The following is a 72,089-nucleotide window of genomic DNA, read 5'->3' on the forward strand; positions in this document are numbered from 1 at the left end:
TAAAGTTTGCTGTAACACATCACAAAATATTTTATTCCTCAGAAATTTGTCACAGATTACACCACAGAACTTTTTTTTGGAACTTTTTAATTTATGCATGGCATGTCATACTTTTATCCATTTATAGTTACATTTAATGTTGTGGAACATTTGCAAAACAAGTTAGTTCCTATGATCAATTAATGGATCTTGTATGGTAGCACTACTTGTATTGTTCTCTGCTTGATATATTGCTTTGCTTGTATTTTTCTCATTTGTAAGTTGCTTTGGATAAAAGCGCCTGCTAAGTGAATAAATGTAAATGTAATGTAAATTATCACTTACATTATAGAAGCCATAAACACACGTTCCCTCACCAGTCTCTCTTTTTTCTCATTCTTGAGACTCATAGATAGATAAATATTCAATAAATATCTCCTTACAGAAAACCATACTATACTTTGAACAAAATATGATACCGTACCACACCCAATGCATGGCACAGTATGCTGTATGTATGCAAAAGTGTTCTTAGAAGTGCGGAGGTACTTGGGCTACTTTTGCAAACTATATATGATTACATAATTTACAGCAGTCTTACAGCCTACAAAAAAGACTGCTCATTATCTTGCACCATCTGTAGGTGCTTGTATTCATGAGCACACAGCTTGTTCACATGTAAATATTCCTCATAAATAGTATTAATCAGAAACTACTGAATCACACCGCCTGTTTCCCTTCATTAATATTCATAACATATTTACATGACTTAATTTAGCATTGTCACAGCACACACTTCCCAAAACCCAGGCAAAGCTGTAAAATTAAACAGCTGAGGCGACAGCTAACATACGTGTCAATCATATATTGCATCTCAACCCTCTTGCCTGCCAATTAACTGTTAATGGCAAAATGAATGCATAGGTAATGAGGAGAAATGATGTGAAAAATCAGTGCACTTGAAAGGGAATGTAGAGCTCAAATTGAGGCTCATAGTCAGGATAAACAGGACCTGAGAGATTTGTGGTAACCATTCTGAAAGTAGTGCAAACAATGTCCAGTTGACTGCTTTTATATTTCAGTCAGGCGAAGTGGAGATTCAAGGAAAACTCCATGCTATATGTTTATTTTGAAATATTTGTAATGTGTTTTGTAATTCTGGAGCTAATTTGTTGGTTGGTGTGGTATTTTCAGTTGTGTGCTGCTCTCACGTCACAGTGGACATTGTTGACGCAGGACACTGCGGCAGAGTTAAATAAGAGAAAAATTTCAAATGACCTCATGCGTAAAGCTTAATGGCCACGTTTCGCCTTTTGATACTAAAAACAAAATTAGCAGTGCAGACAACAAAATATTGGACTCAAATGTCCAAAATACATAGCAGAAATATGATGCAGATACACTGAGCTACAGTGGCAACTCAGCTAGTTATCAGTCTACAAGTTGACAAGCAATGGCATTGATGGCAGTATTAGCATTAAAGTTGATGATTTGGAACCTGATCTATTTAGCAGAGTGTACAGATGAATAGCTGTGAGCCTAAAAATGCTTAAAAGACTAAAGTTCTGCTGTATCACTCTCTTTAGGTAGAGATTAAACAAGGGCCAATGCTGCATTCGACTTGCATTGGAAGTGGGATGTCAGTGATTTTTTTTCTTTTTCTTTCTAGCCAGCTAACCGTGATGCATCATGTATATTTAACTCAGCAAAACAGCAAATTATATATTTAATATCTTTGATTTACAAGTGAATATGCCTGTATGTTGATTGGTCTACAGAAAATACTAGTTCATACACATACATCATTTATAGTTAAGAAGTGCTACTTTGTTTTCTGTTGATGTTGTGAGCAACCATGTTGATTTGTTGTCACTTGCTGAACTCTGGGTTAAGGAGACCATGCCAAGTTTACGAGTAGGAATTTCAAGTCGAGGGGGTGTTTACTTTATTTTTGCTATAGTCAGAGATTGGAATTTCCGAATTTTAGTCGAATGCTGTATCATTCCCACTGGCACCACTATCAGTAGGTAGTCGAATTGTGGGTAATATCGGGACTGTTAACAGAAGTTAAAATACACCATGTTATTGAAAGAAATTTTTAACTAGCACTCAGAAATCTTGCATGCCATTAAAGTACACATGGTAATTTTAAAGATTAATATGCAAATCATTCAGGGTTTTTTTTCTTTCTTCCTTTTTTTTTTTTTTTTTTTTTTTAAATAAAAAAGCTGAAAAGACAAACAAAAACAGCCTGCAGTTTAATTAGGGACAAAATCTCTCACCCATCGCAGCTTTGTTTTGAAGCTACAGCTCTGCCATTACCCAGAGAGGTGACTGTTGCCTGGAGACTGTTAATCTTTATAGTCTGTAGTTGAATAAGCCAGGACAGGAAAGTGTCTCTTCAGTTCAGCTCACATAGAGCATCTTAGTAATTATATGCTTTATGCTGATGTGCTTTACACATGACCGGTGCTTAGAGCAAGTTCCCAAATATTTAATTGCATCACACACACTGATAATAATATTTAGCTACCTTGTGGCCAACATTAAGAATTACATGTATTTTTTAATATTTTTTTTTTCTGGTTTAGAATAAAGCAGCCATTGCAAACTGATGTCACCACTCTCACTCTAATTCCTTATGAACACTTTATGAACACACTGTCCTACTAAGGTCACTTAGGTAATGTGTTTATATACAATCACAAATTCTTCCCTCTGACAAGGTTTGAATTTCAGAGATTAAAAACCTAATTCACATATATATTTGAACGAAGCTTTCATTAATGCATGGTTTGCATAAATGTTTAATGATTGCCCACAGACTTCCATTATATGTCAGGTCTGAGTAAGCAGGTTTTACGTTCTTTTCACAGTACAAGAAAATGCCAAAATTAGTCTCTGTTTTAAGAACACATACAGTACAAATGAGGTAAATATAGAGTTTACTAAAAAAAAAAAAGTTCAACTATTCCTAAAATATATTTGGTCACATACATGTGCATTAAACACATTTATGGAGGTGTATTGAAGGAGACCTGCAGGAGTGTCATGATTCGTTCTGATTTCCATTACAGTCAGTATTGTAGTGCACACAAACATCCAACAGTTTATTATTTTTTTTTTATTGCACACCATTATCTTTTGCAAACAAGTCTTCACAGTAACAATGCGTAAGAGAGAAGGAAAGAAAAACAAAAGCATTTTGGCTGTTAAAAACAGCCTTGGGTTCAGTGTAGAGTATTAATAGATATTTGCACATACACAATGAAAGCATAGGGAGTTATTCCAGCCTACTCAGCATCTGCAAGTGTGCCATGATCTCGCCTCCTCCCTGCTGAGAAATGCCACAATCCCCTTGGGATGTTAGTCTGAGTCCAGACCTCAGGGATCGAAGGTCCAATTGTAATAAATCCAGAAACATTCAAGTATCTCTATCATTGCACAGGCACTGAGTTTACACAGAAACACATATATGCACTGATTCTTCATTCATATTTTTGTAGGTTGTTGTTTAAATTAGACCATTTTTGATACTGTTAAATGTTAAGTTAAAATGGGGAAAAATTATTGTTGAACAAATGCATTATTCTTAGAGGTTATTAAATTATAATGTGAGAATAATACAACACAGAAGTGCAGGTAGGGCCGTATTCAGAGTCGTCAACTTAAGTGGGGAAAGTTACGCATGTTCAGAGTCGGGTTAGGCACGTGGTGATGTAAATTTTTTTGCCATCCCATTCAGGTTCTGCAAATTACCCGCATGTAGCCCATGCCTCTGAGGTTGCCAGATTCTCTTGAATAGAAGCGTCTAAGACAGGGATTTGCAGTATTGTCTAGACCACCACCATTAAACACAAGCACTAGCTGATAAGCCTGGAAAAACAAAATCAGGGATAGAAATGGGGACTGAAGAAGCAGATAGCATTTGTTTCACTGCTGTCATATGCAATACGATGTAACAATTTAAAAATGAAAACTAAAAATGACGATAATAATGTGATATAATATAAAATGAATCACACAATGCCTTCCAGCAGCTTATAAAATAGCACTTGATCCAGCGTATCCTATTATTTTGCATTTTATTTATTTTTTTGTGCTCCAACAGTTAATTGTGCATGAGATGCCACGAGATACTAAATCGAGGTCATGAACTCACACATGAAACCTATTAGATATCATATATCTTATGATATCATTTATTAGGTATCATGTATCTTAGGAAGCTTTTACTAGTTTGTGTTTAATAGTTTTAATTATTAAAATATTGCCAATGTTTTGGTTAATTCGATGCACTCTCCTATAAAGAAACCATGCCCAAGCATTCATATTACATATTACTTAACTCTGAATATGGCCCATAGTGTCTTGAAATAGTTTCAACATAAAATTGTTTTCTTGTGTCAGTATGAGGAATGATAAAGGCACTCTCTTGCCTTTTGGCCATAGTGATTAAAAAAAAAATCTTATGATGCTGAATCTTCTAAAAGAAAAAAAATTGACTGAAATATTTGCAATGACTATGATGTAATCATTAGTCTGAAAAATGTCTAGTAACAACGCTAGCATACAGATAATTGTTTTATCATACAAAAACACAAACGCTTTATATACACTGATTCAGAGATGTGAATTCTGCTTACTAATTACAAAAAGAACTGAGAGTGCAGCAGTGAGAAAGGATCAGCTTGCCCATGTATGGCACAGAAAAGGACACAGAATTAACAACTGTGGCAGCGTTGCATCTGAGAGCGGCAAAGCTCCCCATGCGGGGAAACAGGTGCATTCTGCATGGTGTCGCTGATGGGAGGCAGTGCCAAAACAAAAACACCAATTAGAGTCATTCTGCACTCTTCCACAAAGTTCCTACCAAGAGTGCACTTTTGAATAACCCTAAATGTCATGCTCAATCCAGCACTGAATAACACTAATGAGAGAGGAAGTGCAGAGTTCACAACATGGAATAAAAAATACTTAACACTGGATTGCACAGAGTCCGACTTGCAGATGCATCTATGTAAGCTTTCGAAAGCGATTAGGAAAACCAAATCAGGTCACACACAGAGAGGAGAGGCATCGTATACGGGTCCTCACAGGAGGAGCACTGCACTGCAGTACTGCTCTTAAAGCTTAAATGTATCTTTATCTCACACACAGAGCGCAGTTGGCTACATAGAAAAGAAATCATAACCATAAATATATCTGTAAGTCCTATGCTAACTGTAGTAAATAAAGTTAACCTCTTATTCCAGTCTCACGTTGCCTAATACGGTGATCATCAGCTCTGTACCTTGAACAGAATTCAGTCCGAAACCTTATCTAACACACCTGCTCCAGAGAACGAGTCTGTTAGATTAGCCGGATCAAGGAACAGCCTTTTTATAGGCAGGTAAATCTCAAGCAACAAAACAGGTGATCACTGTATTACTGGTCAAAAGTCTCTCTGTGCTTCTACTATACATCTCTGTACATCTACCCTCTTGTTAGTATACTGGAATGATGGAAATATGATAAATTAATAAATTAGTTTTGCACAACCAATCATGTAATAAAAAGCAGGGTGTAACAAAACAACATATGCTGCAGCTTACACAGTGGCTAAAATGCAAGCCTTGGACTTCAAAGATAAAAAGAAACAAATCAAATGAACATAAAATACAATCCCTGGTGCTTGTGGGTAGCATCAAAAGAAAACAAAACGGACCTCTTTTCTGTAAAGCCTCTGGTCTAAAGTCTTAAAAAGTATGTGGGGAGCACGTCTGTACGTGGGGAACAAAAGTAACTGGGAGCACGTCTGGTCAACATCTGTACACATACCAGACATATCCATATGCAGAGTGGCAGTTCAGAGGCATTAGTGGTGAGTCTCTTGGAATTCACTGAATTCAAACATGCGTCTCAAGCACGACGTGGCCGAGGCTCATGGTGTAGGTCCGGGTTCCACTACCTAGCCCGAGAGGTCTGATGATGCTCCATGTCGTCCTCAACTACAGCGCTGTAGCCCTCCTTCTCCACACATTCTGCCAGCACGTTTAGAGCCAGGCGCAGGCGCCGGTCCAAAGCCTGCAGGTGCGGTCTAATGAGGATGGGAGAAAGGTGGTCACGCACAAGAGACTCCTCCATCAGTGAGCTCAGCTGGTACTCCTCCTTAGCCAGCAACTGAAGCCGCAGGTAGGTGGACCTCCTCACCCTAGGTGAGAACAAGGGGAATGAGCGGAGGGAGAAATGCAGAGGTAGAGAACGACAAACAGAAGGTGAAGAGTAATGCCAGAAAAGCACAGAAAACACAACAAAACAGAGGGATTTAAAGGGAATCAGAGAGATTTTTGTTCTCTGTGACATGCAAATACTCTTACCTGCAGCACTGACTCAAGGGCACCAAGATTGACATTTCATCATGTGAGTGTTTTCCAAATCTGTTGCATTTTGTACAAAAAAGAAAAAAAAGAAGAAGAAGTCACGATTTCAATAAGTCCCTGATAGAAGCAGCTTTAATTTATTGTGCAGGCTACTGACTTACCCACAACGCTAGTCTAAAGAACCTATACTGTGAAAATATAGACTTTTTACTGTATTTAGCTGAATGTTAGACACAGCAACAATGTGAAATCTGTATCTATCATGCATTCATCAGTTTAATGTTGACAAAACCTCTCCCTATATTTACAAGCTGTTCAGAATCACAGATAGCACACGATTCACTCTACTCTACTAAATGAAACACCAACTAGTGGCAAACTACTGTATTTTCACATACTATTTAGCACACAAGTATGATATTTAGTATGATACACACAGCTCTCTAGTTAGTAAACTAGTGATAACACAAGCTCAATAAGACATACCCCTCCTGCAGCAAAGCAGCAAAAATAAATAAATAAATAAAAAATCCCTTAATTTCTTTCCAGAAGACAATGTTCATTTCCGCTAAACACAGACCACTTTATTTCCCTTAGGACAGCTTTTAAAAAGTATGACTTCAAGCAATTGATTAACCATGTTTCTGCCTAGGTTTGAAACAGCAAAACAACTGATGTAAACTGAAATTTAAAAAAGACATCTGCTTATACTGATATGCAAAATGTTTCTTCTTTTGGGAAAGCTTTTAACAAGTTAAAATATATTACAACACAGTGCTTTTGAAATTTTTTATTCTGACTGGTCAGAAGATGTTGATTCATTTTCTATAACAGCAGCTTTGACGGTAGTGCAAGATTTATATAAAAGTGCATGTACTAATATGGTTTCTATGGTAACAATGTATACAACTTATATGATGGACATGCTCTACATAAATAGATTTAACAAAGTATTTTATTGATGAAATGGTGAAGTTTTGTATAAGGGGATGTTTATGTAGAACTTGGCAGGTGACTCCAGTATCAGTGCATTGTAACAGTCAGAGGTAAAGTTTTTTCTGTCATGGGAAGGTTGTCAGGACAGATGGATTTGCAGTTTCTTGGTAACAACACATGATGTGTTTTCTTGTGTGTTATTAACTTCAAGAGAAAGAAAAGAGGCTGCAGCAGCAAAGCTGCTGTAATGTAATAGGCAAAAACATACCACATGCCATTCTTAAAAAAAAGTTGATAGCAAATTGTTGTGGTATAAGGGGAATAAACCACTTCAGGATGTGCTGTTACTGAAAAGCAATCAACTTCAGGGTGGTAACAATCACACCAACCCATCACTGACTGCACACCCTCTTGTGTTGTATTCCTTATAGGGAAAACTAGGGGTCTGCTTGATAAATATGAATGATTAGTGGGTGGTGTCAGGGAAAATCGGCTGTGAGTTGGAGATGCAACAATGTATTATAGACATTATTTTCAGAATGAAAGTCACCTGAGCTGTATTTCATAAACAATCAGTTAAAAAACCAAAATGCATAAAAAAATTACAATATAGGATCTTCCAATCTGGTGTCAGGCACTAAACTCACTGGAGTTTTTATACTGATAAAAACTCACAGATCACAGTGTTATCTTTTTCTTTTCAGTAATGCCTTTTGAGAAACCCCAAGCTGCTCTATGAGCATGGTAATGTGGTCTATTCTTACCCATCCCCAATGTTCTTTAGAAGAAGCAGTATCAGCACAAAATGAATCAGATGAATAAAACCAGAACTATTTATTGGATATAAGATTCTCACACTTGCTCTGTACAACATGAGAGCACTTTTATTAGCACTATACATCTACACACTAGTTCATGTAACTATAGCTGTCTCTGCACACAGCTTTCAGCAGTATTACCAACTCTGACAGAACTGATATTTGAGCCTGACCTTGCTTTTAATAAAGTAAATTTTCGTTTATATCCCCAGTTTCCATGGTGTTGAATAACTGATGGAGCAATGCTGAGTGCAAGAATGTGCGGTATTTGTTGCTTTCTTTGAGGAGCCTAATCACAGATATAGCTGTGCGAAAGGGCGCTGAAGGTGACTCACCCTCTGCCGTTGTCCAGATGGATGATGAATGTCTCGTTGCCAAACTTCTCAAATGTCTCATAATGGTGACGGTCCATGTTGCCTGTCCAAGGAGAGAAGGAGAAATTACGCAGACTTAATTTTCTGCTTCTTTACAGACGTTGTACTTATTTTTCTGTGAGACTTGACAAGACAATGAAGGTAATGCAGATCAAGCTAAAACGTCTATTTAATGACCAGGCTTAAAAATGAGAACATTTTGTTTGCATTTGTTTTTGGACTGCCACAATATTTACCCATGAGGAAGTCAAAGATGGTCATGTCCATGATATCCAGCAGACGGGCGCCATGGTCGTAGGGCGGAGTCTGCTTTACTTCATCACAGTAATCTGGATCCACTTCCCACCTGAGAAAAAAAACACAGTGAAACAGTTATATCCTTTTACTCACTGAACTGTTTTCAGTTATTGTAGGTTGCAATGACAGCCTACAAGTATGCATAAATATACCTAATACATAACCTATGCAACACTGTGACATATAACTGTATATAAAGATAACCCATGAGACACTTATGATGCATGTTGCAATCCCCAGGCCTGCTGCTCTGGATTAATGCAGAGGCTATGACAGTACCAAGAGTGTGAACAGAGCCCATCTCACTTATATAGAACTGTTAAAGAAAGTTATGTATATAACGGGAAAAGGATGTGTTCCCTTGCTTCTCTCTCACAGTCTGAACAGTGGAAGCAGCCAAAATGGTGAGCCCTGTTCTGTTGCCTCAGTCAGTAGCTTTGCATTTTGTTTAGTTTAAAAATGCCGTGGACCATCTGAATAAACTGTCTTCTCAGAAAGGACAGTCTATTGCCTTGGGGCAGCTATGCTAGGCAATGATTTTTGCTGATAAAGGCAGTTTGTAAGTTTAATGAACATGCAGGGTGCTATATGGTGACCTGAAATAAAGTGAATGAAAAAGAAAAGAAGAAGCCTTACTCAGCTTTCTTGCGCTTATGGTATGAGCGGCGCCAGGGGTTCCTCCAGGTCTTGCGCTTGGCGAGGGCCAGGTCAGGCAGAAAAGCAGCCAATGAGCCCTCAATCTGGTCAGGTTTGCCACATAGGGCATGTTCAGTGGAGCAATAGTATGAGCATTCACCATAGAAACAAATGTTGTTGGCTGTGGAAAAGAGAAGAAGAATGGGTGTAAAATTATACATAAGGTAAATTCTGATTGGGAAAGGTGTGCAGGTTGGGGTTCTGACATTAAAAGTGGCATATATATTGGGATTTATGAAACCTGAAATGTGCATAATGAAATTAGGGTAAATTAGGGGTGTGACACAATTACTGTAGCATGTATCTCTAGTTCCCTAAAAAATTGTATCTGTATTCAGATTTAAACCCAAATTGGGCATGGCCTAAACTGGAAGAGTTTTTTTTCTCTATATTCCATTGTTGCACACCACTAGTCTCAAACAGATGCTATGTGAACATTTCAGGGAAGATTTCTATTTGTATCTGTTTGCAACACAGTATCGGTTCCTTCTAAAAATGTTTTAAATGTGGCGTTTGTTGAAGTGTCTTCAGCATGGTTTATCATTAATTATAACAGAACTCCTTGGGGACAGTCTGTGATTTTCTCTAAAAAGTTCCATGTAAGTTGCACAATATCCTAAGATATTATCATCAATACAGAACATTTGTTTTTACATGCCTTAACGTAAAAAACATGACACATTACACACTAAAACAAATCAGAAACTGATTACTTGTAAGTAATGCATCAGTGTAAATAAGGGAAGGGTGGATATGTTGCATGCTGGTACCTGGAGAGATGAAGAATGTCCGCCAGAGCTTCTTGTCTCGAGTTACATCTCGAATCTCTCGTGTCATGTTTACTAGTCTGCCAGCCACTGGTGGAACCCGTCGGAAATCCAGAATTCTAAAAGTGCAAAACAAAAATAAACAAATAAATAAATAAAATGACTAGGTGTACAATACATCATACTGTATATTCATGAACTGTTAGTAGAGTAACATGATTAACATACTAATTACATGGCAATTGGCACATAAAATCTGTTAATTCCCTGCGATGTCCCATTAATTTTGTATTTCCACTTCATTCTCAGTGTTTCTGGGATAGGTTCTGGATCCATGCAACACTGACGAGGATAAAGCAGTTGAAGATGAGTTCAAGCTGAATAATGTAACTGTACAAACTCTATGGAGTGCTGCAGGTTTATGAAAAGAATGAGCAATATCTCAAAGTGACTGTGATGATTTCATCATTCTTCCTGTCTCTGACAATAGCTGTCTCAGCCCTGGGTTAGCCTGTGAGGCCATTCATAACTCATCTGCTTTATGATGCGTCCTTGACTGCTACTTATTGGCCTTTTAAAGGACTGCTAATTTGCCTTCTACATCCAGCCACACACTATTACCATCTAGTGTGGGTGTGTCTGTATGTAAGGTGGGCTTTTTTTCCTGCAGCCATTGTGAACTGACTTTCCAGAGGTGCCTGGATCCCAGAGCCCAGAGGGACAGAAATCCAAGCTTGGAATACAAAGCCACTCAGGGGCTACAAAAGTGCCAAGTCACTCTGGAGGTGGATGACAAAGAGCCCAGTGTGGAGGCATGGTTCCTTCCGAGCAATGCAGGTCTGTCAGCCATATGGGATTAGTGGTGCACATTAGAACATATAGAAGAGGCAAGGTGGGAAGGCAGACAGATGAAAAAAGAGAAAATAGTGGACCAGTTCTTGGAATAATGTACCCTGTTCCATATTAAAGCAACAATGCTACCATTTCACATTACATGGTACCATGTAGAGATAGTATATCCATAAACTTAACAAAAGGTCATTATTAGATAATTTTGTGCAATTTGGTCACTTTACAAAATGCAATATATGTCCTAACAAAAAAAAATCTGTTTTCAACTTTAAGTGTTAATTCCAACCTTAGCTGTGTAGACAACTATATTTTAACTTCAAGTACAGTTACATTTTGTAGTAGTTCTGTAGTCTACCACAGCGTACATCAAAAGAGAAAAGTATCTACAGGTTTACAGGTGCAAAGTCTGCAGGTGTAATGTTCATTGTTCAAAAGAAAAAAAATAGAGTGGTTAAAATAAAGTGGGTCTCAACAAGCTGAATCAACAATTGCCCAGCACAAAGACTCTCTATATGAGCTTCCTTGTTAAAGTCAGCAGGGAGCATCTCCCAACTTTTGATTGCTCTCATATGTACCTTGTTATCCGCACAGCCTATTTCAAGGGGAGCTGGATTGACTCAATCCTGCTAAGTGCTTTTCAGGCAGCTGGCCAGGGGCTGGAGTGACAGGGTCTGAGAAATGTGCGTAGAATCAGAGCTGGTGGGACTTGGATGTGTAAAAGGGGTCCAAGCTGCTCTTTTGGGCCTTGTGAAGCCTAATTCTGGGTAAAATCGATACTTGTGTGAGCATCTATGCACCTGGTTTTCCTACACCCATGCATGTGACCTTCTGGCCAGACAGCGGAAGAGCTCAGTGTACCATTTCGTCTAATGATGAGAGTGATTCATATGGTACTGGTGGTTGTTGTAGAATCACACATGGATTTGGGAAGCTTTCGCAAATCCATAGATAGAGAGGAAATATTTAAAAAGAAAATAACATCTTTTCCTTGTGAAAACACAAACAATTGATTTTAAAATCAGCATCATGTGAGACACAAAGATAACGCTTTTGGTTCAGATCCATGTGAGTCACCATCGACTTTCAGGCTCCAGATCAAAGCCCAGATCTTCTATGGAAGGAGCAGTAATACGGGCCGATTTTGAAATAACAAAAAAGTTTTGTAAACACTGCAAACCAGCATTACAGACACATTATAGTTTCCAGATGCCCGCCATTACCAGGACAAAATTCCAATGAGTATTCAATTATAATTCCAAAGTGCATTGGTGTTCACTGAATATGGGATTTTAATGGCACATAAATTCATAGCACATTATTATTATTCTCACAATTAAATAAATTTTTTATGGGTTACTCATTGGAATATGGTCTATATTCTATGGAGTTTATCCTGGAATGTAATTGGTTAGTCATTGATTGTGCAGGACACACAGTGATAGGGCCATATGGACATTCAGGTTGGAAGTCCTATAGTATCCTCTGATGGGATTTTATAGCAGTCTCATGTGTGATTTATGCATCTTCCATGGTAGGCTAAATGGGAGTAACATTAATTTTTATGTGGCCCAGGGTATGTATGGGAGGTATACTGGTGTTAAAGTGAATATTGCTATGATGCAATGCAAGCAAATGCAGGTAAACGGCACAGTGAGCTTAATGGATCTTGCTTTCCATAAATCAGTGCTAGAAATCGTACCAACAGTTGAGTTTCTTTTTCTTTTCTTTCATTTTTTTTGTTTAGTTGGGTTCATGAGTTGCATTTCATGTAAATTCCATTTTCCAATGTAAAGTCCATTTTATACCAAAATAAGCATGGCCCATGTGTGCTAGGCGTGGAGCATTTATTTCTGTAATTTCATGCTCTGGTTTGGAAATTTTAATGTGCACACATCTGTAATGACAGACAGATCTTGTTAAACATGCTATACCCCTGTATATGATCACACAAAGCTCATTAAGCTAATGAGATTTTCACTCATTCACAAAGTATAGATCTTAACCAACGCAATAGCACATGCTGCTTTTACAGTAGGCTGAACTTTTACTCATGTACTGTTTAGATTATGGACACTTACTACAAAATATAATGAAGCTTGTATTGTATAGTTTTTCTAGGTTGAAACCATGGCCATGCCAGGCAAAAATAAGCTTAATTTTAATTTTTAAATAGCTTCTATTCTACATCTGCTACTACTATTACTACTATTAATAATAATTAGAATTATTATTACTATTTTCCATTTTGGTATATCGTGATAGTGAAAAATATGAATTTAAGCTCAAACTGCCCACCCCTAGTCCTGTGGCAGAACTACCATGTCTCAGATAGACCTGAGAGCTGACACCACTGTGTGGCCTATTTCTTCAAATTGTGGAAGCACTGCTAACAGCATTGTTCACTGTTAAATTACACCATTTATCCCCTTTAGCTCATGCCTTCTGCCATTGTGAGTTGAGCGGTCTGGGAAATATACATTACATCCAACATAAATATGTATAATTTCACTAGATGATTTAGAAGTCTCCAATGGTTGATCAAATTGCATCACTTTGCTTTGTTTCAAGTTATTTGTTTCAAAGAGTGCAGCAATGCCCCAGCCTAACTGGCAAAATATCAGAATGGTTTGCGATTATAAACATTGTGGAGCACAAAATTGAAGAAAGAGGAAAGAAAAAGAAGTGTACAAGGCAAAGTTTCTATGATTAGATAATAATGATTTTTATTTATTTATTTATTTTACATCTGGTTCTTTTGGTGCCTTTTTTTCTTGTCAACAAACTCTAGCTGGTAAATGGTTAACTAAGGATGGTTTGTTAATTTTAATGCACCTACTAATTTATTAGCTAACAGCTACAATTTACGATACATTGATCTGTGGCTAGAACGTTTTGTAATAATGTGTTCATTGAGACAGTCTTGTTTCAGATTAAATTAATAGATGGTTGCAGTATTTATGTGCTGTAATGTATAAAAGCCTGGGGTTTGGGATTAAAGAACATCCTCAATGACTTTTCTGAAAGGAAAGACCATTGAATCGCCATTAAATAAGCACGTAACCTAACTTGTTTTTAGTTATTTGTTCATGGGCACTGTGATAGTAGTTGCATATACTCCTTTGTTTTTTACAGCTTTGAGCCAAGGCTCAAAGTAGTGCAAATGGGTGCATACGCTATAATTAGTGTCTATGCGCATTGTTTGTTTTTGTTTGTTTTGTGCATTCATACTTTAGCTATGATAGTGTTGGGTCATGTTAAGCAGGCGTAGAAAGTACTGTTTGCCATAACAGGGCTACCTGGTTACTGACTGTTTATGAAATATTAAAGGTGTGGGAGTGCACACATGCAAATACTTTATCTGGAAAGGCAGTGTGAGCAGATCCCAAATGTAATACTTGTACAAGGATCCATTGAAACAAAGTTCTGCCACTGATGGGTTCTCATACGAACTACACGATTTTCCATGAATTATAAACATCTCCCGGGGGCCTCATGAGTTTACATGGTGTTCCCATGGTGACCCATGAACTCCCATTGATAACCCATGGATTTCAGTAGGAATCCAATGTCCCACAATGCTATTCAGCTTTGAACATATTGGAGACAAACGGCATGGGAATGTGCTGTCAGATCTCGTCTTACTGAGAATAAGGACATGTGAGCACACATCCCCGTCTGAATTTCAGTAGGCTTCTATTTTTCTCTCAGCAGGTGTTATCAAGCAAGCACACCTACCTGTCGAGATGAAATGCTGCAATCTCGGCGTTGTGCCTCTCAAAGTCAGAGAAGTAGAAAAAGTCTGGGGGGGTCTCTTGCTCTCTGGTTTGCCTGAAGAACAGACAGAAAGAGAAAGAGAGATACAGTGAGGAGTTTAGCATTAGAGAAGATTAGCATCCTATCACTAGGCGAAGTGCTGCCGGTGGTAATAAAGCCAATAAAATGCCTCACTAACATCTCACAGTGATCTGCATGCCTGAACAACAACTAAATATGCACTTGCAAAGCAAGCTTTCGGCACAAAAATATTTGCTCTGGAGTTCATGAGAAGGTAGAAAAAAGACCAGATGCTGGTTTGCTTCTATTATTCATCAATCTTCCTCCTTTTTTCTCCCCAAGGAATCTCCTGGTGACATGCTGCCAGTACTGGATGATGACTACAGTGCTATGTACAGTACATACACAGTGATGAAAATAAAAATATGAATTCCTATTTGACATCAGATCTAGGACCACATGAAAGTGGCTCAAATATGATTTGAAAAGATTGGACTGTTGGTGTTGACCCTGGTCTAAAGAAAAAAGAAAAAACAAACCAAAAATAAAAATCAATGTAAAGAAAAAAAAAGGATTTGTGATCAACCCTGTGAGGTGAAAGTAACCTGTGATCCAGGTCTCAGCAGGAGATCTGAGGGAGAGAGCTGCCACTCTAGAGAGAGGGATAAGGAGAAAGATAGAAAAAGAAAAGAGAGACTTCCCAAGATTTTGGGATAATATGGAATTACAATTCGCACAGGCCTGAGTTTGCGTAGTCAGACAGCTGGGTTGGATGGATAGTATGAGAAATCTGGCAGCAGATTGTACTGTGTGACTCTCCTAAAGGCCGAGATGGACTGAGACGGATGAGCCATGTTTGTGGACTGTTGCCTAGCAAGTGACATAGTGGATTCAATGGTAGTTTTGGTATTTTATCTTGGGGGAAAGAGGCAGATAAGCAGTGATTTTACAGTAGAATGCACCACTTATAAATTCAGTAAGAGAAAGAGAAAGAGAGACAACCATGCACAAGGATAGCTAAATGGATCTTGACTGTCTAGTATTTTATCTGCAGAATGTGCACAGGATGTTTCGCACAACTTGATCTAAACTGAGGGTTGTTTTTCTGGAACTACTGTTGCGTGATGGGCCGATCTATCTAGCCGCTGTCACAGCTGAAGCCGATTGGGAGATTTTTAGTGCGACCCAGGTGTGCGCTGCGGTTTCCCAACAGCCTGCCTCAAACATTATTACAGCCATCGCTCTCTCTCTCTCTCTCTTCTACTGCAGCTCTCCCTGCACATGAAACCTGCCATATCATTCCATTTAAGTGAGTGCCTTCTCTTTTTCTGAACGTACCCCTTTCACACGTGCCATTAAACCTCACTGAGCGTCTTTCCCTTCTACCACTGCTAAAAAACTGCAAATGGAAAGAACTTTTCAACCTCTTGTATTTTTTTTCTTTTGATGGGATCATTTTTTTCCCCTTCAAACACCTATTATGATGTACAAAATTTTTTGAGATATAAAAAGAACTAATGGCTTTTTATTTGCAAGGTAAGAGCTGAGATTTAGCACTGATTCAGGAATGAAAAAGCCAGGGCAGCTCCCCAGAGAGGAAAGTCTGTCTACCTTTTGACCCAGAATTCAATGAGACACTCAGGGGTGGACTAGGTAGAGCCTAATTCGACACCTTTGGTACACATTGTACCTCTTAAACTGTGACCATCAGGGAACTGTTCTCCTGAATATAGTCTTTATTCATTTAAAAAATAGGGAACTTCCATATTCTGCTACGTCAGAATATTTGCTGTGTCCAGAATGGGTGAAAAACAACAATAAAGCAGCTATAAAGCTGATAAATCTACTGAGATGCGTTTGTGTGGATAATGTCCAAGCACTTTCTCTCTCTCTTGTTCTCTCTCGCTCTTTTCCTCTCATCATTGTGTTCCAGATCTTGCTAATTTGCACTGTGATCTCCTGCTGGGTTGTGATTGGCAGTCCTGTTGCACCCTTCACCATGTTCCTGTCTGTTATTTCCTGTAGGGGAGGAAGCCATGGTCAGCCACAGTATTTCAGACAACTTGTGATGTGACAGCCTGGCGCACAAGCCGGCCCACACAAAAGATCCTTGGCCACAGAGAGATGAGCCAGTGTAATTACCTCCATATAAATCAGAATCAAAAAGCAATAAAAATTTCATATAGATTGTTTATTTTCTGTAGAAAGACAAGTATCAGCACAAATCCGTGTAGAACAAGGTAAATAAGGCCACTTCTTTTTTTTTTTTTACACGTACTGATTTACAATTTTTTTGATTTACATGTACTGTATACTATATTGCCAAGAGTATCTGGACACCTGACCATCACAACCATATATGGGTCTTCATCAAACTGTTGCCACAAAGTTGAAGAATGTCTTTGCATGCTGTAGCATTACGATTTCACTTCACTGGAACTAAGAGACTGAAACATGTTCCGGCATGACAATGCCCCCGTGCACAAAGCGAACTCCATGAAGACATCATGTGCCAAGGTTGGTGTGGAAAACTCAACCGGCCTGCACAGAGCCCTGACCTCTACCCCACTGATCACTTTTGGGATGAACTGGAATGGTGATTGTGTGCCAGACCTCCTTGTCTGACAACAGTGACTAACCTCACTAATGCTCCTTTGGCTGAATGAGAAAATCCCCACAGCCACACTTCAAAATCTAGTGAAAAGCCTTCCCAGAAGAGTAGAGATTATTATAACAGCAAACTTTTGAAAATATATTGCATATTTGAGGTCAGTTTCTTGTTTAATCTAGAATATAGTGTAACCTCCTAGCAGTGGCAACCAGACATTTAATATACTTAGCGAGTTTTGGGATGCCATCAATCCCAGGAGCAACTGGACCACAAAACAGCCCCAGTGAATCAATGGTTTACCACCATATTTTACAGTGGGTATGGGAGTCCTTCTTGTATTTTGATGCTGGCCATAGAGAAAAAGTTTGACCAAAAGGTTTGTTCTATCTGACCAAAACACAATCTGAGTTATATATTATGCTTAGTATAGTTCAGCTGCTGGATTTTATGTGTTGCTCTCAAGGATGACAAATTTTCGTTAGGGGTAATCCAAGACTAGGTGTGCATTACACAATTATAATGCACAATGTGGAGTCTGTGGAGTGCATTAAAATTGTAATGCACACCTAGCCATAGATAATCCCACTTATACTAAGGTCAATTGCAAGCCTTTACAAGTTAAAGCTGTCATTGTTGTCCACAGTGCAAAATTTAACGGTTAATTTTTGTTAGTTATTTTATATACAGGTCATGAGATCTAGAATTCTGCCCACTCTAAATCATACACAGAGCTAAATTAGTGTAATAAGATTACATTTATTTAAATTAATTATAATAAAGTTATTAGAGAGAGAGATAGAGAGAAAGAGAGAGCGAGAAAGAGAGAGAGAGAGAGAGAGAGAGAGAGAGAGAGAGAGAGAGAGAGAGAGAGAGAGAGAGATTGTGGGTGTGTGAATTACCTGTGTCTGTGCAGCGTCTCTACTAATAATGATAAGCAGCAATCACATTAAGAGCTTACCAAGCACACTTCAGCAAGTATGAGCCCTTGTCATGTCCCCTTGCACTAGACTAGAAATGATCAACACATTCCATTGAAATGTTTCCCTAATGGGTTTACTATAAGACTAGCCCGCTTTCTGAAGCTCTCCAAAAGTGTGCCAGAGAGACTTTGTGAGAGAGAACACCAGCAACACGATCAGTCCTTAAATGCCCTTTAAGAGCATATTCAAGGGAGAGAGAGGGACAGTGAGAGAATATTCTGAGACTGAATTGTGACACATCAGGTCACTAATGCCATGTAACATGGTTTACACTTCAAAATGTAAAAAATGTAGAAAAACACAGACAGAGAAGTTAAGCTGTTTTTAGTCAAAATATTGAAATTCACTTATGAGTAATATTACTTACATCACAATATTCATCATTATATTCATCATTTTAATCATATTGCTGCTTTAGTAACTGATAGTTAAAGTGTCTGGATGTAAGGTTTAATAACTTTGCCTTCTCTGGTTAAAAAAAATACTGTCAGCTATCCGTAAAAGAACATTTTGTAACATGGTTGTTTTGTGCCCTTCACCACCATACGGATTAATCTAAACACTGCCAAGTACAGCTTCAAAGAGAATTCAAGGATGCGCCCCAAACCACACACTAAGTACTATACCTAAATAACCATTGGTGCGCTGACATACTAATTACTAGATTATGCAGTGGGGGACATAGGCTAAGACTGTGAAAATATATATTTTTGTGGCCATTATTGTCATCCACAATATTACAGAAATATTATGAAATTAAAAACTTTACTGTGCGCATCAATATGACTGGCATATACAGTATACCCAGCAGAGGCACGGTGGCTTAATTTGCATGTTTTCCCTGCACTTTGGGGGTTTCCTCCAGGTACTTTGGTCCTCCCCCAGTCTAAAGACGTGCGCTCTATGCTGACTGGGATTTCCAATTTGTCTGTAGTGTGTGAATGTGTGTGCGATTGGGCCCAAGTTCCCTGGAATAGGCTCCAGGCTCCCTGCGATTCTGTGTAGGATAAGAGGTATGGAAAATGGATGGGTGGATGAATATACCCAGCAGCAGACAAAAAAAAGCAAAACACAAGAGCTTATGTTTAAGCTTGCACTCTTGTCTTTGTGTGTGTGTGTGTGTGTGTGTGTGTGTGTTCTGATCCTATAGAGCCCATTTTGATTTGGGCCTTCCTTTTTAGATAACTAGCTAACATTAATGCTAAAATAACTCTCTGTGAAGGTCTTGTGGCATGATGAGGTATGCTGACAGCACTGACAGTGACAACCCTGCCAGAATGACTCAAGCAGCTCGAGAACATTTTTTGTACTGTTTTGTACTGTATTTTCCCTCTGTTGACTCACCAATGATGTTTTTTCATCTTTTAACAAGGTTTTTTGCCCCTGTAATAAACCTAAACCTCAGGGCAGTATACTATATTTAGTTGGAAAATTATGCCGTAATGTAAATGTCGAATCACCTAAAAAGAAATCTGTATCATAGTTGTGAATATGCTAAATAATACACATTCACATGTTGATGTCAATTAGTAGGTCAAGTTCGATGCGTTTAACTTTTAATGCCCTGTTCATTTTATAGTATATAATCTTCACTTACTCTAGATTAATATATTTTCTGTTCAGAGGGGGAAATCAGTGAATGAAACAGCTTTGATTACTTTTTCCCACCACAGTTAAGTCGTTTTTTTATTTATTTATGTGCAGTTCCAGACAGTTGCGCTGTATTATGGTTCAAATGAACTTGGTGACACACAATAAAACTCAAAGCAAATTTCTGAACAAAACCAAACAAATTTGTTGAATGTGGTTTTGCTCAGCAAAGGCTGTCACTACTGGTGTGAGGAAGGAGTGAGATAAGGGTGACATCTGATCAGTGAGGTGTTCAAAATTCCATTGGTGGACACAAACATTGCCATACTGTTATTACTTGCAAGCCTACACTTCTAAAATCCTTCCAACTAGAGCAAATTGCTCTGCACTTTACCAAATTCAGGAGGTTTCACCCACCCACAGTTGTTTCCAACATGATCTATTTAACACTTTCCCTCTGGTCATTCTCTCTCTTACTAAACCTGCTAACTTTTATCTGTCATTGAGGCCTTTCTACATGGATGAACCCAGTGACCTATAGAGTGATTGAGACGCCAGATGAAACTGCAGACCTGAGTTCACCCCTGTTACCAACACCTGAAACCTCTATTCGCAAATTCTCCAGGAGCACTTAAATATACGGAGTGGCACTGGGCAACCTTGAAACTGCATCTCTCTGTATTTCTGCAGACAGAGCTTGGAGAGACAGAATGAGCTCTATAATCTTTGTGTAATCCTGGCTGGGTTTATGGTCCTGACAACAGGGCTGTTCATCTGTGCTCTCATATACACCGATCTTGGAGAAGACAATGTTACATGAGGGAAGGAGGACAAAAATACTTTACAGAAAAGAGTGTAAGCTGGCGAATTAGAGAAATGCGGATAAAAAAAGAGACAAACAGAGAAGCATGGTGGAAGAGATACAAATTGATCAGCCATTGGGAAATTCTATTTTTTATTCCCTTTTCTCTCTTGCTATAATGACAACCAAAAATCACAGCTCATCATCTACAGAAAGAGTGGAGAAAATAGATGAAAAGAAAACAAAGAAATCAACATAAAATAGTTCCCAACTGCCATTAAATCTTTGAGGATGAACAAAGACAAAGCCAGATGTTGGGGCAGATGTTGGGGCCCTCAACAATGCTTACATAAGCCTGTGTTAAGAATATTATACACTTTTAGCTGCATATACAATTCCCAAACTGGTTTAGTTTACCAAATCATTCTCAAATTGGATTCCTGTGCTTATTTTTTATTCTCATTTAGTATCGGTGAAGCTCTTTAATAGCTACTATATATCACCACTTTCCTGTCCCTAATGGATCTAATTAGATAAATGAATGGACTTCGTATGTCACGCTTTGTTATTGTTATAGAAATAAAAAGTGTAACGTTTAAGGGAAAAAAAAGGTTTAAGATACAATAGGTTTTTAAAGCTGATTTTCAGAAGCCCTCTGGTATTGCTGAGCAAATCAAGTTAATACTGTCAGTGCTATACTCTCTAAATGTACTATAATAATGCTTTCCTCCTTTGTAGAGAAGAAGAGACATCATAATCATCATTAAAGCAGCCATGAAATTGTTCTTTTTTAAATAATATTAAAAAAAGAACAAAGCTTTACCAAACACTTACTAGGGATTCATACTTCCCAGTAATGAATTACACAGTAAGTAGCATAAAAATTACTTAGACTGTTATTTGATCAGTTTTAAAAGCAAAATACACAAAATAGACAACCGGTACATCAAGTCTTTATTCACAGGTAGTGTGATTATCCTATATACAGTTTTACTGTAGCTGCTTAATAATTCTGGTATGACCATACGCTATACCATGTTTTTACATTTAAACAATGTTATGTTTTTACTGAAATTTATTTATACAATTTATACAAATTACAAGTAATCTGAAATGAATTGAACTTAATGGTTCATATATGTTACGGAATAAGTTGAGACTGTAAGGGGTTATGCATTTGATTCTAAATATAAAAAAAGCAGGACATTTTCTTAACATATTTGTCACACTATGTTGTAACTCTCACATATATTAAGATGTTGGATAATTGCAAACAGTGCAATTCACTGTGGTAATTATATTTCAGAGTAAAGAGAATTAAGGGTCATTGTGATTTTTAATAAGAATTACCCTAGGGTGCCGAGGGGAAGATTACAGTGCATTGATTCAATTCCTCTCCCTTGCTGTGCTGCACCTTTCTCTCTCCGACTATAATTGACATCGTCCCCAGGCTGTGGCTTTCTGCCTGCTGCACAGATTCAAGAGTTTGCTGTACAATGCCAGTACTACTTGGTAGCTCCAGTGACACTCCTCGCTGTTATCACTTTTCTTAAAGTCTAGTCTGAGGATGAAGAGTACTTCCTTCCAGCTGTCCTTCTAGCTGTATCAAGAGCAGCCTATAGAAATTCTTACTCTAAACTACACAGAAAGCACCTGCCTCAGATCAGTCTAAAAGGTTGGCAAAAGACTCAGTAATGATGCCTATTAGCTGGTTACCCATTTAAATGTCACCTCTCCACCCCCCCATGACAAGTGCGCTGTTGGTTAGACATCTCTTAGAGTCTCTTCGTCAGCTCGCTGCTGTTGGATCTGACCAGATGATAAGGCTTGGGAAGATGCCAGAGCCTTCACAGCAGAACTGCTGTAAAAGCACAATTGGAAGATATGCCTCTCAGGGCTGCTTTAATTAATAAGGACGTGATGTACACTAAGTTGCGAATCAACGGGAAAATCCTTGTGCTGTTCAGACAGCACCAGACCTCAGTGTTCAGCAGTTGAGATCCCTGAGGCTCAAAACACTAATTAATTGGAACTGGATAATTCTGGAACTACCAAAGGACATGCTAAATTCATAATATACCTGTCTCCCTTGTCTTATTTTTATTGATTACACTATTGTTCTTACTGATTTTTCTGTATTCCAAAAAACCAACCAACCAAACAAGCAAGGTTCCTCAGGAGCATCTAATGATGTAAAGTTGCCTGAATGCCAGACTGAATTGTATTTACCAGCTTTAAGGAGTTGCTGCTCAATAAACCTTCACTATGCATCTTACATAATTCATACACTCCTTATGGATAAATGGATTTCCTGAAAGGCAAATCTAGCACTCCATGTGAAAGCAGGAAGGTAGTCCGAACAACGTCCTGTTTCATTCTGACAAAAAAGCTTGTTCAATTTCAAAGTGGATATTAAACCAGCATCACTCAAATTCCTATTAACTTTAAGTATGGAATTTCAGCAGGCTTTTTGTCTTTAAAAATGCTATCAATAAAGGTGACTGGACTCATGAAACTAACCAGCGAACACAAGACACAACAAATTATTTCAAATGTCAGAACTGATTTAAAACCACTCACAGAATCCCGAGTACTGCAGCAGTAAAGTGTTTGGCCTGTGGATGGGAGATTGTGTGTTTGAATTGTGATGATGCCAAAGATGGCTTTCCTCTCTCCCTTGTCAATCAGAGCATTCAGGCGTGCTATGAAGTTACTTGAGCAGCAGCCATGTGTAAAGATTCAGTGGCTTTAAAGCATTCAAAGTGTCCTTCTAAGTGATCTTCAAGTCACATAAAATAAATTATGATTGGTCCGAAGGTGTTATTTAATTTTCTATAACAGCAGCTCTGACAGTAGTTCCAGCTCTAAGATAAATCACGGGATACGATAAATTTATATTACTGCACTCTTTCTAATATGTTATTATTTCCCAGGGGCGTTAGCTGGACTGTTAATCATCCAGGGCTGAGCACAGATTCTTCACCATCAAAAACCTTTAAAAACGTACTTCTAAATAGACTGTTTCTATGCATTGCTTTCTTGCATGTGAGAGCTAATTGCTTAACAAAATGTGAAAATTGGGCAAAAAGTTATCATAAGACTTGCCTCGGGAGTTATCACTGTTTGCAGGACTACCAGACCGATAAAATGTAAATATTTTTAAATATATAAATATCTAACATGAGACTAGGCTAGTTTGGTGTCGCTCACAATTAAGCTATCATTGTATGGGTGTAACTGCTACAGTGTCATGCAAAGTAGCATAGCTGTCCTTATGCTCTGCTCATATCATGTTCACATAACTTGTAACTCATATACTGTAGACATTTACACACTTTGTTCAGCATGAGAGGATATTACTGTTTCAGTTTCAACCCCTTAACTGGTAAAAAAAAAAAAAAAGCGTTACAGTATATCCATTTTTCCCTCACACTACTAACAGACTATGTGAGCTCGGTTTTGGCAGAATTGTGACCTATCAGCCAATAAGACACGAGTATTTCCACATATTTTTCTGTAAACCCTGTCCAACTGGTCTTGACTCCATAAATAAATAACACTCTGTTAATTGAAGATACAAAATTACAACACTGCAGTCTTCTTTTACTGACGTTCCGTTATGTAGTGACAAACAGCTCCACGTGGAGACTTATTTGGTGCTAAAGAAAAAATATTTGGGCTACAGCACCGAATGCCCAGTCCAGGTTACGTCCCTGGTATTTGTATAGAAACAGTTTATGCAGGGACTTGTTCATATGGTGAGGTTTTCTGTGAAGCGACATCTATTTAGCATTTTTTGAAGGAGTCTCCAGTGTCAGAGAATTGTAACAGTCAGGCTGTAAGGCTTCTTATGTTTTTAAACATGGAAAATGCCTTCAGGGCAGAGGGCTTATTGGTTTTTCAGTAACATGGAAAACAGTGAATGAATAACAGGTCCTAACTTGTGAACGTTCCACAGTATTAAATGTAATTATAAATGGTGTGATGTGTCACGCTTTAATAAAGACTTAATAATTGTCATGCTGGAAAATGTTTGTGCTAGGCCACTTAGTTCATCGTACAAAAACATTCTAGACTATTGTGTGCTTCCAACTTTGTGGCAACAGATTTGGAAAGGCCCACATATGGGTGTGATGTCCAACATACTTTTGAACATATACTGTATCAAGCAGAACCAGACTGTTTAACTGGACATTATTATTCAGAAGGGCTGAACACTGAGCTTTATAGATTGTTTTTCCTCTTGGCTGATTGGCACTGTCAGGTTCATTTAGAAAAAAAAAGATAAGAAAAGTACCACAAAGAAGTGATCAAAGTCTACCTTTCAAGCATAGGGCTTAACAATAAGCTGATTAACTGCCAACTCCAAAAGATTACCTAAACTCTTTCTGTGTCTCAGGGACTGTATTTGAATTAGATAAAAAAAAAAAAAATCTTAACAATCATCCTTTATGAAACACTCCAGTCAAAATATGAGGTCTACAAACAACAATTATTTGTACAATCCTACAAGGCTGTTATCATTAGATAGTGCTTATTTTTAAAGAAGTCTGCTATCTCTCCTCATACTGCTAGCCTCTCCTCAGGCTGTGCAGTGCAGCAGCGAAATGACATGCTATATAGGAAAGTTAATGTATGAGCTTTGATGGCTGGTCTTGAATGAATGGCTTTCCATTCAGGAGACACATGACCAGAACATTACAAAGGTCCAGATAATGAAGCCAAAGTTGGGACTTTAAAGTGCCTTTGGCTAGTCATTCTCCCTCTCCTCAAAACTTCCTCCTCTCACAGCACAGGTTTACAAAAGGAATGACTAGCTCAGATCCATAAGAATTAATTCCAAATCAAAATCAGTCACATGCTCCAGTCCTTCAACATTTGAGTGGAAAGCGGATAGAGGAATTGACAGGTGTATGGATGGCTGGACATCTGAATCATTTAGCATCAGTGTTTGGGGGAACAAACATTCCATGACACCATGAACCATGATATGATTTATACCAAATATTATTTATATGGTAATTTTTGCACAAGATATATTCCTATCATTAATGGTTTGGTAATTCAATGTAAAAATATTAATCATTTGTACACTTACAAAAAAACTGATTAGATATTATATAAATACTCGTATGTTGCACTATCACCCAACATCTGTTCACAATGATAATGCAGTATCATGGTAGTGTAATAATTGGCAGGATTAATTTTACTGACATTACCATAATCTTTAATATAAAACTTTCTAGCAAGGAGATATACATATCATTAAATCTACTTCATTGTTATAAACCCTTGTAGTGATTTCTTAAAGGTTCTTACTTAAAATTGATAGCTTTTTGAACAACTTAGTAAAAAGTGAAAATTGTGCAAGCATAAGTATTTACCCTCTTGAACTTTTATACTTTTTGTAATGTTAAGAGCTGGAACTCAAGAAGACTTTGTCACAAAATAGGCTAGAATATTGAAGTGGGGAACAAAAATCAACATAGATTGCAAATTTATTACATTTTTTCTTTCTTTCTGTGGTGTATTTAAATAATGTAATAATACATAATAATAACTAATAAAATTTACCTAAACTGTTACATTGGCCATACAAGTTATAAGTTTATATAAGTTTAGTGTTTGTTGTTTGCATAGTAATAACAATTCGTATAGTTAACATATTTCTTAAATTCTTACACAATGCACTATGCTACTTTATTAAATATTATTTATTAATTAAAAAGTTAATTCTACTGTTGTTATTTAAGTTGTCAACAATATGAAATATTTAGTTTACATATCCATAATATTTCCAGAAAAGGACAAAGCAACAATAAAAAATGTAATCCATGAAAATGAATGAACCCATAAAAATTGTATATAAGAACCTTTTCACAGGGTACAAAAAACCATGTAGGGTTATTTTAATTGAACCCAAAAAAAGGTTCTATATAGTACCTTTTAGGGGTTCCAAATATGAAGCGCCCAATAGAACCCTTTAAGGTTCTTTATAGAACCTTTTCTTCTAAGCATGTAGGAAGTTTAAAACGTAGAAAACATAGATGGCCCCCTGCCTTATACACACAGCTATACCTATGACAAAGATTAAAGCAAGACTATTAATATTTATTTATTTATTTATTTATTTATTTAATCCATCATAGACATGCACAGCTGGTAACCAGCATGATGCATACTAGATATAAAGAGAATTTAGCAAGATGAACCAACACTAGACAGGCACAAGCAATCATAAATCAGTTTAGACCAGCGTTTGATTTCTGCTGGTTGAATGTTTTTTTTTTTTTTGAAAGGTTGACGGCCGTGGAAGTTCAAATGCTGAAGAGAGCAGAAAGCAGTGAACAGGAGTAATAATGAAGACAAGTCCAGGCATTTAACTCTGATAGGGATCTTAAGCACTTTTCCTGTGTCTTCTCCAGCACACAAAATCAATTTGTATTTATCAAGCTCTCATCCCTCGATAGCCTTCTGTATTGAGCAGTGGCCTTTTAGCATGTGCTGCAAGCTAAGCCAGCCATCAACAGGAAAGTGAGCCACTATGATCCGTAAAGCAGCACAACTTTCAAAAGGACTCCGAAATCATGACAAAAGGGTAGGAAAATGACAGAACTGCTGTGTCTCAGAGCTGCTTTTACACTCTAATCTTCTTCACGTCTTCCACAAAAAAGAAAACAATTCCACTCCAGTACAAATCTGTCTCCATTGTTTGGATCATGTGCCTCTTTCAGTTGGCAGAATGGCAAAAGAACATTTGGTGTTTGGGGTCATTGGGGTCAGATTTGTGCTGTTCCACACTTTACTAGACACTTCGGTTCACATATTAAAGATGTGTAATCACCTCATAAACAGGCTCATTATATGTTCAGGAAACAGTAGCTGAAGGCAAATCATCTACCGTTTTCTAACACACTAATGTAGAAACAGACAGCTAATGTTGTGGATTTGAGAAGGCATGTGATATACAATAGTGGAAATATCAGTGCAATGTGAGTGGACAAATAGCCATTTTTGTGGCTTATCACCTGATCCATGACATGACCCACTACCTCGCTCTCATTTCACGGACTTCATATCACATACACTTGTTCTCAATCACTGACTGGCTACAACACAAACCACAAACCGTGGGTCATTGCCAAGTATCACTCCAATCACTTTACTAAGCCTTATTAAGTATTACCTGTTTATATGTTGACTATCTTTGCCCTATCTATTTGTCTGCTTTGTCATTTGCAATAAACCTGCACTTGCATCCAAACCCTTGTCCAAAATTAACTTGACATCTAATTAAGATTAATAGATTGTTGATTCAGTAGGGAAAAAAATCAACAATAAGCTAGATGTTTCATTTATTGGCAAATAAAATACTTAATGGCCATGATAGTGGACAAACTGGATCCTGCTGAGAATTTGACTTACTTGTTGTACACCCTAAACCCATTTAAACACTGACTAATATGTCAAGCCCCTTATAGCCATTTACCTTGATATGCAAAATACCTGACTTGCTCTCCATCAGAATACATGAATAAAATATAACTTCACTAATTATTATTAGTAAATAAGCTGTTTTTCCTCATTCTCAAGAGTGCTGTAAAAAAAAAACAACCCTGGTTATCTGTGTAATGTGTACCATAATTAAGGTTTATGTTGATAAAAGTTTTATTATAATTTTAATTTACCTAGTTTCTTCTTCCATGAACAGAAACATAATGTAACATTATGTGCTATGCTGCACAGCATGTGTTAAATGATGCACTGAATTAAATTACATGAGATGTTGATGTGATGTTGATCCTAAACCATTGGGACTTTGGAGGTAACATACAAATAAAAAGCTAGTGAACTACATGGAACAAAAAAATTAGGTTATTAACCGGTAACAGTGATTTCAAACGAACATTTCTGTTCTGTAACAGTTAAAGATGATTTAATTTTCAGGTGTTTTTGTTCATAGCAACATACTGTTAAATTACTGTAAAAATGAAATTCAAATTATGAAGCTATGATTTTGTGCTCTACCGAATGTTAATGCATTGGCTTATAATGGACCAAATAAGTATTTTTCAGTAATCTATTAAAAATTAAACACATTTCAAGCCTGAAACTTTCAAGCACTGCATGAACACTGTTTATTGTGAAGTTTATTTAATAGGACTATTCTAAAAGCTATTCTAAGAGCTATTCTATTCCATTTAAAAACTTGCGGTCGGGGAGTTGGAGTCAGATGCAAGTGCAGCTGGCTTATTAAAGCATACACAAATGAAACTAAATCAAAGCAAGACTCATAAGCAAGAGCTAAGAACACACAAATCTACTACATGAGATGGCAAAAAAAAAGCTTGACAAAGAAACACACAGAAGCTAGAACTAAAAATAATGATACCAATTAGGGAGACACAAGACAGGTGAGAATAATCAGTGAGGCATGTGACCAGGTCATGTGATATGCAAGAATGCTGGGATATGAATTTCTTCTCAGCCATTTTGTGGCTGAAACTGGCGCTGACAAGACACGTGTTCCTTTTGTGAAATTAAGGATAGTGCTGAACTAATGGAGGAACTAAATGTCTTTTTTATATACTTTCTATAGTAAAAAATGCTGGATAATATGTAGCATTAAGCTATCCTGCCAGCTCCTGACATCCAACACAGAGAATGATGATAATGAGTCTTTATTGGTCACATATACATATGCACAGTGAAATTCTTTTCTTCACATACCCCAGCATGTCAAGAAGCTGGGGTCAGAGCGCAGGGTCAGCCACAATACAGCGCCCCTGGAGTAGATAGGGTTAAGGGCCGTGCTCAAGGGCCCAACAGTGGCAGCTTGGTAGTGCTGGGGCTTGAACCCCCAACCTTCCAATCAGTAACCCAGAGCCTTAGCCACCACTGCCCTCTAATGTAAGAGATAGAGAGATATATAATATTTCCTCAATATATAACCTGTAACTACATACATAGACTGGTCGAGTTACTGAAACATCTACTACAGCAGGAAAAGCTTTTCCAGCTTTTAATTTTGTGTCTAACAAAAAAAAAACCCCAAAATATCCTGCTGGTTTTTCATGCAGCTACCTCGATCCTAATTAATGCAATGTGAGGCTCATTAAAATGCCATTTACTAGTAGTACATGAGTGCTAATAGAATTGTAGTTGATTTAACAGCACTGTCTTTTATTTGCGCACTTTAATGAATGTGCTTCCTATGTATTAATTACTTCGGAAATCCTCCCTTTCGTTGTTCCATTAAGCTAAGCCCAGCTCCTACTCTGTACTGATGGTACAGAGTACTCCTACTCTGTAATTGATGGTAATTGACGATAAAGCTGAAATTGAGCATACAGCCCCTGCAACTCCAAGAAAAAATATGGTGAATATTGGGTAACAGTGGCAATACTTCTGCATACTCTTAGTTAAGAAATCTATGGACAGAAACCCAATAGACTACAATGATCTCAAATTAGTGTCAGGTCAAACTCTTTGACCATGAAGCCTTCAGATTTAGACAGTTTATGTATCGCACTGCAACATTTTTCCTTTTTCAACCCTATCATCTTCGCTGAAACCAGCAGAACCCTTTAAGTATCTGCTTCTTAAATAGAACAAATGCATAAACAGCACTCCTTGGATTGTAAATTACTGAATGCGGGCAGACGGTGGCTATAGGGATTTAAAAACATTTGTCTCCCCCCCGCAGCTTGTGGAATTTGAACCACAGTCTGAGGAAATGTACAAACGTTCAAGGTTGTTCTTAACCCATCTAGGCACTTTGCTCATGACTTAAGGGCTACTGGCTGGGGATGTGTCTGAAAGCTTAACATGACGTCTCAGTGTGTCTGCTCACTCTTTCCTCCAAACGGCGACACATAATGCTCAGTGATTATGGGAAAAATGCACCGAGTCTGAGGAACCTGCTGGTAATCCTGTCTGAGCGGAAAAATAGCTCACAAATAAAGGCATTTCTGACATGATTGTAGAAGGTAGGTAGTTATAACACATAATACATTATAACAAATCATGGCGTACCGTTTTAGAGTTTCAAACTGAGAAGCAGGTGTATTGCATTGTTACAAGGAAGTAGAGAAAGAGGAAAGAGGAAGGTAGTTGGAGAGAAAGAGAAAGAAAGATCAAGCCTCCCACCCCCCTGCCCCCACCCTCTCATGCCAATTCAGCTGTGCCTTGAAGCATAGCTGGTCACAGCACAGACAATGGCTAAATGTTGTGCAGAATTGAAGCACAGAGCCTCTTCTGTTTGAACTCCTGCTGGAGTCAAGGTACGCATGGTGGAGGAAAAAAAAGTGGGATCAGATTGCTGTAGCCACAACCTACTGATACATGACCTGATAATCAAAATCCCACCTACATCCTGCCTCTATGGACTCTATGAGCTGAAAGGAGGAGAGTGGGGGAGAGATAATGATACCTTTTCCTTGAGAAATATAAAGAATTTGCTAATGAACAGGTTAAAGCGTCATCCTACACCCTGATGACTTTGAGAGGTCTTTTGAGTTTCTTTAAAGGATGTATTTACCTTTGTCTTTTGTTTGCAAAATGATTACAGCTAATTAGCATGAAGATACTATTTGTTTAAATGAAGATATGCCTTTTTCTATCCAGTTTGCTTGAAACTACTGATATAAAGTTTCACTTTAATAGTAACACCTGCACCCCTGTATCCAATCATGTGGCAGCAGTGCAATGCTTAAAATCATGCAGATACAGGTTAAGAGCTTCAGTTAATGATCGAACATCAGAACGGCATAAAAATGTGAACTCAGTTACTTTGACTGTGGCAGGTTTGAGTAATTCAGAAACCACTGATGCCAATGCTTTGAAGGATTTGAATTGGAACTGAGTAATGTTATTTAATTGCGAATATGTTTTTAGAGCATTTAAACCTAACATGGTGAACAAATTATATTATAGAATTCAGGCAATTTTACTGGGGTTATCTCATACAGTGTAGCAAATAATAATCTGGAAAGATCTTAGTAATCTCACAGTCTAAAACTGGATTTAAAGAGAAGCGAATTAGTAAATGAATCACATGTAAATGAATCATATGTAAATGAATCACATGAAAATGAATCACTTGAATATGAATCACATGTAAATGAATCACATGAATATGAATCACATGTAAATGAATCACATGTAAATGAATCATATGCAAATGAATAAATAAATTAAAGACAAAATTCCACCCTGAAAAAAAAAAAGAAACCACTGATGTCCTGGGATTTTCACACACAACGGCTGTAGAGTTTACAGAGAATGGAGCGAAAAACAAAAAACATCCATTCAGCAGTAGTTCTGTGGGCAGAAACACCTTGTTGATGAAAAAGTTCAGTGGAGAATGGCGGAGTAGTTTGAGCTGACAGGAAGTATGCGGTAATCCAAATAACCACTATTTGCATCCACAGTGAACAGAAAAGCATCTAAGAATGCCCTACATGTCAAACCTTGAGTAAGAGGCTACAACATCTTAAGACAATGGTGGGTTCCAATACTGTCAGCTGAGAACGATGATCTGAGGTTACAGTGGTCAAAAACTCACAGACACTGGGTAGTTGAAGATTGGAACTAAGCACCTAGAGAAAATTTTATCCCAAGCACTTCCACAGTTATTACTTTTGTTTGCAGCTGCCTGGGATAACCTTAGTTCAACTTTTCAAAATAATAATACATTAGTCACTGAAGTGAGGCGAATGTGCTAAACATTAAACCAACTTGCACCCTCTAATAGACTTATTCAAATCTAACTAGGAACACCTAGTCAATTAATCCACAGCAAAAGTGAACAGAATAAATAATTTCCTTAAGATTATTACACAGGTTAAGGAACCCCCCCCCAATTGTACTATTGCAATTGCAGTTGATTATGCATTAATTGCTACAGGCCTATTTATGCAGTATATCAAGTCAGGTAACTTTTATTTATATAACCTATTTACAGACAACACATGTTGGCCAATGTGAATGAAGAGGGTTTAAAATCACTTCTCCAAATACAAATGAAATACTTGAAAAAAACAGGTATGCTGAGCATATTGCATACTTAAAAGCACATAAAAACTAAGAAGTAATTTCATAGGCACTTGACATTAATAGATCTAAATAACTAGTACTCAGAAATAAGCTTCATTACTATATTAAAACCAGTACAAGTACTTCTCTTTACATATACTTAGACATACTGGTTTTACACATAAATTCATGTTCACTTGAACCTTGAACCTTAATGAATGTTTTTTTTTCTTCCTTTTTTTAATGTAACCATAAACCAAGCTAAAGCTTAGATATTTAAAATGTCAACTCCATGATATTCATTTAATGATTAAACTAAGTGCAGGAGAGACAGTCTTGTACTCTGATATTCAATTCTTACTATGGATTTATTCATCCACAGCATCAGGCTGATTAAAAAGCTACCACCAGTCTTACAAGGGAAACTATCAGTATGATCAGATCTGCATGTCTTTCACTGTTTTACCACTACACCTGATTAATAGCAAAAACAAGGCATCATTACCATGGAAAGTAAATCTCCTAGCTCGATGAGATGGCAATTAAGGTCTGTGATTTTCTCTGTTAAATATAATGCAGCAAAGGGTGAGGTGTTTCCTTTGAACATAAATGACTCTTGCAATTACAGAGAATGCTGTAGAGAATTGTACATGTAGAATAAAATAGCGGTGTTATCTGCACAGAGACACGGACCTGTTAGTGATTATGTTTAAATACTCAAAAGACAACTACAAGATATCCAGCCCAAGACCAAGAATAAAGTGTCAGGAGAGTCAAATATGTGTTATGACATCAAATTCAAGAACCAAGCAAGAGCACACTGGGGCAGCTCAGTAAAAAATTCTGGAAGAAACAGTCAGGGATAAAAAGAAAATCCATGATAAAAGATTTATGAGTGATTTCAAAATTGAAACAGTAAAGAAAAGAAAGCAGGAAGGTTTAAAAAAAGAAGAAGAGAGAATCACATTTTGAAAGCTGCTTGAAGTGATGGGAGATGACACTCAGAGGTCATGTCTCTTTTACCTCCTGTGTCCTGAATGGAACTGCATGAGTGGAGCCTGGAGTTAGAGACATGTCGTGGTGGGGAGCGAAACTTATACTGTATATTTCTGTCATGGCCCAGGATAACCCTTCACATGCTCAAATGTTAATATTTTCTACTGTATACAGTTCAGAAAACTACAGACTTTGTGTTAGTTTTGCATGTATCTCAACCACAAGTAAAGTTCTATCATTTCTAAAATCTGGTTACACGAAGTATGGGAAAAAAGGGGGGGGGGGGGGGGGGGGGGCACATGTAAAGATTCCAAAATGCTGCACCAACCTCTACATTTATAACCTAATCTATTTATGGAAAACAACATTACTGCCAAATATTAAAGAATCATAAACTTACAATAGGAGTGAGTTCTCACTCTGATTATCAGAATCATCCTCATCAATCTCTGTCTCATCACATGAGATAAAATTTACTCACGGCATTAAAAAACACGAGCCTCATCAACGTCTCTTCACACAAAAGTTCTCTGTTCATGCTAACATTGATGGAGAAATAATCACTGATTAATTCTGTCAGTTCCATTCTGTTGACTAAATTCAATTTCTTTTAGTGTTTTGAACATTCTGGAACTTTGCTGTCATCTGCACAAAGTGTGCAAGCTCTCTGCTCAGTTATAATGATGATCTATCAGCACAGGTGCATCATGGACATTTTGATAGCCAGGATCTGATTCAAACTGAACTGATTCACTGTGTGGGGAAATCACACTTACTTGCTAGCAAGATTTTAGACATCATTAGGCAGTCTGACAGGACGTACTGCTGCGTTTATTAACCTGGCTTCTTACCCAAAATGATCTTTGCAGGAACATTTCCAGATTTTAGTGAAATATATTTATATGGTTTCCTAAAGTTGAGGTGTCTGTGTGTGTTATAGGCAGAAAAACCCAATCTTCGGCTCTTAGCCAAAATGCAGTCGCAATGATATCCAGCTGGTTTTCCCAGACCACGACACGTACTTATACGTTTAGATGAATTGAACACATTGTAAGCAAGTAGGACTTGACAAGTCTTCTCCTTCTTGTTACTAATTTGCATGCCTGAAATACCCTTAAGATATACTTCAAACAGGAAGGGAGCTATCGAAGAAAAACTATTAAAAAATTTGACCTTGCTATGACTTTCCTGTGAATTCCAAATATCTAAATCAGTTCGTCAGCTGGGTACAATGGTACAGTACACTATAAGGCCAAATGTTTGTGGACACCTGACCATCACACCAATATGTGGCTCTTCCCCAAACTGTTGCCACACAGTTAGAAGCACACAATTGTATAAGATGTCTTTGTATACTCTAGCATTACAATTTCCTTTCACTGGAACTAAGAGGCCCAAACATGTTCCAGCATGACAAAGCCCCTGTGTACAAAGTGAGCTCCATGAAGTCATGGTTTGTCAAGGTCAGTCTAGAAGAACTCGAGTGTCCTGCACAGAACCATGACCTCAACCTCACTGAACACCTTGGGATGAACTGGAATGCTCACTACACTCCAGACCTACTCACCCAACATCAGTGCCTGACCTCACTAAGGCTCTTGTGGCTGAATTAATAGGTATGAATAAATCCCCACAGCCACGATCCAAAATCTAGTGGAAAGCCTTCCCAGAAGAGTGGAGGTTATTTTAACACCTAAATAAGACGGGGAATAAGTCTGGAATAAGATGTTCAAAAAGCACATTTGAGTCTTATGGTCAGTTGTCCGCATACTTTTTTCCATATAGTGTAATTCCAATCTAAATCCTGCAAACATTAAACCACTCATTCCTGAGTTATCACATTAATGAGAATCTTGGACGGATGCATGAAAGGACCACTTAATGGCAGAGATGTAAATAAGTTAAAAAGTAGCCTAAATATTAACATTTCCACATCATTTTAGTAAAATATTTCTGTTTTCTTGAAGTACACTCCAAAATACTTCACTAGCAGAAAAAATTTGTCATTTTATGTTTGTTTGTTTGTTTCACAAAATTTAGCCACAGTGACATCTGACAGGTTAACCCAGACTGCCACACATACAAGAGAATGATTTTGTATCAGAAGCCATCCTGACAGCTAATAAAAAAGAAAATAAAGATAAATGACAGCACCATCTGCAAAATGAAACAAATATTATAATATATTTGTCCTGAAAACTCTTTGGAAATGTCATAAAAATATCTAGCAGCCCCATGTTAGTCTTCTATGCTTCATTTATCCACGTCACCAGACTGTCATCAGCAGTGAGACAGGATTCTGGTAAAACTCCACTGATTGCTTGGACACACGTTTCCCCTCGTTACACACAGTTCAACAGTTTTGGAGTGAAAGAAGCAGACAAGCATGAGGAAGAGGGAGGAGTGAGAGAAAGTAGTCATGCTGAGAACGGGAGAGGATTCCAACCAGTGTTAGAGAGAGAAAGCTGTTATCCGAACGTGTTTTGACTGCTTGCCATCTTGCAGACAGAACCACTGCCAAGGAATGCGGAGTGGGGCGGGACAAGGAGAAGCATGAAGACCTTTCAGATGATCAATTGGATCAACTCAACTGGATGGAGTGCAAAAAAAAAAGTGTTGCTGTTGACATCCAGGAAGCATAGCAGTGTTCGTTTCAGTCTAAGCTATGAAACAGATGTCTTCAGTGCATTACACAAGGCCTCACTGCTCTGAAATGAAACTTATCATCTGGCCATTTGGCTCTTACAGATCGCCCAAGCTTCTGAGCCAGCCAGTGTGATGTGGATTCACAGACTGGCTGAAGGAAAATTAAATGCAGCCTCCATGTTGACAAAATACGAGTATGCTTAAGTTAGCAAGTGCTAATTAATCCTCCCTTTGCAGCATGTAATATTTTATCATAACCTGAATTATTTATCTGTCCTCATACAGCAGCCAGGGGTAAAAAAAAAAAAAAAAAAATCCACACAGGCTCCAACCAAGCTGATGAAATTTCATTAAATTTTATTGCTTCTCTGGCAGCATGTGTTTGGAAGAACCTCGCCATTCCAGCGAGAGCTGCCAGTACAGCCCGATCTAACAAATTGATGCCTGATGCACCCAGACAGTCTATCGTATGCGCCCTAGTTTCCTGGCGGCGAGGGATTCTGTGTGTCTCACACATGGAGGAGCGCACTGTGAAATCGGACTCTGCATTGCATGATGGCGAGCTCGCTTTGGCTTGATGCCGTGCCATTGGCCACTGCCTCCATGATGGCTATCTGATTAAGGGAATATGGAGGCAAGTGGAGCAGGAGACTGGGAGGGGTTGGAGAATGTTGCACTGAAAGCAGCTGGGAAGGCTGATCTAGGTTCTGATCTTATTTTGCACAATGACCTGAATCAGCGTTTGGTTTAGAGTCGATGTTATTCAGAGACAGCCTTCCCGGTAGGGCTACACAATTAATCGGATATCGATCGTGATTACGATTTTGACTGCCCACGATTAAATGAACATGATCGACTGCAATATTAACGTTTAAAGTTCGACCTCCACTCATAGAAAACTCTGCTGCAGATCAAATCAAGTGCTTCCTAAACTTACAGCCAATCACCATAGAGCGGCGCAGGGATGACGTCATTTTGTAGTGCCAAAACCCGGAAACGGTAATAGCATTTTAGCGCTTGAGCGGCCAGCTTAGCAGTGCGCTCCAGCGCTTTGTGCAAGGAGAAATCATGAAACTAACATGATGCTAAATTGCACTGCAGAGGTTGTCGGGGACATTAAACGTCATCACGCCGAACAGGAAAAAACTTTGCAGATAAACTCAGGCCTCTACAGTGTGACCATTTCACTCTCATTTGCGACTGAAAAGTACTTTGTGCAACTGTGAATAAATATTTATTCGCACTGCTGCAAGTGACCTGTTCGGAGTTGTATAATACAATCGGAATAATAACTACAGGAAGTCCAAAATGCATCTACACCGCGCAACAGTTACTCTCACACTGCTTTTCATCTCCTCAGTCAACCGAACAAGTGTGGAAATACTGCAGAGAAGCCATTAGGATAAAGAGAGTAACTCTATACATCATATGCTTCTCTCAACTCTCCGATCTCACAAACCGCCATCTTTTATTGATCCCGCAAAATGACCTGAACCTGCACCTGCTCGTGTAGACACAGCGGCTTCGCGCGGAGTAATTAATAATAATACTAACGCTACAAGGTGGGTTTTAATTCAAACTTCTTTGTTAAATAATTCCGCACCAATCATAATCAAGAGTAGCAACTGTTCCGTCTGTAAACATACAGTACACTGCCGCTCTCCTTCACTGACTCTAATTCACTTCATTTAAACTCACGGTTGCCAGATGTCACTAGAAAAGTCAACTCTAGTTTTCATGTTTTCATTTTAATACCCCCAAAACACAATATTATTAGCAGACATGGACACTGTACTGGGGGAACCAATCTAAAAGGAACAACTGATAAACAAACAAACAGAAAACTAATAAAATGTAAAGACCAAAAATGTGCTTAGTTATAAATAATTAATTTGATATAAAAAAATGGATATTATAATAACTTCATAAAATATAAATAAAATGAGAAATGAAATGATGTTTAATTACTATGGGTTGCATTTAATATCAATTTGACATTAAGCTTAGTAGGCTATTTCCTTAGAAAGCTATTAGCCTTTTTCCTAATATGGATCATGCTTGTGTTAATCTACTTTTAATTAGGACTCTTTCTTGTTTAAGATATTTAAAAATGAATATTTTGTGCTTGTTTATTTATCAATTAACCAACAGTATTTCTCATTGCTATTATTTTAATTCAATTAACAGTGACCATGAGCAGAGAGCTTCAAAAGACTGAATATTGATGTTTATTGTATTTGTTTACAAGGTGGAACAGGTTAACGGTTGTTTTTTGCAAACAGCCTGTAAAATTAACTGAAAATATTATATTTAGTTTATCAGAAGGTAAATTAATGTGTCTTGGCTCAAACTATGTTCCTAAATTCTGTCATAATTGTCCAGCTCAAGTTTTCTCATGCCTACTTATATTTACTTATATTGTGGCACATTAACGTTACCATCTCTAAAAAAATAAAAGGATAAAATAATAAAAAAAATAAAATAAAAAAAAAAAATAAAAACAAACCTTAACTTCACCTGTGCTCCTAAATTTTTGGAATTAGGAGCTCCTAAAAGAAATTGCCTTGCATCTCTCCTCCTGTAAACACTGTTAAAGATTTGTACATTTGCAGGAATGTAGCACAACATGGAGGTGAAAGCAGCGGTCTGTTTATTTAAATGTGAAAGTGCAATAAAAATATATTGTCCCTAAAATCAATGAATAATCATGATAAATAATCGAGATCTCAATATTGATCAAAATAATGAGGATTATGATTTTGGCCATAATTGTGCAGCCCTACTTCCCCGTCTTACAGGATTACAATAATGAGTTTGTCACTTTGTCGACACAAAGTAGCTCAGATGTAGTTTTGGCATGTGTCTCACAGACATTCTTTAAATATTGTTGAGCCACGTCCTCAGGGGATCCAGACAGATAAGAAATAGAAGAGGAAGTGAAGAGAACAGAAGCATGTCTAGACATGACAAGGCCAAAAAGGTCTACTACAAGACAAAAGGCAGGTTTAGGGGATTTTATGTAAAAGGTATTGTAGCACTTAAACATGTCTGTAATATTGACTTTTTTCAATTTATTAAATTATTACTCCTTTTATGTATTGTTCTGAAAAACAGCCATCCATCCATTTCTGTAACACTTATCCTACACAGGGTCATGGGGGAGTCTGGAGTCTATCCAAGGAGACTTGGGGCACAAGGGGGGAACACCCTGCATGGGGTGCCACACTACGGACAATTTAGAGATGCCAATCATCCTACAAAGCATGTCTTTCTGCTGGCGGAGGAAACAATAGTACCTGGTGGAAGCCCCCAATGCACAGGGAGAACATGCAAACTCCATGCACACAGGGCGGAGGCGGGAATCGAACCCCCAACCCTGGAGGTGTAAAGCAAGCATTCTAAAACCACTAATCCACAACAAATTATTTGTTCTCGCTAATTAAATATTTCTTTTAATATTAAATGTATATAGGTTCAGAATTATATTCTTAATAACCATTATCTGTAAGCTGTACTATTCTAGTTTATACCACAGTGCTGTTCAATTCTCAAATCTATAACAGCTCTGACATTAGTGCTGGCTGTAATTCGAATCACAGGTTTATACTAATGTGTTCATTCTAACGTGTTATCCTTTCTATAGTAACAGTTAATTCAGGATGGTGGGTGCTCTACATAAGACTACTAAATGGACTAAAAGTGTGTTGTTATTTAACAAAGAAACATTTATAATTGCTGATATGATTAAGAATTATGTAAGGAGAAGTTTATTTAACATTTATTGAAGGAGTCTCCAGAGTCACCACTTTGTCATAGACAGTAAATGTTCTGCTATGAGAACGTCTTCAGGACAGAGTAGTCTGTGCATTTTCTCTGAAACATGCCAAGCTGTATTTTTTGGCTCATTAACTTCAAGTGAGAGAAAAAAAGAGAGGCTGTTTACACCTGTTAAAACATAACAAAGTTATTTCATGGATGTTCCACAAGAGTAAATTTAACTGTAAATGGATAAAAAAATATGCAGTGTAATGCTTTAATGAGTGAATGTAATTGTTTGCAAATTGCTGTGGTATAAGAGGAATAAAACACTTTGAGACATTATTGGAAAATAAGCAACTTCAGGGTGGGAATGAACCTTTGATTGAAATCACACCACCCCATCATTATCACACATTGAAAATATTTTTTGCTTGCTAATAAAGGTGATAGAATCTTAGCTAATGAAGTCTGATGCTAAATAAAATGTGTTACTGTGCAATCAATTATTAATCACACATTGAAAATATTTTTTGCTTGCTAATAAAGGTGATAGAATCTTAGCTAATGAAGTTTGATGCTAAATAAAATGTGTTACTGTGCAATCGATTATAGATTCATGTTGTAGACACATTATTGGTTTTAGGTTTATGAATACCTAGCAGAGATAATAGCAGAAACACATAAATCCAGGAACAGCCTGTCTTTCCAGAGGTTAGAAACTGCATGAAGAGGCAGTACACTTTTCCCTCAGTGTTTTGCCAGACTTGTAAGCAGAATGGATTTGGTGAGTTCATCCTAAATCTCTGCAACTGGATTTGATTGCATGCTCAGCCAAGGCTGTAATCCCTACGCAGCGTGGTTTGAAATCAGATGCCCGTTTAACGGCTGGTACAGTCCTCTCAGCAAAGACACCAGAGCACTCTCACCACACAGCACACATACCACTCAGCTTAAATGGATATTCAGCTCATACGAGTGCATATATATATATATATATATATATATATATATATATATATATATATATATATATATATATATATATATATATATATATATATATATATATATATGCACACTGTGCTTTCATGTTGGGGCACATGAAAAAGGCTGAGTTGCATATGTTGGTTAGTGGTTGCATTCCACAACAGCACAACAAAAACTCTTTCAAGCCTGAAAACAAATACAGGTTTTGACAAGCAAAAAAACAAATGCCAGCATTTCATAGGCAACTCACATGCATTAACATCATGAGGATGGATTTCTTCAGCATATCCTAAAGTCCCTTCCAACGTACATCACATGGAGACAGTGTGACACTCTGGTGAAGCAGACAATGTTAAGTCCTCTAGTGAGCACTGACTCATGGGTGAATATATTTGGGCTCATGGAGGAAGTGGGACTGTTACATGGAGCTGATGCAATCCCAGTCAACAATTTTCAGAACATTTTCTGAAAAGTACCATTCTGGGAAATTTTGGTTCCCAAAATGTTCAGGTTTTCTGTGTGTTCTGAGAGTGTTTGTTGTCCTTTATAATTTTTTTAAAGGCATATTTGCATATGCATCCCAAACCACCTTAAATGTGGTTTGAGGGATTGGCAAGCGGCATTCCACGAGAGCTGATATTTAGTGTAACATCACTGATACAGTTCATTGTTTGTATCATTCCACTTGTCTGCATTCACTACATAAAATTCCAATTCCTCAATTAGTTGGTTACACTGAAACCATTGCTACAAAAGCTGCGTGACTGTCAATCTATCTGTGCATTGCATGGCAAAATGCAACACTCTATCCAGCTGTAAATGGTAAAAGGTCTGCACTTATATATCGTTTTTTAAGCTTAGCGGTTCTACAAAGCGCTTTACACTGTTTCTCATTCACCCATTCACACACACACCAATGATAGCAGAGCTACCATGCAAGGCGCTAGCTTGCCATAGGGAGAAACTTGGGTTCGGAGTCTTGCCAATGGACACTTCGGCATGTGGAGTCAAGTGGGCGCGGAATCAAACCGCCAACCCTACAATTAGTCGACAACCCGCTCTACCACCTGAACCACAGCCACCTCAGCTGTGGCTTCTTTGAGAAATATTTCAGCTGGTGGGGTAAAATATTGGCCATTTGGTGTCTAGAATGTCAGCTACTTGATATTAATTTCTTGTTTATAAAACTATTGCATAAAAACAATATCACACTCGCATCATCAGCGCACTCTAGTTCATGTGATATTGTTTAATTAGAAGCATGCAGGAATGCAAATTTTACAGCCTACACTTTTTAGGACATGTTGAATATTTACTATTTATCTTTGGTAACCACGTTATCTTAGTTGTGGTGGATCATTGGAACACTGGGCATGAGATGGGAATGCACCCTGAATACACTCCAGTCAATCACAGCATGCCATGCAAACATAATCACACATGGGGCAAATGATCATATTCAATCCAGCTTGTTTTTGGGAGGTGAGAAGAAACTCACACAGGTACGAGAAGAGCATGCAAACCTTCAGAGAGATTAATCTGAGCTCAGGAATCAGGGGTCCTGGAGCTGTGAGGAGGCAATGTTACCTGTTGCACTGTCATAACACCTCGTATACTTACTGAACTTACTAATAATGTTCTCTGTTCGCTGGGCTCTTAGGCCCTTGTTCAGAAGACAGTAGAACCTATACTTTAAGTAGAAAAGGGAATCCAGCAGCAGAGAATAAACACAAATCATCAGCCTAATTTCTGGTACCAGCACAGGTATCTCATTCTGAGATAAATCAGACCAAAGGAGGGAAATCCAAACTTAGTTCTTTGTACAGTGTGAACCTTTTTTTTAATAGACATAGCTTGTCAGACAGTTTCAAGTGCTGTAAGATCGTCAGCTTCTGAGTAATATTAGACAGCTTGACAAACAATCAAACGAACAAATTCTTGCTTGAACATGATTCTGATATATATCTGTAAATGTGGCACCTAACCATTATGTACTAGTTTATCTCTTCCTTTCCTCATGGTGAGGGGTCCCCTGCAGCATTATTTCTCTCTCTACATCCCTGCAGGCAGATTTGCATCCAGCTCAAAGCAACAGAACATCAAAAGAGGCTTTGATGCGCTGTGTGGCTGCACTGGAGTAGACAGAGAGAAAGAGAGGGAGGCTTCAACACTATCAGCTGGGATTCCGACAGTTATTTGGCTCTTTTAAGACCTAACTAAATCTACAGCTTGCGCTGAGGAGAAGAAAGAAAGATGAGAGTAAAGCTTGGATGGGGAAGTACCTGTGGACCTTGTTCATTCATACCAACAAAGCAATGTGGGAAGTGTGAAAAGCTTGATAGTGTGAACATGCAGAATTAAACTAAGCCCAAAAGACTCAAAGCCATGTTTCCTTTTAAAAGGAAGAAAAAGCACTGGATTTTGCCAGATTTTGTTGGCTGAAAGAATTTGTTTATTTCATAAACACTGTTTACTTCACATATGAGGTGTAATGACTCTACTATGCAAAATATGCTGAGTATATTTATCTTCAGGCACAAATCATTTTTAATTACTGTTTTCATTATATACACACTGGCAAAAAAAAACAACCAGACATAGTATTTCAGGTAAATAATTGTCTGTAATTTGTTAATCTCTTTTTATTTTTCACTGACTAAATATTAGAATTAAAAATATTACTTAACATGTGAGATGCTGCCAGTTAGGTCACATCTGTTTTGCAATTTCTGCTTCTGTGTATTTGCAGCATTTAACCTGAAGTTATTTACTCGATGTGTTCCACTGTGCATGACTGAATTCATTACAGTATGAGCTCAGCCTTTTGAATCGGCTTAAATCTCAGACTGTAACGCCTTTGCTCCTGCATCTGCATCGTCACTGCATCAGTTTGCTTCTCTGAGCTATTTCTGCAAAACTGCTCCATGCCATCAAGCTTTCTCCCAGTCTGTCAGAGTCCTCTGCACCACCAGCCTAAGTTTCCATTAACTCATTTTTTCAAATATTCCATGTTTCTTAGTAGTGCTGTTTTTGTTATTTCTGGTCTAGCTTAGCTCTTGCATCACTGTCTTTATTTCACAGTTATCCACCACTTACGCTGGGGTCCAAAAAGGTTTTTATTTTTTCCAATTAAATTTTACTATTTAAATGTAAGCAAATATGTGCTATTGACCATGTTAACAGCTTTGTACAAAAGGTAAGATTTTCCTCATGCCAAATCTCTCCTACTAAAGCATGTGTGCAGATGACACTCTGACGGATTTGATCTAAAATGGATCATAATGTTTTGACAAACTTGTGGACTCCATGCCAGCTTGAGTGCACACTGTCATTAAAGCAAAAAAGGGAATGTACCAAATACTTAAAACTCTGAAATTCATTAAAATATTTCAAAGATTCTACTTTCCACTTAAGGTGTTGCTGATAATATAATTTGTAATGAAAAATGTTGTATTAATTCAGAAAAAATGGCAAAAGAGAAGCATTTTCGGTAGTGCGCTCAGACTTTTGGGCCCCTCTGTCAATTCAGTGCCTGTAGTTGAGAACTCAGGGGTTCTCAAACCTTTTGCAACCAGGGCCACTTGGAACTGTGAAATAATTCCCTCCTCTGAACATAATCCAACTACTGAAATATTAGACTCATTATTTAAATGTGTACGATAATATTCTGGCTCTTATTGCAGCCACAGCGCTTTAATTTCTGCTGACAGAACATGTTAGGTCCAATTTGACATTATTTATATGCGACTTGTTTTTGAATTATTGAGGTTTGGATTAAACCCGTTTATATAAATGACTGGTCAAAGAGATTAATAACTGTAAGAGTTCAATGAAAAATTTTAAAACTTTGATAATAATAAGGAGGTCTAACCTCCTAATTACTTTTTCCACCAAACTGGCATGAACAGGACTAACTAGCAGTACTAATACTACTACTCATATTAGTGTAATCCAGTTTTTTTTATGGCTATAATGTTTACTATTGCATGTTTGTATTTGTTTTACATTTGTCCAGCACTTTTAGTAAGTTAATGTCTTGGAAACTTATTTCCTAACCAACCTCATTATTCTTCTTATTTGTGACAGCACACTTCATCAGAACATGGACACAGCATTTGAGTTTGAATCTAGTAAGCACAGCTGTTACACATTCAAGGGTTAAATTTGAGAAATGTTTTTTTTTTTTTTTTTTTGTACAGTACACAAAATGGATTAAATTGAATTTTTCCCAACTTATCCTTCAGGGCATTTGTAGAAAATTTCACACAAGAGCGAAAAAAAGAGAAAAGTACAAATTAAGAGACATCTTGATACAACACCAACACTGTTAGATAGTCCTCCAATGTTTTTTTTTAGATTGGTGTTTTGGAACCTGTAATGTAATTTAATTAAAATTGTTAAAGTAATTGTAAAAACTGCAGGTTTCATCAGCTCTTCTACACCCCAGAACATTAGAAAACACAAAGCATTGATGGTTCAATTCCTTTGATGAGGTGCAATCAAATAAAATGGGCTTGACAGTGTCTGGGCAAAGGAAATCAAGCATCCGTGAGCAATTATTTGATCAAGTGAGAGAAAGGTGGCAGCTCGGTCTCAGCTGTGGGAGTCTTGAATCATTCAGCATGGTTTTATGTGCTGCTACTGCTTCTGATGGAAAACATCCCCAAGAGCTCCTGATGGCTCCTCTGTTGTTTTAATTAACATGTAGGCCTGGTGATATTAATTAAAAACAAACTGATCATTACCCACATGGAAATATTATGACGCTCCAGCATATCTAAACACCGTTGAGCTGAGATGGCTTCACAAGACATGAGGAGATACTTTTTTTTTTACTGTAGATGCATGTTTTATTAGATGTAGAGCAACAATTTACTACTTCACTTGGGCCAGTTTTGTTTAAAAGTCTCGGCATATTTCATACATATCTGGATTCCAGGAACAATATGATGTGAACGCAGAGAGAACGGTCATCATGTGGAGGCTTCACTCACCATGTCACAAGTTGGGTGAACTCGGAAGATAAACAATTCATGCACAGTGGCCAAAACTGAACTGCAGAAAACCACAAGCTTGTAGCTTTTTACCATCACACAACCCTCACACACATCATCTCAAGTATCCTACAGCATTAACGCAGCCATCATCTTAATCATGTTCTCCACATTTGGTTGCCATCTTGATAGGAGAATAATTGAAGCATGGCATTCCAGATTGAATAGTTATGAACTGTTTCCAAAAGCACCACTAAACCCAGTCACATAATATCCAGTTGTGAGTTTTCTTTTCAATTAGTTGAGACCATACTGTGTATTTCTGAGCACTGGAGGCTATGATGAAATTTTTTGGTGTAATGACTATATAATAAACCACAGAGACAATCTCATCTCTGTAACTAATACAATGATCTTATATCACACCTTAATGGGATATAAAAACTTATTCTGTCTGAAGAGGGCTGCGAAATATGATGATATAATGTACAATAAATAGTACATTAGTACAATAAATTATGCCACAATACATTTTTCCGATGCGTCATAAATATCATCAGTATTGTTATAAAAATGGCAAACTCTGATTGGATGCAGCTGATTTTTAGTTTGTACTGACTTTTTTAAAATTTAATTTTACCTTCATTCAGTGAGAATAATAAACTGATGTAGTCATTAAATAAAATTATAATTCAACATTTGGGTTTCTTAATGCAACACTACTGTATTCCTGGCAGTTTGTTTTCACAAACCTATATAGTGTGAGATATACATATATAATGTATTGTCTTCATATATCGGGATATGATATTTCTGTCATATTGTCCACCTCTATTCAACAGAAGCTTGGAGGTATCAGAATGTACAAATAGAGTAATGATCAGGATAGTTTTAGCTTACAATCAAGCTTAGAGCTTTTTTGATATTACCTTCTCTACATAAAACAGCAGGCTTATGAAATATGTTCCCTGTCTCGGCGAAGAAGCCTGAGATTCCCCTAATCGCATTGTATAATGGATGATAAATCTGGAGATTCTTGTGCCACTTACTTCATCGGCTTGAAGAGAGCTTGGCCATAATTCTGAAATGTCATGATGAGTTTCAGCTGAGTGCCACCAGACTTCATAGCTGTGGGAAGAGAGAATCACTTTTTATCTTGGGTCTTTAGTGGCGAGACAAGAAAATTCATCACAGTTTATTTAGTGCACACACAAACCACACACACACACACACACACACACACACACACACACACACACACACACACACACACACGAGTAACGCCTAACAGTGTTTCCACTATACTGAGGTATATGCCCAGGTATACTGACAAGCACCAAAATATACTTTCTTCCGTTGAAAATAAAAACATTTTATTAATTAATAACACACGGTTACTGTAGTTTATTAGAAGATCACATAATATTCAAGCACTCTCCTTTTCTCTCGTTGCAGCTATAGCAATGCATGACCCTGATCAATCATCACTAACAAAAACAACAGTCCCCTAGAATGAAGTAATAACTAAATATTGGATGACTATTTTCTTGTCAACGCACAATGCTTCTTGCTTCCCATTCAACTGCTTTTAATAAACCACTTTATTATAGACATGCAACACATTTTCAAATGGCTGAACAGGACAGGAGGATAAGCTAAATTCAAATCGATAATAATTTCTAGTTGCCAAAGATTTACAGTGACACTTAGAACTCTCTTTTTGCCACATCAGACTGTTTCTATGTAGCGGAGTGGTGCTCAAATGATTAGCGAGGAGCTGTGTGCAGCTCTCTTTCCTCTTTAACGGGAACTGAAAACATCTACAAAGTTGATGTTCCATTTCCAATTTTCCTTTTATCAGTAGTTTGCATGAGAACCATGATTTCACCCAGACTACAGTACTGTGCAAAAGTCTTAGGCACCCTATTTTTTAGTACAAACTTTGTTATAGATTTTTATTTTATGACTTCTACATTATCGAGTCAGTACAAAAACATTTTAGTTTTCCAAACATTAGTTTTCTAGCTCAAAATTAAATGTTACAGAAAAATGTTTGTATGTCAGTAAAGAAAGCAGCATATTACGTAAGAGACCCCTTTTCCGACAAAAAACACAATGAAGGCTGCAGAAATAAGAAGCAAGTGTGACATAAAACTGCACTAATTCTACCTGAGACTACTACTAATTTGTTTAAGCAAATGGTCGTCACACCAAATATCGTCTTTGTTTCATTTATTTCTGTTTACTGCTCTTTAAAAATGTTTTTTAAATGTAGAAACATTTAATTTCATTACGTTTGAAGGCATCTTTGCTGTAAAGCATTTCTTTGCATGTGCCTAACACTGTTGCACAGTACTGTATATCATAGTCGTATGATATCAACTTGCACCCGTATATAAGGAAGAGTTGCCTCTGCTCTGTGGTCAGTGTGCTAGACTAAACTTATTAAAAATACAATAAATGAGAATGCTTATTTATTATAGACAAATCTTTAATCTTTGTTCATTCATACAGTATGTCTAGCAATTATATAGAATGCTGTAGGTCCAAAGACCAATGAAGCTGGAGCACTGAGATTTAAAATTCATGTGAACAATAACTAAATAAATAAAAGGTTATAGTAATTATTAAAGACGCACCGATGTATCGGCCAATAATCGGTATCTGCCGATAAAGCCAATTTTTCATGCTATCAGCTGATAGTTTAAAAAAATCCGATGATCAGGGCCGAATATATCCTGTCAATAAAAAGAGGGTGGGAAAACACATTGATTTCGTGCTGTGTGTAAAGAAGATGTCTCTTGTGTGGAATGACGACTAAACTGCAGTTTGTCTATCTCTGCACTGCTAAAATTTTACACCGGATGCTGCAGCAGTGAAGCGGGAGTTTCTGCGTCGAGTCTAATCATTTTTTTTTTGCCATCCTGCTCGAGCTGTTTGCGCTGAATTAAGTGCCAGTACACTGTTGAAAGATTTAAATGAAAATAAGTTGACAAAAAAGCTATACATTGCATGGAAAAATATATTTGTAGTGTAGTATATTTCATATCCAGTTAATGTTAATATGAGTTAATATCATCAAAAAAAACTTTATATTATATTTTACCATTTTGTTGTTCAATGATGAAGTAGAAATGTTCTTGTTTGTGGTGAGTGAATGTGAAACCTAACAGGAGGGTTTTCATTTTTTTTTTTTTAGAATGCAGTCAATGTTAATATGAATTAATAACATTCAATAAGTTAAGAAATCTTAATTTAATCTTCAGAATTTAGTTCATGTGCTAATGTTAATTTGAGTAATGTGTTTTCTGTTTATGAGACCAGTTACTGTGAAACAATTTGTTGAAATTTCCTTCAGGATTGTGGAATTGATTATTATTAATTTAAAAGAAGGTATAAAAGGCAGAACCACCAAACTATCGGTATCAGCATCGGCCGATATCACTCTGAATAATCGGCTATCAGAATCGGCTGAGAAATATAGTATCGGTGCATCTCTAGTAATTATAAAGTAAATCTATAATTAATGTTAGAGAGGAAATAATGATAAACTATTTAAGTGGTACTGTCAGTTACGAAAGCCCAACTCCCTACTCAGAGGTAAAGTAGAGAGAGAGAGAGAGAGAGAGAGAGAGAGAAAGAGAGAGAGAGAGCAGACTCACTTGCAGTGCTGATGCTGGTTATGAAGAGGCTATGACTATAAATAAATAAAATGCGCTTTTAAAAAAATATCTGTCATACTGTATTGATTTGTCATATACATCATAACATATCTGTAAAAACATACTGCCTCCCCATCCTCCTCCAGCTTCACGTCCTTCACCTACCTCCCCGTTCTCCTTCTGCCTCCTCAGCCTCCTCCTGCCTCAGAGCCTCCTCCTGCCTCCCCATCCTCCTCCTGCCTCACAGCATCTTCCTGCCAAATTCATCCTACTTCTGCCTCACGGTCTCCTACTGGCTCATGTCCTCCACCTGCCTCCCCAGCCTCCCCCTGCCTCACAGAGTCCTCCTGCCAAATTCATCCTACTTCTGCCTCACGGTCTCCTCCTGCCTCATGTCCTCCCCGTGTTTCACATCCTTCTCCCACCGCACTGTCCTCCCCCTGCCTCACAGCCTCCTCCAGACAAACCCATTCTCCTCCTGTCCTCCTCCTGCCTCATATTCTCCCCTTGGGAAAGGCTTATAACTTTTCCTACTGACTGCATATTTACCTTTTCACAATCTCCAAGAGTGATGATTTATGGCTTAACAAATAAACAGTATAATACCAGACACTGATAAGCAGCGATCTTTTATAACGTTTTTTTTTTTGTTGTTGGGTGAAAGTGATAAAACCATTAAGTTTACAACAGTATGGAGCAACAGTGCTATAAGCATCTGATAAGTGCTGCTCAGTTCCTGTGGTGTGACTGAAAAGGTGACAGAGATCTTGTTAAAAAGAGATTTACTGATTGTAGGATCATCCAGGTGGCATGTATAGCAATCTGTGTGATAGACAGACCAGATGCAGAAGTCAACTAAGGATCTATGAACTTGTGCAACCAGAATCAAGAAAACACTGTACAGAGTACCAACATTGCTAACAAATTCCTAACAGGTAGAGAGAGAGAAAAAATATCTAATTTACTTTCTTGTTAACACTCTCTTTCTCTTGATTATTGCTTCTAACTGCTCTTTGGTTTTGGATTTTCTATTTAAGTTATTTGTTTTCCTATTGCCTTTTGTAAACTCTTATTTATCCATCCAGTGATTGTTAGCTATATTGGTCCCTTGCTTTTGGCTCAAGTATCTAACACCTTATTATTTGCTTGTCTTTTGGGCTTGTTATCATTGACCTGCATGCATTCACCTTGTCTGCCTGTATTCTGACCCCTGTTATAAATGCTGACAATGACTCTGGAAACCCATTAATAAATCTCTGTGGGTACATACACACCTCTCATGTGAGTCTTCTGTGTTACACAAAGCTTTTACGGCACAGACCATCCCTGATTAACTGTCAGAATGCACGGACAACAGTTGTTTTTTTTTCTAAATGCATGTTATGCCAGCAATAATAGCCTGGCAGATTTAATGGCCTGGTGTTCAGCAGCTTTGCTTATCTTTCCTTGTGTGCTTAACTGTGTGCTTTATATAAAGCAAGCAATCAGTTCTATATACAGTACTATAAAAGATGGCATCCTTTAGCAGTAGGTCCTCACAAAAAGGGCTTGAGACAGAAGCCAGAGAGTCCAGTTATGGCAATAGTCCTGTTTCATTTCCCTAGACTTAGTCTAAATCTCTTAAGTGAGTAGAATTTTAATTTCTCAGCATCAAATATTTCACTGTAGTTTAGTATAGTCTAAAGTATAGTCTAGTAAAATCAGACAAAAATGAAGTAAAGCAGTGTTTTTAATATTTTTACTAGAGGTGGCATGATACCCCTTTCCTTTTTCAGTAATGATACTGATACTGAAAACCTGAGAATTAGTCAATATAAATTGTCATCCAAATGTTTTTCTTTACAAATTACTGTACTTTAAAATTATGTATATTGTATTGTATTGTATTGTATTGTATTATTGGAAGGATGCCCTGCGATGGATTGGCACCTTGTCCAGGGTGTCCCCTGCCTTGTGCCCCCTGTCCCCTGGGATAGGCTCCAGGTTCCCCGAGACCCAGTAAGGATAAGCGGTACAGAAAATGGATGGATGGATGGATATTATTGAAAGGAGAATTTTAAAAAAAAACAGATTTTGCTGATATCTGTCAGATACGGATCATGGCGGTTAGATCGGTGCCATCACTAATTTTTACACCCTTAATGCCATTTATGCAAAGAGAGTGGCTACTAAATGTTACAAGTTTGACCATCACTTGTATTTAGTTAACAGAACTCATAACCATCATTCCAGGCTCTACAGTGTTTATATATTGTTTCTGCATTAATAAAATTGACTTTGGTGTAATGGACTGGGGTGCCATTCAGGATGTGTTCCTGGGATAAGCTTTGGATTCACCCTGACCAGGATACCAAAGATATGCATGAATTCACAGCACTGTACAAAGGTCTTAGGTACATGCAACGCAATGCTGTAAAGCAAAGATACCTTCAGAAAGAATTAAATTAAATTTGTCTCCATTTTAAAAAAAAAACTAAAAAGACCAGTAAACAGTAATAATTGAAACAAAGACGATATGTGGTGTGACGACCCTTTGCTTTAAAAAATACAGGTAGAATTAGTGCAGTTTTATAAGGAAATGAGCTGTAAGTTTTACTGAGCATCTTGCAGAACCAGCCCACGGTTCTTCTGGACACTTTGACTGTCACACTTTTTTCTTTTTTTTTTCTGCTGCAAAATCCAGCAGCCATTATTATGTTTTTTTTATCTGAAAAGTGTCTCTTACTACTTAATGTGCTGCTTTCTTTACTGACATACAAACATTTTTCTGCAACATATAATTTTGTGCTGGAAAACTAATGTTTGGAAAACTAAAATGTTTTTGTACTGACTCGATAGTCATAAAATAAAAATCTATAACAAAATTTGTACTAAAAACAAAGGGTGCCTAAGACTTTAGCACAGTACTGTATATGTAAATATCTTTGATCTGACTCCATCTGTGGTGTAACAGAGACAATGTGTTTTACCAGCACCACTGACAACTCAGCCAACACTCAGACACAAGGTTGTAAAAGACTTACAACTCAAGGTTTAAAATCCCTGAGCTTGGTACAGTTTTACTGGAGTGTCAAATTGTTGATGGCCCTGATTGATGTATGATGCACTGTAAACAACAAGCCACATCAGCATCCACACTGCAGCGGGGCTAAGAGGAAGCACTGAACGATAGACAGAGATTTGGCTGCCATTCAACTCAATAGATGGCTTTTATGTAGAAACTGTACACGCTGACTGCTGCAAACATGCATCCATCCATCCTTGTGTGTAAATTAGGGGTGTAACACAATACCACTATCTGTATCTGTTTAGTGTTCCAAACATCTGTATCTGTACTTGCATTTTAAAGTGAGCGTGGCCTAAACTGAAACTTCTTTTTGCTTAGTGTACTTCCTATTCATATCTGTATATATTCAGAACACATTATTTATTTTAAATAATGTATTCATATTCGGTTACATCCATAGTGCACATGGACAAACCATCCATCCCTTTTCTATACCGCTTATCCTACTGGAACACTGGGAACCTGGAGCCTATGCCAGGGAGCATCGGGCAGAAGTCGGGGTATACCCTGGACAGGGTGCCACACACACATTCATACACTATGGACACTTTGGACATGTCAATCAGCCTACCATGCGTGTCTTTGTACTGGAAGAGGAAACCAGAGTACCTAGAGGAAACCCCGCAGCATGGGGAGAACACACAAACTTTACACACAGGGGAGTGGCGGGAATCAAACCCCCAACCCTAGAGGTGAGAGACGAACGTGCTAACCACTTAATCACTGTGCGCCCGCACATGGAAAAATTTCCATTAATTTCCATAACTGCCTGTCTAATCACAAATTGCAAAGCTGTCTCTTATTAATATCACAGACACAAAGGGTGGGAAATATGACACTATGACAAATAAAAAAAGTCATAATCATAATATTCGAGTGCTGCAAGATATGTATAATGTATAATATGTTATATTTATAGTAAACAACCAGCAAGAAAGTGTTGCATTTAAAAATTAACCTGTTTGACAAAACTGTTATTGAAGTAACACTGAAAAGGAGAAAGAAAAAATGTTCTGTAAAAATGTTGACATTTTGCATTTTTAAAATTCAAAGCAGTAGAAATGAAATCAGCTGCTTCCAGAGTATGTAACTGTTATCAATAAAAAATAAACGACAATGTTAGAAAAATATATCATACCCACAATATCTCAGAAAAGCTGTATTGAGACAATTTATCACAATATCAATATTATATTGTCATATTACCATGCCCCAACAGACACAACTTTACAAATTTGTTCACTGACCACAGATAACTACTTGGGTTGTGTCCTGCCCTAAACTACTCTGTGTTAGTTTTTGGAGATAGGGATTATTCAACTGAGCTATTTATAAATTGATAATACTATATATTTGGATAGGGTACCAAACCATCTCAAGGGACAATCACACACACATTCACACACCCATTCATACACTATTTAGAGATGTCAATCAGTCTACAATGCATGTCTTTGGATGAGGGAGGAAATCGGAGTATCTGGAGGAAAGCCCCCGAAACACGGGGAAAACATGAAAACTCCACGCACACAGGGCAGAGGCAGAAATTGAACCCCTAACCCCAGCCACTGTGCCCCATATATATATGAGTTACATATAAAAAACATTCCTTAATTAATAGCAACCCACTTCATCTGAGCACTCACCTACGCTTGTGATCTTCTGGGCCTGCAGGTCTTTGAGCAGTGCCTCCACTACAAGGTTGTGTCTGGAGTAGAGCTCATAGCGGTTAATCCCAATGTGGAAGCGAAGCCAGTTGGGGTATGACTCAGCAGTGGCCTCCCCGGTTGGGTTGTACTCCTCTTCCTCATTTCCCTCATGGTGCCTAGGAACAAAGGACAGTGCAGGGCATCAGACTTCATACGATAATGCAGTGAATATTTTTATACCATAAACAACCAATATGGAAACAGTAATATCAACATCTTCAAAATATAAGCCATGAGGAACAGTAGGGAAGCAGAACATAGACAATGTTGCAGTCTCATCACTTACACTCATATTCAAGCCTATTCTCACTCTTACCATTAGTAACCTTTAAAACCCTGACATCTAAGCCCAAAGTCCCTAAAATTCTACTCAAATCAAAGTCAACTACTTATTGCAATCCAAGTGTGGGATATGGGGGCTTCTTTAATGAACTGCAGTAGGATGTAGAAGTGTACTTTGAGTAATGTTATTCCTTTAAAAAATGTAACTCATTTCTAAAAGCCAGAGCATGAAAAATGTAGGTAATAAATGAAGTCTAACGCTACATTTAAGTTCCATAAGCTCAAGTCCAAGTCGACTGTCAAGGAAATTTTCTTGCATGTCTTGGAATAAAGCACCAGCCAAAACACTACATCTACAGTAGGCATTACTCTTAAACACTTCATTAAACTTTCTATTGATTATTTCTAAATGTCAGAGCATGAGTAAATAAATAAGTTCATTAAATAAGTCTAAATCTAAGACCAATTCTTATAAGCTCCAGTCGTAATTCTTAAATCAGACTAAAGCACTAAATTACTGGCTAAAACACTACGTCGACGTTCACCCATTAAACTTTTTATTGCGGGGCATTCTAATGCCAAATCCATTTCTGCAGTAATCCAGTGGTCCATCTGTTGTGTCACCACCTATTAATAATTAGCTTTTAAATTTAAAAATTGCTTCCTCCCTCTTATAATATTAATGAGGATGATACAAGTACAACATTAATAACACACAAAATTGGAATTTCAAATAGGAATTTTGTTTTACTATAGTTAGTCTCGATAACAGGCAGTTTCAGCAGGCTCTTTCAGCTTCATATCTGATCATGTTGTTCGGCTTAATTCTGTCTTCATAACTAGACCCTTTTCATAGTAAAGAACCATGTGAAAAATAATCTATGTCCCATATGAGAATTCACCAGATTTTGCAGACAGATGCACAATATGCTCAAGGCATGAGTTTCACAGTCACAACTACATGTAATGATTCAGATTTTTTTGTCATGATGGCCATAATGTCACATTTTCTCAGATGGCAAATCATGTAAGGTCAAAGCTGTTGACAGAGAAAATATTGGAATAATTACTGATCCATGCGTGTAATACCTAGCACCTGAGGCCCTGAGTGCTAAAACGGCTTTGAAAATTATACACATTTTGGAGTTGTGGCTTCATCTTTATGCCATCATAACGAAAGTGGGTAATTTGATCAGTAAAGCAGTGACTAAGTAGATCATATTGCTTCAGGTGACTGTGTTCTGCATTCATCATTTTGTCCTTGTAATAATAGGCAACGACAGTGACTGCTAGAGCCTTTAGGGGTCAGAAGGAAACATTCTGGAAATTTTACATATATATATATATATATATATATATATATATATATATATATATATATATCTTATCCCAGCAAACTCAGGGCACAATGTGGGGAACACCCTGGATGGCGTGCGAACCCATCGTAGGGTACAATTGCGCACACACTACGAACAATTTAGAGATGCCAATCAGCCTACAGTGCATGTCTTTGGACTGGGGGAGGAAACCGGAGGAGACGCAAGCTCCGCACACACAGGTCGGAAGTGGGAATCGAACCCACAACCCTATATATATATATATATATATATATATATATATATATATATATATATATATATATAGTATATAGGGGGCACAGTGGCTTAGTTGTTATCACATTTGCCTCACACCTCTAGAGTTGGGGGTTTGATTCCTGCCTCCTCCCTGTGTGGCTATATATATATATATATATATATATATATATATATATATATATATATATATATATATATATATATATATAAAAATAAAAACCAGATTTGAGCACAAAACCATGGTAGGTGACGTAGAGAATAATGGATAGACAAAGTGAACACAAGAACAACAACAACAAAAAAAATCAAACCAACAACTCACATACTGAAGTGAGGAAAGTCAAGAAATCAAGGGAAGCAATGAATGGTCTCTCATGATCAAATTATGCTTTAAGTCGCCTATGATTTCCAAATACCACTATGATTAGTAAATAGGGTTCAGGAAAATGGTACTAAAGGATGTTCATCTGTATCTTTTACCAAGATATGTGCATCTGGAGTACTTTTTTAAAGCTTTACTCTAAACTAATTATGGACCATTGATGTACCTTATATAATTTAAAAAGGTACTCTATATTCATATTTCCTGGTAAAAAGGTACATTTTAATGCTATAAAAGATACACCCTCTAAAAGTGCAAGGTACAATGTTAATGTAGCATTACCCTATATCATACTAGAATGGTCCTTAAGGTCTGGATCTCTATATAGTTTAATGTAGCTTATAATGATGTTAATCTACAAATGAGTAAAAGTACAAAAGAGTAACCTTGCATATATAATCCCAGTGAGAAGCGTTTCTACCATAAAATCCCAGAAAATGGAAAGCATGGACGTGTAAGCTAATTTACACTCAGAAAAAATGAAGTAAAAACAACAACAGAAACAACTGTACATTTCACCTGGAAATGTAGTTACAGTGCAACTTTAAAATGATTCAAGGTACATAATTTTACGTAATTTATTTTATAATAAAGCTATAAAGGTAAGCTACAATTATAAATACACCATTTTAGCTAGAAGGTAAAGGTAGGAAAGGTGTACGCTTCAGGATACACCCCAGCAACATGGAACGGTACAGTTTAGTACCTTTTTCTGAGAATGTATGTAGGGAATGTAAGCTATATTATAATAATTTACTTAAAAGTGATTAAAAAAAATAATTAAATAAAAATCAAAGGTTATTTAATGAGAAAGCCAAGAATTCAAATATTTTCCCTCCACAAATGTCACCTCAGTGCGACGCAGGTTTTCTCAGGTGTCGTTAACGACCTTCAAAACTTAACATAACCGCTCGTGAGCTACATTACCTGGAAATATCTAACAAGTCGCGAGCCTGGTTACTTTACCATTCTTGGTTTCCGGTGGCTTTGGAATAAAATCGTATGTCCGTATTGACATTGAACAGCGTGTCGTCGTCGGCGAGCAGCGGCAGCTCGGTTCTATACAACGGGTGCTGGTAGAGAGCTGCGAGTCTGGAGGTGCCTCTGTTAGCCTGCTTGCTTCCACTCGCCGCCTCCTTCATCAGACTCCTCTGGCTCTCAGAGTCCGCCGCGCGCTGCTTCCCTGCTCGGGTCGCATCCGTCTTGTCTCCGGTGGCCGCCGCCTTCTCCAGAGACTGTGAGCTGAGGTTTGAGCTGGGCTCTTGGCTGAAATCTTGTAAGATTCTGAGCGTGTGCTTGTTGGGCCAGCTTGCTTCCGCCGGTGCTCCGGACCTCGCGCGTTGCTGTTGCAACTGCTGCGGCTGCTGCTGCTGCTTGCCCCGGCCGCGAGGCGCCTCGCTCGGCTCGTGCGCGCAAGAACAGCCCGAGTTTGCGGAGTCCGCTCCCGCTGCTCTCTTCTCCAGTTTGGGCAGCAAGTCTATCATGATGTGCATGGTACACGCTACGAGGAACACCATGAGAAGCAACACGCGGAATTTGCGGAAAAGGATCATTTTGAACGTTACAAACGGTGGCTAGTTTGATCAAACCGAGTGCCACATTACCGGTGTTTTAAGGATGCTGAAACGAAAACACACCGCACGGTGCTTCTTGGATATGCATCTGCTTTCATTTCAAAGTGTAATCCGCGTTGTTTGGATTTTTAGCTATTCCTCTTTTGCGTGCAGGTCATGTTATTATGCAAAAAAAAAGAAAGAAAAAAAAGAAAAACAACAACAGCAAAAAAAAAAAAAAAAAGAAAAGGAAAAAGATTTTCTATCAATCAGCGTTGTATAGCGCGCATCTTCCTGTACACCTACAGTCGAAATGTTTTTAAAGGTGGCGAGCTATAAATCCGGAGCTGCCCTCAATCCCAGTGAAGGAAAAACCAACAACCAAATAAAAAAGCATCAAATAAGAAATCGTATCAGTTGCAGTCCGTTTCCTCAGTGAACGTTAAAGAACAGATGCATCCTTTTTTTTATCACTAATAGATTGCACAAAAGCATTGAATCAAGTCCGTGCAGTGCAAAAAATATATATTTTTTAAAATAAATAAAAATACAAGACAAGTCGTATAAGAAGCAAAAGGAAATGAAACAGTTCGGAGGGGAACATGAATGAAATGTCGGCCGTGTGTCCGCTATGCTGTGGCAGGTGTCTGGTGTTTCCGCGCGCTCGTGTCCCGGGTGCTGTCCCTTATTCTCTCGCACTACTGTGTTAAATATGAGCACGGAGCCGTGCTGCCTCGCGCGCGCGTCACAGGGCCCAGATTGGCTGCCAAGGCTACGCGCGAGCAGCCGCCGATCCTCGAAGAAAACCTTTAAATGCCAGTTTGAAATACCCACAGCTACTTCAGATGCGGGCGACAAGAGGGCGCTAGTGCACAAAGAGGAGGGCCCTTATGCTCACTCCTGTGCACACACATCCTAATACACACCGCATTATTCCAGGAATAATGGGCTCGTTTGCTTCATGTTTCATGTCAGCACAGTGAGCAAGGTGTAAATAACATTAATTGGGCCAGATGAATAAAGTGTAGTTCCCTCGCACCTGAGCTACTGTGCAAAAGTCTTGCAAAGAAATGCTGTGAAGCAAAGATGCGTTCAAAAATAAGGCACTATAAAACACCATAAAGAGCAGACAGAGTAAATTCTGGTAACAACCCTTTGCTTAAAAAATAGTAGTCTCAGGGGCACTGTGTAGTTTTATAAGGAAGTTAGCTGGTATGTATTATTGAGCATCCTGGAGAATCTGCACAGTTCGTCTGGAGACTTTGCCTGTCACACTTGCTTCTTATCTGCATGCAAAACCCAGCAGCCTTCGTTAAGTTTTGTTATATGAAAAGTGGTCGGTTATGCAATATGTTGCTTTCTTTACTGACATACAAAATTTCAACAATAATGCATAAAATAAATATAACAACATTCGTACTAAAAATAGGGTGCCTAAGACTTTTGTACAGTACTGTACTGTTTATCATCATATTGGAATTCTATTATATATTTCAGAATTATAGATGCCTTTTCATTCATTCGTTCATTCACTCGTTCATTCAACTTACACTCTTAAAAACAAAGGTTCAGCACCATAGGTTCTGCAAAGAACCTTCTTCTTGTCAAGAACCATTTTCATTGTTTCTTGAGTTGTGCTATATGGTTTTCTGGAGATTAAAGAAGTTCTTTATGTTTCATTATAAGTTCTTCAGAGCAGCATATTGGTTCTTCAAGGTATCATCCTTTAAAAAGTTCAAGTGAACCCTATAAGGTTCTTTGTGGGACTGGAAAAGGTTCTCCTGGCATCACTCATAAGAACTTTACTTTGATTCCTTAAAGCACCATCCATCCATCTTCAACCGCTTACTCCTTTTCAGGGTCACGGGGGAGCCTGAAGCCTATCCCAGGGAACATCGGGCACAAGGCGGGGTACACCCTGGACAGGGTGCCAGTCCATCACAGGGCACACAATCACACACACATTCACACATGCATTCATACACTACGGACACTTTAGATACACCAATCAGCCTACCATGCATGTCTTTGGACTGGGGGAGGAAACCAGAGTACCCGGAGGAAACCCCTGCAGCACGGGGTTTGTAACATGCAAACTCCGCACACACAGAGCCGCAGGAATCGAACCCCAACCCAAGTTTATTTTTATTATTTATTTATATAAATTTTTTGAGAACTTATGATAGCATGATTCATTGTGGCATTACTGTGCTTTAAACACCAGCAAATAGATGGTGCTATAAAGAACTTAAGATATAATGTTCTTTGTGCAACTTAAAAGGGTTCTCCTATGGCATCAGGCTGAAAAACCCTTTTTTAATTATATTCAGAAGCTTTATTTTTAAGAGTCTAAGTATAGGCTTTATCCCCATGGTGATGGTGAATTCAGAACCTATCCTAGGACAATGGAAGACACCCTCTACACAGAGCACCATGCACACACATATTCATAAACTCATTCACACCTAGGGGCAATTTAGAATACTGGCATGTTTTTAACATGTTTAGGAGGAAACCAGAGAACCCAGAGGATACCCAAGTGGACACGGGGAAAACATGCACAGAAACTCCACACAGAACATAACCCAAGCTCAGGATTAAACTATGGACCTTGGAGTTGTGAGGCTCCCTGCTCTGTCACTGTAGATTGCACCAACACAGTCTGCCTCTGTACCACCCTTGCATTTAAACATATGCAGGAAAACAAAAAACAAGAGACGTGAGAGAAACAACAGCTGGTGTATCAACCAAAGATTTCTTGAGGGCACATCAGAACAGGTTTTAACAACACAATCAACTCTTGAGAATTAATGGAGTAACCCATTCTCTCTGGCAAGTATAAGTGATGACTAAAATCCACAGTTCTAGAATATACAGTAGCTATATCTATTCTACCATAAAATAATTAATATAGAACATTTTTCTGTGGATAATTGCCACCCCTCACCAGTGATTACATCAGGTCAGCCAATGGCTGGTGACACAGATACTGTTTGAACATGAGAGTATAACAGGAAAAAGGCTTCTGGGGTGGGTCTTTTTTTAAAAAACTGCTTTTGCATCCTCTATATCCATTAACTGACTTGTGCAGATCAACCTCCATCATTCGTCTGTTGAAAACTCTTGTTTAAAAAAGTTGTAAAAGGCAATAGAACAATTGGAAACACTGTTTCCAGGATCACTGTTTCCATTTCATTTAAAATATCCTTTAGTGGTGTGAATAAGTTTGCCACATATGTTTTAATATAAAACATTTCATATTAAATTAAAGAGTGATATTTGTCTGTTCTTCTCTTCTGATATTGACTATAATGTACACTGAAAATTTTAATATTTCTCTCAGCATTTCAAATTCTTGGCATACATATTAACGGTGAACTAAATTTAATGGTAAAGTCTAATTTTATATTAATTTGTGACTAGATGTGAACATTTATGCCATATTATTTTTTCATTTAGAGTACTAGATAATGACAAGGCATAATTTAGCCTTTGAAACTCCCAGGGCCTGCTAATGTGTCCAGACTTACTCTCCTCATTATTCTACATACATAACTACATATCTTCTTAGTTTTACTAAAAAATTCATAGTAGTTCCTGAATAATACACTTTAAGATTAATGTGTGTATAATAACTGAGGGTTAACATAGATACAGCCTGAAGTCTAAAATGAGAACATATGTTTCATGTGTCATTTGGACAATGTTAGCTGGAAGTCTTACATTTGTACAGAAATGTTTCTCTATACACAGCACTGAAAGCAAGTGTGTGTGTGTGTGTGTGTGTGTGTGTGTTTGTGTGTGTGTGTGTGTGTGCATGCAATATATATATATATATATATATATAAACAAGAGCCCTCATTTATCATACAGATTATCATCCTTAGATTATTGTACATAATATGTGTACAAACATTACAACATAGAAACATGGGATTTATGTAATTGAATGTATGTTAACACACAGCTTGGAAACAAAGCACCTAGCAGTCAAAAACTAAGCTGCAGATGTAGTGTGTTTGCTTTACGTAGAAACTTCTTAAATTATGGGGCTGGACTGCTAATGCATTGAGTTACCTATTAAAGTCGTTAGATTTAAAAATTAATACAAGCCGCTATTTAAAAATTAGGCTCATTATTTACATGTGTATAATAATATTTTGGCTATTTCTTGGAGCCATAGAGCTTTTTATTTCCGAATTTTCTGCAGATGGAGTACATTAGGTCCAATCTCACATCATTTATAGGCAACACTTGTTTTTAAGTCATTGAGGTTTGGAGTTCCCATTCAAATCACGTGACATGTTAAGAAGGCTAATAATGATAAGAACTAATAATGGTGGGTTGTGATTTCCAGTAAAATAACAAAATTTTAAAAATCTTTAACTCCCTGACTATGCATCATGAAACCCTGGTTCTTCAAGAACCATTGTCATCACTTTTGTCTTGTTAATGAATATAGCATGGATTGTCTTGCTTTTTTGGAGGATATTCCGCATTGTGTCATTCAGATCATTTTTTTAGATGAAAAAATCATTGTATTAGAAGTTTGGACATAAGTTTAAAAGGGAAAGAAGGCTCTCAGATATGACCCCTGCATGTCTATGTCCTTTCAAAATACTGCATGTCACATATTAAAATCTGATCAGCCAGGTGTTTTGTGGTAATGTTTTAACCAATAAAGTGATTGACTCTTTTTGATTAAAGGACAGGACTTAGGTAGTATAGCCATCCTGTTGAGATTTACATGCTACCTCTTTCATATTTTAAGTAGAGGGCTATCTGTACTCACACCATCTCTCGTATGACTCATCACTACCAGCAAGTAGCAAGTTGAAAATGCTGAACATGAGGATGTTATGTGATACTTAATCCTTATAAGGTCAAAAATGGCCATGTGTTGGTATGAACTGGTGCTTTTAATGTGCAATTATTTGGTCATGTGGGTACGAGCGTTATGAATCAGAAGTAGTCTTGTTATAACATGTTTAATAAATACCTTTTTAATTTTTTTTTTTTCTTACCCTTTTTCCTCTGTGTAGCCTGTATTTCTCTATGGCTAATACATCTGGATCATACTTAGTGGCTACTGTTGATGGTTTATTACCTTTGGCCTCTGTGCAAAGCCCAGAAGTGAGTTGCATTATTTCTGCCATTGATCCACACTGCTGGACCTACAGACCACACCAAAACCAAGGAGGTATTTCATGAAATGTTTCTTGAAATATAACTCTAAGTAGACTTGAGCATTGTCAGAAAAATCAATGCATATACCAGAAAAAGACTACCGGACTGTAGATTCCATTTGGCAGCACAATGACTATGGGAAATAAATAAGTAGCTTGTGACCCTTCCCTTAAATTAACCATTTGCAGTGCTATAAAGTTTGAAATACAAGAAATCTCACGATAAATAAACATGAATCCACATTGATTTATGTAGCAAAAGGGTTCAGTTCAATACACCAGGTACATCAGGTATTTTTCTGTAAAACTGCTTTACTCTGAAAATAAATGAAAGCTCTAACAAATCATCTAAAATGAGCATACTGACCAACCCCTGATGTTCCTGGCGAGAGTTCTGTTAGTGTGCTGATGAATCACAGATATTCATGCTCCTTGAAAAATGGGCAAACTTTGTCAAAATCATGTAGCTGTGTCACACCAAGTGTTCACTGATGCATGTTGTCAGCTTGCAATTCACAAAGCAACACAATCCCAATATGCAGCAGTATAAGCAAAATATATGTCCATATTGTGCAATTCAAAAAACAAGGTCTGTTTGTGCAATCGTAATTGAATTTGCTCTTGTTTTGCTTCATATGCCTTCTGTCACCCAAAGCAGAAGTTTCTACCCTCACAGAATTTTGTGGCACAGGGCCAAACCAGAGGTATTTCAAGGCAGTTACGTGAGCAGCTTGACAACTTGAATGAGTCAGTGGTACAAATTGTGGTTAATTTTTGGACCTAAAGAAAGGGCTGTCATTGTTACATTTATTGCCAACAATTAACGAGTGCTTGATGTGAGGCGGCAGCTGTGGAAGAAAAAACAGACATTAAAACTGGTTCCCTTGGCTGCTCTGTGGGCTGCAGGTCTGAGGCAGTGACCGCTTGACCCGATGTGAGACAGAAATAGACAGGGAGGAGTCAGTGGCATGGCAGTGAGTAATGTAGTTGCAGACAGAACAAAGACACAAATCTGTGTCTAGTTATGCAGCCAAAAAAAACAACAACAAAAAAACCAAAACAAAACAAAAAAACAAAACAAAAAAACCTTCAACCCTGTCATGGTGAAAATTGTACAAACTTATACATAAATATATATATATATATATATATATATATATATATATATATATATATATATATATATATATATATATATATATATATGTATATATATATGTATATATATATATATATATATATATATATATATATATATATATATATATATATATATATATATTGGCACAAAGCCGAGTTATCTTCAGACAAATGTCAGAATTTGCTTGGCATGAAACAAGTAAAACCCTCATAATTTCAAGAGTCTCTCATTTTGGAATAACAAAAAGCCACCAGAGTTGGAATTTATTTTTCTCTCTGTAAACGACAAACTGAACTCGCATTTCAGCCTCAGGCAGAGGAGTTTGTTTCATTATTGATGCCAGAGCAGTGTCTGACCTTTTACATGCTTATAGACACCATCCACTGAGCTTTAATTATTAATATCAGCCCAAATGCAGTCTATACTATCTGGAATTGTGAGAGCTCCAGCATTCATTTTGGTTATAGTTGCAAAAATGTCTCTTATATACACAAAATGCCATTTGAGTTTTGCAATCAGGGATGTATCAGTGACATGTTTTCCAATGTATGTTCAGACGTTGCAGCAGCTAAACTATTAAAGCTCAAGAACAAACCCCAAAAATACACATAGGACAAACTGGTTGGAGTCGCATCCTTCAATGACCTTGTGCAAATGCATGCTTTAAACTTGTATCCATAATGTATATGCCTTCCTCCAGGTTGCAGCCACAAGGTTTAATTTCCTGAGTGTTGAGAGAATCAAGGCTTTTTGCCATAACATTACTTCACTTGCTCGTCCATCACATTAGATGTCTACTTTCTTCAGCTGCAATTAATCTCATCTCATCTCCACTCATCTTAATAATGGGGGCTAGTTGTCATACAGTAGTGAAACACCATCAACATGGCATGTTACCAGATACCTACCAGTCTCTCTGTGTTCCAATTATGTAGACAGTACTCATAGTTCACCAGAAAGGTTAACAGGGCATCTGGATGAAACTAGAAGTGAGTATGAATGAGCTGTCAGATATGAAGCTCACAGGACAAACAAAGAAAAGAATGTCTGGTGCTGAACTTGTTCCTGCAGTTGTTCTGGTTGTGGTGGTTTAAATTAGGCTGCTCGTTTGTTTGTATTTTGGGAGAGAGAACCAACTAAATTTGTTAGAAAATATGGCTGACAGATACAAACAAAAACAACAAACTCGAGTGATGTAGCTGAGATTGAGGAACTGTCAGAGACAGAGTTCACAAACCATGCTGACAGAGCTGGCGTTTTTTGGGTGGTGGGGTGGGTAGGTTCATGGTTATATGGTTCATTAAAAAAGCCACACACCCACTTTAGTTTTAAATCCAAATTCAGATACTATTGGATTGTGTTACTCCCCTATATCAGAGGAGTCTTTTGTAAACTGAAAACAGTGCAGTGTAATCAAAGGCACCTTGCACTATCAGTCCCTTTCTTGGCATGTAGGCATGTTTGTGTGATTACAAAGAAAACACATACAGTATGTCCTGTGAGATTTCCTTTTAGTATTACCCCCAAGCCCCACTGAACTATTAACACACCCAGTGTTATAGCTGTACCAACATCAGACCAAAACCCAGACACACTGAGCAGATCTTGTCAAGATGTTAAACAAAGACCTTCTGACCAGGGATGATTTGTTCTTTTCCAATATAAGGGTGATAACAATGCATGAGATAAGCGTGTAAAGATCAGGGGCTACAGAGATGAGGTGGATGTAAGGAGAATTAGAAGAGGAGGAGTCAGGGCAGATGATATCAGTCTCCGTGACTTATATGTCAGTGGATAACATAAGCTTGAGATGGCAGTTGAAGGACAAGTGGGATACAGGCATATGGATGGTTTGCAAAGATTCAACAACTATTGCCTACATAACTGCAGAAAGGTAGGTATGGTCTAAAATGCAATGTTTGTATTTAATCATCATGCTTAAAATGGGGAAAAATAGTGTTTTGTGCTGTTCTGAGTAACCATTGAACTACCTAAAGTATTAAAATATTAATTAAAATGAAAGTTTTTAAGACTCATATCCCCTACATAATCCTAAATATATTACATATAATTACACAATTTGAATGTGTGCCCTGCGATGGATTGGCAAAACAAGAAAGAGTTTCAAGGCAAGAAGATGAAGAAAAAGGGCAAATTTTGAAAGAAACCATAATTTTACTAGACGAACAAAACCTTGTTTGTTGCCATGCTTTTGTTATAGAAGATGGATGGATGGATAATTACACCAAAACCTTAGTCATGAAAGATTATCTGACTCCTACTAAAGACGCCAGATTTGAACCAGAGACATTATAAGAGCATAGAGGATGCCCTCAAATATCAACCCTGTTATCCTCTTTCACCAGACACAAACCCGAGTATGGCATCTAAAGCCCTAGAGATCCAGCAAGTGAAAAAGGAAACCAACAAAGATGGACAAAGACAAAAGAGGTAGTCACAGGCCAGAACTTAAAACAATTCAAGAATGAGGCAAAGTTTAGTTATTTGGTCAGTCAACTTAGCTCTTCTTGTGGAATTTGTTACTAGTGTTAATTAGTTATTAAGTTGTTTTAGCTAGGTAGGTATATTATACATATATGTAGGTGTATTAGTATATGTGAGCTTCTGTGACACTATTTCATTGTTGTTTTCTTCCTAATTCTTTTCAATATTATAGATAATCACTGTATCTTGTCTAACTCCTCAGATACTGTACATATAACTCCTCAAAACTGCAAATATTTAAATATTTTAAAAATTTTACTTGTTCATCATAAAATACCTTGATTACCTTTAAACCTCTGAAAGTGCAAACTAAGAACGCTGTCGCTCTTCCCTTTTGTGTGCTGACACTCTAGAAGCTAAATCTTTCACCCAGTACTGAGTAATTTTGACAGTCACATGATGTACAGTGAAGTTTGGATTATCATAACACTTGCTTAAACAGTGAAAAGACTATGGTAACAGCTGCAGATTTACCCCCCCCCAACAGACAGTAATCCTTGAATACTTGCATAATCCTTAAAAGTGTACTAAGGTTTTTGTAGCACAACTGGCAGTACTGAAATCCCCACAGTTGAGTTCTATGCTTTCAAAATTTTGATATTTCAGTTTGTTAGCTTGGAGAAACAGAATCAGGTCACAGAGGAGGTTTATAATAATAAAACAAGATACACAGGGAAAAAAGCTAATAAAAGAAAAACTAATAGTAATAAAACAAGATACACAGGAAGTTTAAAAATGCCACCCCTGTGATTACTGCCTCCAGTCTCCACACCAGTGGGGATGAGCAGACATTCTCCGATTCCCTCTTCTCAGCTGGCAACAGAACATTGCAGTCTGTAATCCCCTGCCTGCTTACTTTCACTGTGACATTCAGTGGTCATGGATGGGAGGATATGGGCTGTGACACTTTTGATTTTAGGCCAAAGTAACCAAAGCACTTTAACTATGTCCTTAACACAGGGTGCGAATTACTGGAAAGCGTAGAAAGTAAAGACAAAAGTCACTTGAAGGGGAAAAGGTTTGTGGCTCTTCATCTGTCCAGTAATTTTATAAGTTTAAACTAACAGCGTTTATGTCAGAAAGATACACAGAAATGACAATTTTGTATACCTGTACAGTGGGCCATACCATATTCTGTACAGTATTCACTATGTCTTACATTTACAGCATTTAGCAGACACCCTTATCCAGTGTGACGTACAGAAATACTTTATAATCTCTGTCAAAAACACATCATGCTAGTTTATGAGGTCAGGGAGTTAAAGTACCATGAAGCTAAAACCCTGGGGTTAAGTATAGCATGAAAAGAAAACACAAGACAATTTTTAAAAGATAAACTAATTGCTAATTCAAATGCTTGGTGAAGAAGTAGGTTTTTAGTCTTAGTTTGAAGATGCAGATGACTCAGCTGTTAGCTGGATTGACAGGGGAAGTTCATTCCACCATATGGGTACGTATAGAAAAGAGCCTTATCTTTTCTTTCTCATTACAAATTCATTTACTGTGACGAAAAATACACAAGCATCTAAGCAAAAAAAAATTGCAAATTATCTAGCCTTTACTTTAAATGAACACCACACCAGTGCAATAATTTAAGTTATTTGTGTAGTGTTTCTTGAACATATAGTGCTAGCCATACATTAATCTTAGTTGGATAAGCCACTCACTAGGTAACTACCTCTAACATGGTCAAGTGCCCTGTCTTTTGTAGCTAAGATACTTTGTGCCTGGTTTTTTGTTTTGCTAGTATTTCCACCTTGTTGTAGCCACTATAAGTAAAATATGCAACTTGGTTCTTTCTTACATTTAAGAGTTGGCTGGAGAGAAATATATAGCCAACATTTCTATATGTTAGCTATTTTTAACAGTTGTGAAATGTTGACAAGGTAATTATTTTAAAACTTTTTCACAAGCTGAACCATCTGAATTTTATAACCTCAAAGTATACCTGTCTATTTTCTTCTCCATCTTCAATGAAAGGTCTATAAGGCTTAACAATGTCCTTTCTCTTGAAAATAAGGTCTGTTAATGGAGGGGAAGAAGTGAAAGAAAAAGCTGAAGTAAAGGAGGTTGAATTTGAGGTTATTCAGCAGATCCAGCATGGATTGGTGTCATAACCACTGGACTATGTTGTTGTCGAGCACACAACAGTTGCTCAGTGTTAAAAAAGAGAGTCTTGCTCGGTCCCGTGGGCTGCTTCCTGTCTGTCTCCTCTGGTGTTTATAAATGGGTTAGTGTGGGCTCACACTCTACATCACGCCTTCATTTGCAGGAAGGACAGGTTTGGGGGGGGGGGGGGGGGGGGGGGGTTAGATCGATGGCGTGCAGAAAAAAAAACCCTGGTGTGTTTTCATTCAAGGCCACAGGTTGATGTGTCAGCTTGAATTTCCTTTCCTGCTCCAGAAGTGCCATAATTAGGCAGGAAAATTTAAATCCAAACTAGGAAGAAGTAGCTGTTGATCAGCTTGTTTCCTTGATGGTTGCTTGGCTAAGCCTCAAGGTCATCCACACTGGGAGTTCAATCATGCAAACAGGACACAGGAAATGAACTAACTATTTACTTAGCCACAAAGTGGGTGTTGAATGAGGCTTCAGCGGAACTGTGGACAGCTGACCATGTCATGAATCATAGGTCTGCTGTACGTTTTTCCAAGGAAAAGCAATCAATAAGAATTTGGATGCTATTTTTTTCCCTTGTTTATTGCCAAAAGGCAACAAATTAAGCCACACTGTAAACTCTGGCCCATATTTGTTGCTGTTTGTTAGGACTAATTTGGACTAATAACTAGTTTCTTGATTAGAGTACCAGAATGTTTATAACATGCATTTCTCAAGTCACTTCTTTTACGTATTCACAAATCTGGACACACAACCAATTTTTGTTCTTAAGTATGAAGCTCTTACATACCTAGATAATAGTGTATACTGTATATCTACATGAGTAGATGCCAACCCATCACAGGGTTGCATCCATTCACACACCATGGACAATTTGGAAATGCCAGTCAGCCTACAATGCATGTCTTTGGACTGGGGGAGGAAACCGGAGTACCCAAAGGAAACCCTCGAAGCATGGGCGAACATGCAAACTCCATGCACACAGGGTGGAGGCAGGAATCGAGCCCCCAACCCCGGATGTGCAAGGCAAACATGCTAACCACTAAGCCACTATGCCCCGGTGTGTAATATATATTATACAGATTGTAGGTGCGTAATATATAATACAATATTTAATATATACTATATACTGTATAATTATATAATTAAATTATTATATAATATATAATTTTCATTTCACTGCAAGTTATGTACTGTATATAATTGTGTATGTGACAAATAAACTCTTGAATCTTGAATATACTGTGGTTAAGGCATTCATAGTGTTTCTTCATGTGACCCTGCTTTGGTCAAGATCCATCTAAAAACGTTATGCCTTTATGACTATCACTTCCATGCATAAGTAGCCTAAAGGACTCATGTGGAAAACATTTCATGAATAAATAGGATGGTGGGGGCTTATGACACCAGCAAAGATGCTCTGGTAAGATTTCTTTCTTATCACTGAAATTTTGAGCATAAAAAACATTCTTGACTAATCTGAGGTTTTAAAGTTACTCTGTGTGTGAGGAACTAAATCCTAGGTGCATTGTATTCCACAATTTCCTATGATTTTCCAACATGAAAATGTGTGGTGATGTTTTATACATTACAGCTAATTCTATCTCACGTCACTCATTATTTGCTGGAATGATGTTCCAGTTAAGAATTTTCACATGTCTAGTGAATGGTGCAGTACTAGATTAGCATGTACTGCTGATGTATTCTTTGTTTTAATGAACCCTCATAGTCAGGAAGTTTTAATGAACAGTATACCATAGATTTATATTTTTTTTATTCACTCCATTCTGTTGGTGCTGTTGTGCTCAGTTCTACAAAAAAAAAAAAACCAACCCAAATAATCCGCTGGTAACAGCACATAATCTGAAGGGGATGGTAAAAATGAAATCTCAAATTGATGTGTTTTTATCTTTGAAAGATGGGGAGCTTGGCTTTGCTGGCCCACTTATCCCAGCTTCACATCACCTACAGTACATTATTGTAACCTATACTGTGGAACAAATGGTTAAGATGCTATGTAGATTTCACAATTCCTTTTAATATGAACTAGAACATTTTTTTCCTAAGGTAATGTCACATTTTTTATCTTTTTTTTTTTTTTTTTTTTTGGACCTATAACATATTTATTTAAGAATATTAAATATTGCAAGACTAAGGCCAACCTGGTGTCATCATTAGACAGATGTGTGCCAGATTATAAAAACCATTCATAAATTTTCACAGATAAAATAGTGTTTTATAACATATATACAGTATATAAACATGAAGGCATTTAACTTCTTGCACTAGAAAGAACCTTGACATTTCACACTGGATGACACACAAACTGGTGCCCTGTAGGTGAAAGAACAGCTGCGGTCAAGTTTTACTCATTAACCATAAACTCACACAACGGTTCAAAGGTTTGAGTCTAACAGATTAGTCCACATTAATAATGCCACATTGTGTCATCCTTTAGCCCTCTGTCCGACCTGTTTCAGACAGCTTACTTTTTATTCACACTGCACAGGTGAAAAATAACCGGAATATAGACAACATTTACTAGTATTTACTATTATAAGATCACCATAAACCAAATATAAGATTATTAAACTTATTTCTAGACATACTAATTTCTTCTTTTATTCTAT

At 37.6% G+C, this 72,089-nt stretch overlaps 1 protein-coding gene across 1 annotated transcript; it reads right to left on the minus strand.

Annotated features, from left to right (window-relative positions):
- Positions 1–2,874: 2,874 nt before the first annotated feature.
- On the minus strand, positions 2,875–59,335 carry fam20ca (FAM20C golgi associated secretory pathway kinase a). The gene is made up of 10 exons (XM_017484006.3): positions 57,923–59,335; positions 54,635–54,813; positions 47,309–47,387; positions 14,817–14,909; positions 10,233–10,348; positions 9,403–9,583; positions 8,706–8,815; positions 8,431–8,512; positions 6,339–6,398; positions 2,875–6,172 (listed from the first exon to the last, which is right to left on the minus strand). Exons 1-10 carry the CDS (start codon positions 58,507–58,509, stop codon positions 5,926–5,928), a joined length of 1,734 nt encoding a protein of 577 aa, XP_017339495.1. The 5' UTR covers positions 58,510–59,335; the 3' UTR covers positions 2,875–5,925.
- Positions 59,336–72,089: the final 12,754 nt, after the last annotated feature.

The sequence above is a fragment of the Ictalurus punctatus genome, chromosome 2, assembly GCF_001660625.3.
Source record: "Ictalurus punctatus breed USDA103 chromosome 2, Coco_2.0, whole genome shotgun sequence".
In the NCBI taxonomy this organism is placed as follows: Eukaryota; Metazoa; Chordata; class Actinopteri; order Siluriformes; family Ictaluridae; genus Ictalurus; species Ictalurus punctatus.

What these genes read in the sequence shown, in the direction of transcription:
- fam20ca (XM_017484006.3), bottom strand. Translation starts at nt 58,509, where the DNA reads ATGATCCTTTTCCGCAAATTCCGCGTGTTGCTTCTCATGGTGTTCCTC. An exon ending in GCAGCATTTCATCTCGACAG is followed by an intron (nt 10,349 to 14,816) that starts GTAGGTGTGCTT and finishes TTGCACTTTTAG; the next exon opens with AATTCTGGATTTCCGACGGG. An exon ending in CCCTTGAGTCAGTGCTGCAG is followed by an intron (nt 6,173 to 6,338) that starts GTAAGAGTATTT and finishes GTTCTCACCTAG; the next exon opens with GGTGAGGAGGTCCACCTACC.